This window comes from Fukomys damarensis, unplaced genomic scaffold (genome assembly GCF_012274545.1).
Source record: "Fukomys damarensis isolate Sample0158 unplaced genomic scaffold, DMR_v1.0_HiC HiC_scaffold_28, whole genome shotgun sequence".
Classification (NCBI taxonomy): Eukaryota; Metazoa; Chordata; class Mammalia; order Rodentia; family Bathyergidae; genus Fukomys; species Fukomys damarensis.
The window spans coordinates 46,422,505-46,486,480 of record NW_022900940.1 but is presented as its reverse complement, the minus strand read 5'-3'; the positions used below and the strand labels follow the sequence as shown (position 1 = coordinate 46,486,480).

At 43.2% G+C, this 63,976-nt stretch overlaps 1 protein-coding gene across 1 annotated transcript; it reads left to right on the top strand.

Annotated features, from left to right (window-relative positions):
• The first annotated feature begins 5,664 nt into the window (after positions 1–5,664).
• LOC104849952 lies at positions 5,665–46,902 on the top strand. Its single transcript, XM_010606586.1, has 8 exons — positions 5,665–5,741; positions 6,178–7,040; positions 7,144–7,351; positions 7,670–7,744; positions 14,277–14,371; positions 14,580–14,680; positions 42,050–42,143; positions 46,723–46,902. Exons 3-8 carry the CDS (start codon positions 7,258–7,260, stop codon positions 46,900–46,902), a joined length of 639 nt encoding a protein of 212 aa, XP_010604888.1. The 5' UTR covers positions 5,665–5,741; positions 6,178–7,040; positions 7,144–7,257.
• The last annotated feature ends 17,074 nt before the right edge of the window (positions 46,903–63,976 follow it).

Here is a 63,976-nt window from a genome sequence, read left to right as displayed (position 1 = left end):
AAGATAAGACTATAAGAGCGAGAAGCAATTTAAATATGTTCAGGGACCATTTTCATCTCCAGAATTAAGGATTATTTTGATGTTACATCATTGCCTTTTCTCTTTTACTTTCCTTTTTAGTTTTATTTTAGGATTCCCTATTTTTAATGTTCATACAGAGATTTCTTTAACTGAAATACCGAATAGTTTCTTTGGTGTGAAAAACTACAATAGTACACAGGATCCTAATGAGATAATTAATAATGTGAAATAGGAAGTAAAGGGCTAAAGGTGTAGGGAAAGTGGGAAGGGTGGGGGAAAGGTAATAAGGGAGAGGAAAATAATGAGAAACTGAAAAAATGGAAATAAAGTGTTTGTAAATGGGGAGGGGAGGAAGGGGTGAAGGGAGGGCAGGGACAAGGGGAAAAATGAGAATCAAGACCTATCATGTAAAGGTACAGAATCCCAATGATGAATGTAATTGTATTGTATACCTAGACTGTACCAATAAACTCAATAAAAAGAAAAAAATAAAATAAAAAAATAATAAAAAAATGCCACACGAGACCTTGTTTCCTAGAGGGTGAATCCAATGACCTATGGGGGGCAGCCTTTTTTAAATAACCAAGAAAGCAGCGACCTCACAAGACCCTGCGCACCCAGAAGAAATGCTGGATTCGAGGGAGCATCGTGGAGTTCTCACGGGAGGAGAGGCACACATCTGTCCTCATCCCCGCTCCAAAGGCACAGCGCTGACTCTCTCCCACATAGTTTAAGCCTCATGCCAATTATACAGCAATTGGGTCTGTAGTGATGTCTATTTTGACGCTTTTTTTAATTCAAAGAAACATATCACTGTAGATGTGAGGCTAAGACAGCCAGCCCTCCATTCTGAAAACAAATGCATGTTCTGGAAGTTGTTAACAGTCTGTGTTTGTGTTGATGTAAAACTATAAAAGCTTTCTTTTCTTTTCTGGCCATCTCTAAACCAAGATCTTCTCTGAAGTGCTCATCTAGGAGCAGAAGCACCGACTCGGTATTGCTGGGTAAGTGAGGACCACGTGGCACCTCTTGGGTTTCATGTTGTTTAGGTTCATTAAATTTCTTTGGGCTCAATGCTGAGATTTCAATGGGAAGTTTCTCTTTCCCATCCTAAAATGCTGCAGAGAGTAATTAGTCAAGAAATTTTCAGGTCTTGGGACAAGTGGAGACCAGAAGATGGCTTGTCTTTCTACTCTAGGTTCTCAGTTTTTCCTCCTGATGAATTACTTTACTTCCAAGAAGGCTTTTGGTGGATCCTGATGATTCATACCACAGTGAGGTACAGTGTTCTGATTTGATTTGGAAGGATATAATAGATGACCTATTTCAGATAAATGCATAGAAAGAAGCTGACTTGGTACATAAAAGCTACTCGGGAATGCTTATTAAATTGTTTAATCTTGTTAGTGACAAGTGTTTCCTATGAATCATTTTCTCTCTGATGGCAATGTATTCCTGAGCTAGTCAAGTCAAAGATCAAATCCACCTGCTCTGGCTCCCGCCTTCAAATCCACTTTGAAGGGAATTGGCATTCTCAGATATCTCGACAGGAGAAATCACATCCAAATGTACATACTGCACAGCAGAATTAACTTGGGTTCAGAGCATTATATACATGTCAAGTGGGTGTGGGTCCTGCCACCTGGCACTGAGACAAAACCCTCATTGAATCTTTTTTCTCCAGCCTTCCTACCTCTTTCATCATCCTGTAAACTCTAATCTCTTATTAACAATGAGAATGAGAAGAATACAAAACCAAAATGTTATTCCTTTTCCAACAAGAACGGTGCATCACCAGCAGGACCTACAGTGTGGACCTCAGTAACTTCCAGCCTTTTTCCTCTCTCCTCTCTAAGAACTGGTGCTTCCCTTTAATCTAACTGCCAACTTCATCCTCTTCTTGCAGGAGAAAGTTTTCTCTACTCCTTTATGTAATTCGAGCAGGTGGCAGCCCTGACCCAACTCCAGGCACAGCCCCAAATGCACGGCCTCTCCCAGGGTTCTCAGCCACTTCCACCGCCTGGAGCACCTCAGCTTTGGCCCGGACAGGGGCTGTGTGCTCTGTGTCAACACAGCACAGCCAAGTGTGCGTGGCAATCGGTGTGCCCACAGCCCTCTGTGTGCCTTTTCACATCAAAATTTAAACGTATCCAGTGTTGTACTTAGAGTTCTATCTCCCCGACATAAAATGTACATGAATAATATAAGTCAAATAAGACCTAAAATTACGTGACTTTTCTATCAGGATCCATTTATAAATGTCTACCGGAGAAATCTTGCCATAGCTTTCACCATAAACTAGTAATTCTAAGCATACAGCCCTTGAATTTTAGGGTGTGTGACTGCCCCCCTCCATCTGGCCAGAAACTAGAATCCTCCTATTCTGTCTCAGAGGTTCTAGGTAAGTCTGCGGAGAATATCAGGTATGAAGATATCTGCAAGCTCTTAGGTGATAGAGAGGTCTGAGAAACATGGGACTAGATTAAATCCAAGGAAAAATGAGTGAGGACTAAGACTTAGACCCTTCTGTGGAGGGACAACCCCAACAAAACAGTCATTTACTGTTTCTGGGGAAACTTTCCTCAGGATAAACCGTCTCAACAACCGAAAGAACTACCAAACCCACATTCGTTAATCAAATTTCCTCAGTGGATTTTCACTACAGTCTTTAACACTTTGGGGATCTGTGACCAGCAACATCCAGATACTCTCATGAAAGGGGGTACAGCCTTTTGTTTCAGATACGAGCATTTCTGACTGATGTTGGTAACACACTGCCTCCACCTGCCAGGCAGGTTACGGTGCAGGTAGCTGGTGCTCAGACAGGCTATGAATGTGAAGTCAGCTCCCAGTCAGACAGAGCTCAGTTATCCTCAGACATCAGCTGAGCGCTGTGGGCCATCTTTTCACACACTTGTCCGAGGCAGAACGTAGGCAGCCCAGAGAAGATAGTGTTAATGATCCACCCCTGGTGCAGAGCAGTGGGATGATGGCTTCGTTCTGCCCAACAACAGCCAGGGTTAGCTTTGATAGGAGTTTAACAGCAGCCCCCAGCCCTCAGCCCCCTGCTGCCCCTGTGACCAAGGAAGGCACCTTGCAGACGGAGTTTTTGTCCCCCTCGCTGCAGGCACTAGAAGATATTTCCCTCCCTCCCCTCCTCATCTCTTCCCTCCACTACCATCCTTTTCTCAATGTTGCCCCCTTTTGTCTCTTGAACATCTTAGAAAGTTTCTTAAATTCACCGATTCACGTGTATATTCAAAAATAGTATTGCCAAAATATCAAGACACCGTTTTCATTACGATTTCCCAGGAGCTCTGCTACATGGTACCCATAAAACGGGATACAAAAACTAGCACAGCCTCTGTCCATGAGAAAAAGTGAGAAGCACAGATGTGACCACAATAATCCCACACGCAGTGTGAAATATAAGTGAAGAGAATCACAGTGCGTGCTACTGAACAGAGACGGGGCGCTACAAAACATACCAGGTGGGACACGGCCCTGGCAGAGAGGTCAGCAGGGGTGGTGACATGGGAAAAGAGTGGGGAGAAACCAGGGAAAGGAGAGGAAGAAGGAAGAACTTTGCGAAGCTCTCGGGATGGGGATCAGGTGAAGAAGAATCAAGGTAATTCAGAAATTAACAAAGACTCCTGACCAAGAGGAGAGAGCACATGCACTGTGGGTTGACTCGTACCTCCCCAAAAGGGATGTGAAGTCCTGATCCCCAGGGCCTTGGAAGCTGACCATACTTGGAAATAGGGTCTTCACGGGTGGAATTAAACTGAGCCTGTACACGAGTAAAGAGGTCCTTTAACCCAATATGTGCAGTGTCCTGTGGAGGAGCAGAGGCACAGGTAAAGCTGAAGGGAGAGAGGGAATCAGGCTTCACATCCAGGGAGTGTCAGGCACGCTGGGAGAGGCAGGAAGGACCTCTCCTTTAAAGCCTTTGGAGAAGGGCTGATCTCACCACCTTTGAATTCAGATGTCTCACCTCCACAACTGTGAGAGAATAGATTGAAGTTGTTTTAAGCCAGCTGGTTGTTGGAATTTGCTACCGCAGTGGAGGAAACTAGCAAGTGTGAAGTGTGACGGGGCCAAACCAGGCTGGAGAGCAGATCAGGCCTCGAAGCTCTTCTGAAAGCCAAATAGTCTTTTATTGTTTTTGTTTATTTGTTGTTGTTGCTGCTGCTGTTTTTAGCAAAGAGGCAACTGTAACTGGTAGCCTGTGACAGGATCAGATACACTTTTCACACTGGTCACAGGACTTTGTTAGCAAATGCATTGGGGTTATGCAGATGGTAGGAAACCGACCTTCCAGGCCATCGGTTGATATTTCAATACAGCCACCAAATTCGATCGCCAGCTTCTTTCCAACTACCCGAGATCGCTGTTTTCAGTAACACAGCACATCTGGAACAACTGTTCCAGTTCTGCTCCACAGAACACTGCTTCTAAGAAACTCACTTAAGAAAATGGTCAGGATCACAATAAGGTTTGGAAGTCCTAGGTTTCTTGAGAGCTTTCTTTTTACTTGGGAAATCAAAATGTGCTTTAACACATGAAAGTCCTGGGATTCTGGCAATAAAAACAGAATTTAGGCACAGTTCTCAAATGTGTTTGACTATGAAATATACTAGGGCAAACCAAAACCAGAAGTAAGTGGGAATACCTATTAACATTCTAAAGAACTCGCTTTTGAAAATGCAGAAATGTTTTTAAAAGTAATCAATTACCCCCAAAAATATACATTGGTGGTTCAGTGCTAGAATTCTCACCCCTCATTACCTAAAAACAACAGCAGCAGCAACAACATATCTCTTCAAATCCTCACCCAGCATTTGGGACCAGGAAATTCTATTGTCTTGAACTCACAGCGACCCTCCCGCCTCAGCCTCTGGAGTGCTGCGATTACTGGCATGCACCACCACGCCCGGCCTTCATTTTTAATTATAAGAATGGAAGGTCCAGATAACCAAGAGGTGTGTACAGCAGCCACGCCCGGGATAGAGCGCAGGGTTTCCCTTCCAACCAGATTTCTTTTGAAATAACTTCTGGGGCTTTAAGCAAACATTTTAAATTTCTGACATTTAAAGATACGTAAGAGCGCTGAAAAGGAAATCCAGTGACTCCAACTATCTCAACCATGTCTCTCTTCCTTGTGAGTGAAACTAACCAAGTCAGCTTTTAAAATCAGGGAGGGCAAACCTGTGAAGAGTAAATCAATGCCCTATAATGGATGCTTTATGCTCTCGTTCTCCGCGTGCTGTGTTCATGATGTCCCTGAAGTTACCAAGTACATCACGCTCTCTTGACATTTTCAGGTGTTTATTACGCACTCTCCACCTTGTGGAACAGTGTGCAGTAAAGGCAGCGTCTGCTGCGTCCCTGCCGTGGCTCTTCTCCTGTCCTTGCCCCCTGCCTTGCGTCAGTACCTGGGTTACAGGTGGAAAGACTGCCCTTCCCTGCCGGGCACCCCCGGCAGGAAGGTCCAGGTTGGCTCCCCTGCTCTTCTAGCTGCGGCCCTCTTCAGAGCCTCGCTGACGGAAGTCGATTTCAGCTGCGATGTCACTGCTGCTCCTCGGTACCTGTTCCGCAGACTCACTTTTGCCCCGAAGCAGTGGCCTTGCAGACAACGAGAGACAAGTGGAAAGAAGAGGTCCTTCGTGCAGGGGACCCCGCGTGAGCCTGAGCCGGGCACAAGGATGACGTCTCCCCAGGTGAGGACACGGCCCGCACCCCACCAGCCTCTTGACATGAGGCATAGACAGGGAACTCCCGAGAAAGCCTGCAGCCCCCACTTCTGCTTCTAAGGAATTTTAGGGATCATTTGGCACTATACAATGCGATCCTTCTTAGCTAATTCCAGACCCTAATATGTACCCCAGACACATACCCTCCCAAGTATAATTCCTTTGAAACTAAATAGGAATAATAATAATTGTAATTACTATTAAACAGGAATAATAATATATGAATGCTATTATATAATAATAATTCTATAAACAGGAATCATAATAATTAATAATAATATCTCCACCCAGCCCCCACCAGCTTGTTCTACTTTCTCTGTTGTGAGACAGCAGCACATGGATAACCTCCCATCTGGGCTGAACTACAAAAGCACATTTCATTCCCAGTGTTTTCTCATTTCAGAACACAGACGAATCTTGCAGAACACTTTGAGAGCTGCCTTACAATGTTGTTCTCCTGGTAATAAGAAATACCACAAAAAAGTCAATATTATCCTCCAACTCAGGAGACAGCTTGATGTAGACAAACACTGAGAGACAGAAGAGAAAAAGTAGTCTGACATCAGCAGGGCCCTTCCTACCACTGGTGTGCGGGACAGACTTGGACGGGCTTCTCTTCTTTCTCCTCATCCGTAGACCAGGAGCGACGAGATGGACTCAGCACCACTCTGGGAGGAGCAGGAGGCCTGCGGCGCTGTCCTCACTGGGGCCATCAGAGCTCTCAGCAGCACCCACCTCCTTTCTCTTCTCTGCCCCACTGCACTGCGGCAGCTCTGGAGTAGTGTGATCCACTCCTGACCAGAAATCCTGTACCCACTGTGTGTCTGAAGGAAAGCTCTTTGTGAAAGTTTAACTTAAAAGAATCTGTCACCCAAAACTGGTCTAACGTCAAGGGTGGAATAAGACGCCACTGCAGCAGACGGGGGAACAGAATAGACAGCAAATGAATACCGCGGGAGGTCACAGAGGGGCTGCTGCCACAAACAAGAGCTGCTGACAAACTGAAATGTCCGGCTCTGCATGCAGGTCACGTCACTTCCACTGTTACCCACAGACGCAAGGGCCACGGGGGGGCAGGACAAAGCAGAGAGGCCATCGCACGTGCTGGTTAACAGCGAGGGTGTGGAGACAAACAGAATTGCTGCCTGCTCAGGGCTTGGCCCTACCCTCGTGCAGCCCCGAGTGAGCCATTTAACCTCCGTGAGCTGCAGTTTCTCCTCTGTGGACAGGGGTGATACACTAGTCTCTGATTTATGGGTGGCTGTTGTGAGTATAAATATTGTAAAGAACACAGAGTGCTCCGCACAGTATCAGCCAAGCAGCAATTGTTCAATAAATGTTATCAATTATTACTGTTCTTTTCTCCTAGACACCTAAGGTCCAGTGTGATTCACTCCTAATCACAGAGCTCCAACCTTGCGATGCTTCCGAGGCATAGCAGGAGTCTGGTGCTTGGCAACAGAAACAAACACAAGGAGAAGAAATGTTCATCTCCGAGGAGTCTCCTCCTCCATTCAGCAGTCAGAGAATGATCTGGCGGTACCTGTGGGGGGACAAGGTCCGCCCTCACACTCAAGGTGCGAACTCCAGAGAGCATGCTCATTTTAGCTCGCCAGTCTCCCAGAGCTAAACTAAGCGATACGGCCTATAACTGAAGGGGACACAGGTGCTGTGCTGCCTGTGTACCTGCCCCTGGCTTGTGCAACAGTGGAAATAACAGTACTTCTCAGTGTCACCTTTTTCAGATATCTAGAAAAGATAGGAAGCCTGGATTTCTGCCAAGTGACAAGTATTTAAAGTGAAATCTACGAGATATACCAATAGTTTCCTGAGTAAAAATTAAGTACATTTTTCAGAGGGTCCTGTATTTCTTTACTCCATGGTGACTTTGACAGGAAGCCACAATATCATCGTGCCGAAGATTGGACATCTCAGCCTCAGTGTGGACCAGGACCAGATCAGCCAATGGGGTAAGTGTGATGCTGAAAGACGTCAGAGGGAAACATCGCTTACAATACTCCTGTGTTTCCCAGGTTTTCCAGCTGGGAAAAAAGACCCCTGAGAAAGAAAACAGATGACTGAGCTGAGATTCAAGTCAGTAGCTCTGCTGAGCCCATCCGGAGGTTCCAGTAGTCAATAACAGAAAACACATTCATAATTTTGCATCATTTTCAGCAGTCACATGTAGATACACATGTATACACATGTAGGCTAAATAACATGTAACTGAAATACCGTGAAACTATATACTTGATAAAATTTGAATTAGAATGCTCCTGGGTTTTGCCCACAAATATGAATAGCAGGTCTAGTCATAACTGCTAAAAACTGGAAAGAATCCAGGTATGTTCTAGCTAGTGATAAGCAAAGTGTGGTAAATCCACGGAGTGGAATACTACACAGCAATACAAAGGGACAAACAGCACATCCCTGTCATCCAAGCACTTAGGAAAGCTGAGGTAGGAGGATTACAAGTTCAAGTCCCACCTGGGCAACTCCATAATGGATAATAGATATTGGCAAGTAGGAAGAAAATGTTCAAATGGGAAGGGGAACAAGGGAGGGGGAGAAAAAAGGAGGGCAGGGAAAAGAAGGGAATAGAAGGAAAAAATTGAAGCAATGCTTCTATAAATAAGGAGGGGGGCCGGGGATTTAGCTCAGTGGTTCGGTGGCCTGTCTTGCAAGCATAAGGACCCGAGTTTGATCCCCGGGACCAATAAATAAATAAATAAGGAGGGGAAGAAGGAGTGAGGGAGAGGAGAGGAATGGGAGAAAAAGAAGAATGAAGATAGATCACGTACAAGGGAACAAATTCCTAATGATGAGTGTGATCATTATGTATATCAAAAGTATACTGATACAATTAATTTTAAAAATTAAAAAATAAAATGCATTCTGATTTCAGAGATGTTAAAAGTGAAAAAAAAAACCACCCTAAAATAGAAAAGGTCGGGGCTATAGCTCAGCAGTAGAAGGCTCTAGGTTCAACCACCAGTACCACAACAAAACAAAACAGAACAGATGAACAAACTGGTAATGCACACACCTCAGAGGTGGATCTCCAAAGCTGAGGCCTTGTGAGAGGCTCTAGGCGTCTAAAGACTTCCCACGCCATAGATCTGTTTATAGGATTTTCCAGAAGAGACGAAACCGCAGTGACAGAAAGCAGCCATATTTGCCAGGGGCCAGGGGAGAGGTTTGGGATTGTCTTGAAGGTGATGTGAGACTTCAGCAGGAGAGGCTCAGATCTTGATTGCGGTGACATTACCAGAACTCACAGCTGGACACCAAGAAGGACGCGTGTCACTGCATCTACGTTATATTTCAATAAAAGTAAAAGAAAAAAAATGACTGGTGACTCTGGATGCAACAGAATCCCACGAAGAAGCACGGCTTCTTAGACGTAGCTTTCAAGAGCTGAGGCCCCTTCCGGAGGTGACCTCGCCGCTCAGCAGGGCTGCAGTGAGTCGCGCTGAGCCTCAGCACCCTGCACACAGCACTGGCTATGGAGACAGGGAGCCCCTGCTTCCACCTGAGCCTCCACCCGGCCCTGCTGGGAACGAAGGCCTCCAGGTCCTGGGGCTTCCAACTTCCCCGGGAAGTGACGCGCTCAGATGTTGCCCAGACTGTGGGCCTTTCTTCCCGGAGACTTCTTTTTCCATCCCACTGAAACGCACTGGTGGAAGAAACCCGTGTCCCCACCTACTCGAGCTTCTGAGGCCCTGGTTGGCCTCAGACCCGGCGGTGCCTTTGTTGTGCTGAAACTGTTGCCAGGGACCTGACTCGTTCTGGAACTCTCCTGGAATAAATCAGAGAAAGGCAGCAAGATCAGGTGCGGGAGAAGATGACTGTCCAGGCCTCAGAAGAAAAGCAAGGTAATCAGGCTTCAGAGCTAAGTAGCAGCTACCACATGGAGGTGGAGTGTTAGGTCACGTCACACCTCCCTTATATCCCCTCCCTACTAGAGTGCCATAGGCTTCCTCTTCTCTCCCAGTCCACAGAGAAGCAAAACCAGGGAAAACACCCCTGGCCTCAGCACATTTGAATGTGTATTTGCATTCTCAGTAGTGAGCAGAGCAGTCCAAATGGAGTAGTGAAAAAGAGGGGAAAAAGCAAAATATCTCATTAATTTTTGCATTGATTTTCATGTTGCAAAGATAGTCTTTGGGGCACGTTGAATTAAAGAAGTATTTGAAAAATTAATTTCCCTATTTCTTTTTGCACTGTTTAATGGGGCCACAGATAGATTTAAATTTCCTGTACAACCTGTATTACATTTCTAGTGATCACACAGCTCCATAACCCTAGCAAATACTGAAGTTAAGTTTCTTCTTCCATGCGTTGTTGTTGTAGGGATCGAAGCAAAGCAAGGTTAAGAACCAGGGATTGCATCTCGATTATAGGGAATTTCCCAGAATGGCTGGGAGACTTGAATAATTTATTGCACGGAGCACTCAGAAAATATTCAGTGATTGTCAGCATCCTATAGAGAAGCCCATATGGGTGGGGACAGATTACAGAGTCCAGTGATGGCCTGAGCCATTCCTCAGCAAAGGTATTATGCAGAGGTCTGTGAGCAGGGTCAGTGCTGTGCCCTGGAGGCAGAGGCCGGTGGTCATGCTGGGCTGTGTCAATGCCAGTGGCCTCGAGTGAAGGAAGAAAGTGCAATTTCCAGGAGGAAAAGGCAGGCCCTCCCCACCAGTGACATCGAAACACGCCAGATGGGATGCAGTGCCAAGTGGCTTAAATGGGCTAGAAAAGTAAAGAATGTGATATTTCTGATGCTTGAAGTTCTATATTACAAATCACGGTGGATTCACATAATTTTGCATATCCATGGGAAAATATTTTGGAATGATACATCTTCGAGCGGTTACCATTTGGTGTTTCTTGTGGTGGCGTAGAACTTAGGGAACCTTTTGATTTCTGTTGTGTTACTTTTTCCATAGGAATTAGGGACAAGGAAAATATGCCCTGTTTTAATAATAATAATAATAATAATTAAAAAACATTTGGGAAAGGTGACAAGCCCCAGGAAAAGCTAAGTTGTCAGAGATGCTTCAGGGATTTTGCAGATGTAGGGCAGAGCCTGTCATTCACCCACGGGTCCCAGGAGGGGTCCCCGGGAGCTGGCCTGTCTCGTGCCACATCTTCAGTGGCCCCCATCCAGGCATCACCACGGAGAGATGTTCTGGAATGGTCATCAACTGCCTGCGCTCCTCTCCCGGCACAAGGAGGTACGCTTGAGCCCGCACCGGCTGTCCCACAGCTGCTCAAGTCACTCAGGTGCCCACGGATGGGTTATCTGTCTCCCTATACTCCCCACAAGCGGATCAGAGCCCGACCTAACTCGAGGGACAGCAGTCTAATCGCGTCATTCAGAAACCCGTCAAGAGTGTTGGTCTGAGATATCCAACAGACACCAGGGAAAAGCTGAAAGCAGAAAAAGTAGAGGGACACAGGGAAGCCGAGAATGGTAGTGACAAGAACGTTAGTCCTGAGGGCTCAGCTGGGCTAAGTTCTAGGTTTTGCCCCAGATACTGTGATTTTGGAGTTCTATGAGAAACTGGGGGACATTGTAATCATTTCTTGTCTTTTATTCAAGTTAAGCCTGTTCGGTTTCAGCAGCTTATGATAAAAAGATCCTAAGGAATGTAGATAAAATGTCTATCTACACAGAGCTTGAAGGAGCAAGGAATTATCCTCACTTCAGAGGGTCTATACATTACTGCCAAGATTAGTCTCAGCTTCTTTGTCTGTAATTATAGGGTCAGAATAGCTCTCTTCCCTGCCACCTCACCGCAGCCTCCTTGGCTCCCCAGCCTGCCACACTTGGTGCTAACACCAGCCCACCTTGGGGCCTCTCTTACACAGAATAATTGCAATTGAACGTCTCAGCTTCTTTGTCTGTAATTATAGGGTCAGAACAGCTCTCTTCCCTGCCCACGTTATGAATGTAAGGACCAGACATGCTGGAGAACTTTAACAGCAGTATGACTGTGACTGCAATCTGACCCTTGCTGGAGGCCAGCCACCTCACCGCAGCCACACTTGGTGCTAACACCAGCCCACCTTGGGGCCTCTCTTACACAGAATAATTGCAATTGATTTTTCAGCCTTTAATAAAGATCATCTACACCATTACTATTAGGAAACAGAAGGGGGCACCCTAAGAGTATTTGACTAGTGGCAAATAGCTGCTCTAGACACACCTTTCTACACCTCCTACAGTGAATGCTTTCTCTCAAGCATAAGAAAGAAAATGCTTAATTTTATATCTTAAAGTATTCAGTGGAACCATATGACCAGTGCATAAGATCAAGAGCAACTAGGTAAAACTCGGAGAAAAAGGCAAAGCCGAAATAAAGTAGTGTCTGCCAAATTTAGTCTATCTCTCCGAAAAAATCTAATTTGATTTCTACAGTAGTGTAAATACAAAAGGGTAGTTAAAAATATTTTTACTGAATGACTGTGGAAAACAATTAGGAGAAGGAAATAACAAAATTAACCTCCAAGGAGCAATTTCCATAAGCCAAACACGTATATTATGAACATTACTTCATGTTACTGCAACCCTAGGACATGGGTACTCAAATTCCCCCAGAACTTCAGCAATAAAGCCAGCCACTCCATCCTGCTTATTTTAAGGTAGCACTTCTTTCCACTGATCCAAGCTGTCTTCTCAGTGAAGGCCTGGAGTAAACGAGTAGATCATCCAAGAAATCTTTACCGAATTAGGCAGATCTAAGAATGGGCCAGGAGAGACAAAGACAGAGAGGGCCAGGCATATGTTAGCCATTTGCTAGTTGACGAGACAGGACACCCGACACCCACGACCTGAAGGAGGAGAGGTTTGTTTGGTTCAAGGCTTCTGGATCCACTGGCCGAAGGGAGAAACGTCCTGGAGGACAACAGCTGCTCAACCTACCCAAGGCAGCGGGAAGCAGAGAGAGAGGAACCGAGCTGAGGACAAGAACCACCCTTCCAGGTTCAGCCTGCAGTGGCCACCTCTCCTACCTGGCCCCCCTGCTATGCACAGACAGTGCAGCACCCCTAATCCTGTGACTTCCTGAGAGCCCCACCTCTGAGGCTTTGGGGGCCAAACTGGGTGCCAGCCATCCCAAGGTGGAAGAGCAGAGTGTGCGGAAGGAGGAGGGGAGGAAGGGTGAGGAAACAGCAGAACAACAGGGAGAAAGAGGGGAAGGGGAGAGAACAGGAAGACAAAAGAGCTTCCCTGGGCCTCTGCAGAGACCTTCCTGGGTCTGAGAGCCGGCTCTTCTTTGTTCTCTCACTCAGAGCTCAAATGCACAGACTGGCCTCAGACAATGTCCCTGCGGGCTGCAAGGTCCACATCTAGAGCCGACTCTGGAAGGAAGCCAAGGCAGCTTAGTGAGGCACCATCAAAGGCAGGGTATTGACTTAGCCAGCTCTGAAACAGCCTTCTCTGAAAGGCTCTGCCCTCAACAGCTGTTCATTAGTTAATGAATATGCTGTATTGACTCTCAAGGTAGGCAGGAAAGCAACCTCAGGGCAAATCTGTCAGTGTAAGAGCCTGGAAGCTTCCCCTCCTCCTCTTCCTCTCCCCAGAGCCTGGGGCCCAAGGCTCTCTGGAGGGAGGTTCTATCTCCACACTCTGGGAAGTCCTGAAATAAAGATGAGGGACACACCTGCTCTTCCCTTTCTCCGAACTCTTTAGGATGGGGCAAACTGAGTCCCAAGTTTGGGTAACTGAGGTAATAAGATTTTTTTAAAGTTAATTCTTTTTTATAATGCATTTGGAGAAAGACGAACTTGCTTATGAAGCTCTCAATCACACAAATCCTGTACTAAGGAAGCATTTATATTTTTAAAGTAAAGTGGATTTATTTTTTCAATATTAGGAATCGAACCTAGGACCTTCACACTGAGCAACGTCCTCAACTTCCCTCCCCTTATTTTTTATTTGGAGACAATGTCTTGCTAAGCCAGTTTACCTGGCTGTGCTAGAACTCTCTCAGTCCCCCTAGGTGAGGCTCCCACAGCGCTGGGATTACAGTGTGTGCTGCCATCCTGGCTGTTTTTATTTTGTTTTGTTTTAGAAATTAGATTCCACAACATAATCCATGCTGACACAAACTCATGCGCCAGGTTCCCAAGAGCTGGGATTATAGGTGTGCTTCACCAAGTCCAACATTGAAATCAATAAAAACAAACAAACAAACAAACAAACAAGCAAACAAAGAAAAAACACCACAGGAGCAGTAGTATGCGGGTCTGTCGGGACCATGAGTACTGAGAACAGGGCAGGAGTGGCTGAACTTTGAGATGTAGAGCACAGCTCAGTGGAAGGCAGAAACAACTCTCAGTACGCTGTTGGGTGCATAGTACAGTAAACCGTGGGTTGAAAAGATGGTGGATAAATCAGAATGCACTGGAAAAATAGATCAGTGTGTTAAAAGACAAAATTGTACGAAATCTCATTTTACAGGTTTTAATTGGGCTTATTTGTGATTCTCAAATCAGGTGGCAGTCCAGACCAAACCTGGCTCAGTGGCCTCCTGCACCACTCAGGAAGGTGCTACTTTCGGCCCAGAGGAAGAATCGCAGGGCAAACAGAGGTGAGAGCACAGCTGGTTGGCACAGCTGTGCCAGTCAGCGGAGCACGGCTTGAACGGTCGGCTGCCTGTGATTTGCCAAGTCTCAGCTCCTTGGAGGAAGAGTAGGTGGTGGTCTGTTTAGGCCTCAAGTTGGTTGCAGTTCACTATGTGCAGAGAGATCTTGAGGCCAGTGGCCCAGCTTCTCGGTGCCTCATGCTCCTCGACACAGGTCCTGGCCTGGCCCGTTGCTGTGAGGGTCACAGTGAAGACCACCCAAACATTCAGCCCCAAATTCCACATGGACATCACTGATGGAGTTAAAATTGTTTGGTATAATAAAATAAAGAGATAATGCATGTCTTAAGTTTCACTTGTCAGTCTGAATATGTTAGGTTCAGGTCAGTATTATCAACTCTGTCATTTTTTTCCATTTTAACAATGACGTTATTTCAAGTTTAATCATGATGTTAGCGAATCATTCAATTGAATCATTTTCCCAAAATATAATATTGAATTTCATGAGTTTTAAAATGTAAATGTATTCCTCACTGATACATTAAAGTGTGCATATAGATAGGAAAACTTATAATGCTTCAATACAGGTATACATTGTGTAACGTTTAAACAATTAAACGTACCTATTCCGTCAAGCTTTTATCATTTCCTGCAGTGAAAACAGTCACGATTCCTTTTTCATTCTGAAGTACACATCATTGTTATATATAGCTCACCTAGTGCGCTACAGCACATCAGAATTTCTTGCTAATGTCTAACTATAATTTATTATCCACTGGTCAGCCTTTTCCCATCGCCCCTTCCCTCTACTCTCCCCAGCCTCCGATAACTGCCATGCTATTCTGAACTTGTCTTTAATCAACGTTTTCAGGTTCTATACATGGGTGAGGTCATTCTGTACCTGCTGCTCCTTGCCTGGCTACTTCACATGGCTCTTTCCACCCACATTGTGGCCAATGATAGTATTCCACTGTCTTCATGTCCCATAGGGTATAGGCACCATGCATTTTTCTTTCTATCAGTTGGTGAACACTTAGGTTGTTCTCCTGCCTCAGCTATTGCAAGTAGGGCTGCAATGAGCAAGGAGTGCAGATGTCTCTTTGGCACACTGAGGCCATTTCCTTTGGGTATGTGCTCAGGGTGGGATGGACAGATCATATGCTAGTTCTGCTCTTAATGCTTCTGAGGAAGCTCCAGACTACGAGCCATGATGGCTCTCCTGATTTACATTCTCACCGCTGCTGAGCAGAGTGCCTCTCTCTTCATCTCTTTACCAGCACTTGTTATCTTTAGTCTTTTTATATGGGCCATTCTAACTGGAGTGAGATGATATCTCATTGTGGTTTTCATTTATATTTTCCTTAAGATTAGTTATGTTAATCATTTTTTCATGTACCTTTGGCCATTTATGTTTCCTTCTGACAAATATTTATGAAAGTCTGTTGTCCACTTAAAATCAGATTTTTTGGGGTAGCACTGGTGATTGTTGTTAAATTTCATATTCTGAGACAGGGTCTCACTAAGTCACTAACTAGCCTGAGCTAGCCTTAAATTTGTGATCCTCCTGCTTCAAATTTTCAGGGTGCAGGGATTATGAGCCTCCACCACCACACTTGCCTCTGATTATTTGTTTTTTCATTATTTAGTGTTTGAGGTTTCTTGTGTATTTCAGATAACTCCTTATTTGATATGCTGTTTGCAAATACTTTCTCCATTCTCTAGGATGTCTCTTCACTCTGTTCCTTGTACCTTTTGCTGCGTAAAAGCTGTTGTTTGATGTAATATCATTTGTCTACTTGTTTGTTTGTTTGTTTTCCATGCTCTTTGGGTCTCATTCTTCAAAAACAAATTTGTGCATTCCAATGTCCTGAAGCATTTCCTCTATACTTTCTACTAGTTTCACAATTTTGTCTTATATTTAAATATTCAGTCCTTGTTTTTTTTCAGGTACCAGGGATTGAACTCAGGACCTTGTACTTGCAAGACAGGTGGTGGAACCACGGAGGTAAATCTCAGGCCCCCATTTTGAGTTGATTTGTGTAACTGGAAAGAGATAGGAGGCACAGTTTCAGTTTTCTGCATGTGAATAACCAATTATGCTAACACCTTTTATTGAAAAGGTTATCTTTTCTGCAATGGGTATTCTTAGGACCTTTGTCAGATTCAGCTAACTGTAGATACTTTGATTTACCTCTAGGCTTTCTATTCCGTTTCACTGCTCTATCGGTTTTTATGCAAACCATACTGTTTTGTTTACAACAACTTCGTACTGTTTTTGAAGTCTGGTGGTGTAATTCTTTTTGCTCATGATGGCTTTCACTCGTTGGGTTTTTGTTTTTGTTGTCATTATTGTTGTTGTCTCATATATACTTCAGGGTTTTTGTTTTGTTTTGTTTTGGTCTGTGAAGAATGTTATTGATATATTAATAAGAATTACATTTAATTGGTAGATTGCTTTGGGTATTAGGGACATTTAAAAATATTGATTCTTCAATCCATTAACATGAGATTTTTCCACTTTTTGTGTCCTATTTAATCCTTTTCTTTCTTTCTTTTTCTTGTGTGTGTGTGTGCTGGAGATCAAATTTAGGAACCTGTGCTTGCAAGGCAGGCAGTGGAACCACTGAGCTACATCCCCAGATTATTTAATTCTTTTCATGAATATTTTGTAATTGTAATTATAAAGTCTTTCATTTCTTTGGTTAAATTCATTCCTAGGGTTGTTTTTAGTTATTATAAGTGGATTGCTTTATTGATTTCTATTTTAAATAATTTACCTTGTCATATATAGCAATGCTACTGATTTTGGTATGTTGATTTTTTTGGCCTATAACTTTTCTGAAATTATTTATTGTCAGATTTTTATGGTGAAGACTTTGGGGTTTCCTATATATAAGATCATGTCACCCAAAACCCGACAATTTGGCTTCTATTTTCAAATGTGGATACCTGTTATGTCTTCCTCTTGCCTAATAGCTCTGGCCAGAACTTCCAGAACCCTGTTAAATGAGGGTGGTGAAAGTGGGTATTCTGGTCTTAAAGATCAGATGTTAAAGAGAAAGCTTTCACTTTTCCCCCATTCCATATGTTAGCTGTGTACGTATTATAAATGGCCTTTGAAACATTGAGTACTTTCCTTCTGTATGTAATTTTTTCAGTGCTTTTATCATGAAGGGATATTGAGTTTTATCAAATGCCTTTTCTGCATCCATGGAGGTGATTGTTTAGGTTTTATGCTTCATTCTGTTGACGGCATGTAACCCACTTGTTGATTTGCATATGTTCCACTAACCTTACCTTCCTGGGGTGAGTCCTAATTCATCATGGTGAATAATCTTTTAAATGTGCCGTTATTGAGTTTGGTTTACTAGTGTTTGTTGAAGACTTTTGCATCTATGCTCATCAAGGATATTGGTTCATAGTTTTCTTTTTTGTGTGAGTCGTGTCCTTATCTAGATTTTGATATAAGGGCAATGCTAATATCATCAGAGAATATTTTCCAAAGAATAGTTATCTTTCTAATTTTTGGAATAACTTTAAAAGTTGGTATTATTTATTCTTTAAGTATTTCTTCCAATGTAGTTGTAGGCCCCTTTGTCAAAGATTATATAGCTGAATGTGCATAGGGTTGGTTTTATATTTTCTATTCTATTCCATTGAAGCTCATATCTGTTTTTGTGCCAGTCTCATGGTGTTTTTATCACTGTAGCTTTGTAATATAACTTCAAGTCTCGAATTGTGATGCCTCCCACTTGGTTCTTTTTGTATCTTAGGCCATCCTTTTATTTTTAATTGGAGAGTCCTTGGCAATAGAACTAGTTTCCTGTAAGCAACATATGGCTGGGCAATGATTTTTGGTTGTTGTTTGTGTTTTGGTCCATTTGGACACTGTATCTTTTAATTGGAAAATTTAATATATTTATACTCAAAGAGATTAACAAAAGGTAAACAGATATTTTGTAATTCATTTGCTAGTTTTATTATAGTTTCTTTCTTTCTTTTCACTCTTTTAAACTCTGCCCTTGGAATTAAATGATTTTCTCTAGTAGTTTATTTCTTGTTTCTTATTTTAAATTATTATTAAACAATCACTATCTTCAGGAACCATTCAGTTGAATCATGTATCATAATATGTGATTTTGATTTTTAAATAACTGTCGAATGAACATTTTATTTTGACATATGCACTTTTTCTAAAATTGTTTTCGTAGGTGGTCCCAAAGTTGGCCACTGTGCCTTTGCATAGTGGGTACACACATTCCCTGTGGGTGTGGGTTGAACGTAGTAACTCAGAGCTGATGAATAGAGTACGGGGAAAGTGATGAGGTATCTCTTTCTTTCTGAGTTCTTGCTATGGGAAAATAAGTTGCCAAACCCTTCAGAGGTCCTAAAGAGGTCCACCTGTCAGGGAGCTGCGGCATCTGACTAAAATCTCATGAGGATGGTGGTTGCTCACAGCGCCTGACTACAGAAGTGGGTCCTTCTCCAGCCAGAGCTTGAGCTAATTACAAGTCGGCTGACAACATGATTCGTTTCATGAGAGACACTGAGTCAAAAGCCATGTTCACAGAAATTGTGAGATAATAAATGTTTGTTTTAAGTTGCTAAAGTTTGCAGTGAGTTGTTACATAGCAATAGATACTAAAAAAAAAAATTAAAGATTCTTAGAAAGTTTTTGAGAAGCACAGTTCTAAGCCAGCAAAGGTTCTTTCTCTACTGTTCATGCAATCTGTGGCAGTTATCTCACTTAACCTGTCTGATTCCCACCTCCTCATCTATAGGAGGGGATAAAAACCCACGCTCCACACAACTGTTTGTCTGTCTAATCTCTGCCGTGAAATCACTTCAAACTCCGTAAAGTGATCTATGAGCACAAAACCTAGCTCGGCCTTTGCCCCAGTTCATGAGGTGGAAAGGAAGGGCACTAGCGAAGTTGGAGGACTTCAATGCCATTTTAATAAATGGGGATTTAGCCCTGCGAAGACTACCTCTAAACCACGGTGCTCACCTGACTGTGGAGTCGAGTAAGAACTGGAGCGCACGTGTGTCTGCATCTCACTGACCTGTCATCCTCTCAGAGGGGTCTCCCCCCGCAGGGGGCCCCGGGAATCCGTTCACCACCCCCCACTACCGCTTGACTCTGTGCTGCCGTTAATAGTAATGAATTTTTATATTAACTCACTTATTTCCTTCTGCTTCTCTTGAGAAAGTTAAAATTACAAAGACAAGAACCACTCTGCCTTGTACATTGCTCGACTATCACCCGCATGCATTAGGAGCTGCAGGCACTTAACGGCGGCCTGACAGAGTAGCGCCGTCGAAGTCTGCCGCGTTGCTATAGCAAAGTGCTACAGACCGAACTGCTCGTACACAATTGATTTTTTTTCCTCACAGTTCTAGAGACATGAAAGTCCAAGATCAAAGAGTGAGCAGATTTGTGGCCTGGTGGGGGCCTATTTCCTGGTTCACAGATTACAGCTCTCTTCTTGCTGAGACCTCACGTGGAAAAGGGGATAAGAGAGCTTTCTGCAGTGTCTTTTGTAACAGCACTAATCCTAGTTCTGAGGCTCCACCCTCGTAGTTTAATCACCCCCAAAGCCTCCAGATCCTAATAGGTCACCTCCAGGAATAGGACTTTAAACATTGAATTTGGGGAATGCACAAACATTCAGATCATTACAGTTGAAAATGTGTTTTCAGTTTCATATCTCACTGAGGACTCACTAAGCCCTTTGGGTAAAGTAACTGACTAAACATAAATAAATCACAGTGTAAATTACATTCAATTTAGGGTTTTTCTGAATTTCATTGTATTCAAGACGATTATGGCAGAGGAGCTGTAGGTAGAGGTCAGTGCACTTGCAGAGATCATCGTGAACGTAGCCCAGGAGCTTTGGACAGTGAGTGGGAAATGGACAGAAGGACTGGAGGCCCTCTGCCTGCGGGCAACACCACGGGGTGGCGGGGAGATGGTCCTCTTCTCCTGGCATCGCTAGCATTTGACTAGGAAATAAACCCCTCCTTGGCTCAGCGGTAGCCAACTGCAAATTTCTAAAACCTTCAACTGAGAAAATGGGAGTGTAACTCTGGAAAGCATTTTTCCAGTTTTTCTGTGACAGAAACCCCATATTTGTCTTCTTCCTACCGTAATACATCCTCTGTTCAGTGTGTGGCGGGGGTGCACACGCGTGCCTGCGCGATTCGGGCTTAGGGAAGTGACAGAAACTCCATATTTGTCTTCTTCCTACCGTAATACATCCTCTGTTCAGTGTGTGGCGGGGGTGCACACGCGTGCCTGCGCGATTGGGGCTTAGGGAGCTGTGGAAGGAAGGACAGGGTAAACGTGCATGCATCAATACAGTTTAAGCAAGAACCAGGCACCACAGGTGAAAGGTATTTTCCTGGAACGTTCTGGGGATGATGCACCATTTATTTCCTTGCACGTGAGGCCCTGAAAGGACCACGTGGAGCCGAGTTACATAAACTGCCTTAGAAAGATGGCCTTAAAAATAATCTTAGATCTTCTTGATCTCAGGGACTTCACTGAGCCTTTAGACTAAACAAAGCTCCAGCTTTCTCATTTATTTTAAGTTCAAAAGTACACATCACATGGTGAAAATTAATTCCAAGTTTTCATAGAGGTGGGAAATGGGGAGAGGATCTATCTTCCTTCTTTCTTGACCCTTTCTCCCTCAGGAATGATCCCAGAACTGAGTAACGATGTTATGCCCCAAATCACGTATCATACTAATCTCTGCACCGGCTGCTTAAAACTTGCAAACGGCTCCGAATAACGTCTCTCCGCCTACCAAGATAAACGAAGGTGCGCAACACCATCAACTGCATCAGGAGTCGCGGGGGACAGAAAATGTGCACAAAGGAGGAAGCCTGGCTTTCCCGCCTAGACGAACACTCCGTGGAAGCCCTAGAGCTGATGGGTTGCACTGGCCTCCTGATCATATGCACACCTCTGGTCTCCACCACACTCCTCCCTGGCACCGCCGCCAAAACTGCCGCACGAGAGCTTCACGCACACGCTCACTGAGCTTCCACACCCGTCCACCAAGTACGGAGAAAGCCCCACATCTTTTCATCTTGGAGTTCAAGGCTCCAGCCAAACTCGCGACCTTTATTTGTCAAAACTTGTGAACATATAGCTTATATCTCAGCCAAAGGCAAGTACAAGGGATCTTTGTTACCTGAGCATTTACTATCAGAATCTGCTCTGACCATGATGATGCCTCTCCAATAAGTCTTCTGTATAACAATAATATGGTAATTATGATGCAAAAGGATATCAAAGTTGTGCCTATATGAGAAAAGAAAATGTGGTATCTATACATAATGGAATTCTACTGGGCTGTGAAGAAATACAATCTGAGACATTTGTAGGGAAATGGATGTGCTTGGAAAATATAATGTTGAGTGAAACAAAGCAAACAAATAAGCTTAAATACCATATAATATCCCTATTTGAGTAAGGTAAAACGCAAACAGAGATTAATAAAGGATTCACAGAAGGAGACAGAGGGATGCTTCTCTCGAAAATGGGAAGGGGTCCAAGGGACTAAGAGTGAGGGATGAGGAAGGGTGGAAGGGGAAATAAGTAGAATAAAGGTATGCCACGTGCAGGAACCTAAAGATCTCATGACTGTGGACAGTATATGCAATAAACATGCGCTAAGATGGGTAATATCAACAAAAATGAAAATGGGGAAGAAGAACTAGAGGATGATGAAGGAAGGGGCTTTGAAAAGGAACCAAGGTGTGTTACGTACATGCAGCCACTCGCCAGGATGGTTATAAACTGCACGTGCTGCTAGCAACTGTGCCAATAAACACGTACTCATATCAAAGCTTTCCTAGTACAGATGACATCTAAAAGTGTAAGACCTCCTCCGACATCTCTACTTGGTTTCTCCATGATTGTTAGATAGTTCAACTTTCCTCAACACAAGGTACACACTGATACAAAGGGAGCTTATTGTAAATGGAACGGCCAAACTGCAGAAGATGCAACACTTATGAGGTGACAAAAAATGACATAGAATAAACTAGTGGAGCTCTCAAATTAGTTTTTCAAGTGTGACCTCCTTATGGTCGATCTGCAGGTCAGGTGTAAGGGGACAATTGTTATTTCACACAATTGTAGCAAAAGTGTTTTTCATACACACTCCTTGATTGTTTAAAACTTAGCATATGGCTATGATTATGATTGACAACTTGTAAAACATGGTCTAAACTTAGTTTTGTGTTTTATTTTATTTTTTTATGTAAATTTCCAATCAGATCTCCCTATACAACTTACATGAGATTTGGATTCCTACTTTTAAGCTGATTCCCTCTAATGAGATAGCAATTTCCTCTCATCCTTTCTCATGTCTCAGAGTATTCTGTGCTCCTCCATTCGTGCTGATTTGCACATCTTCCCGTTGTGCCTCTCCTTATCCTTCCAGGTGCAGCTCAAATATAATTTCCTCTAAAAAAATCTTCCTAGTAAAAGGAGTCTTCCTCCTCAAATCAGCCAGCAGATTTTGTTTATAGCAACTGCAGAGCATTCCATACAGGGCCTTGAGGTGACGCTGGAGAACACTGTCTAGACTCCGCGTGGGGTTATGCAGTCCTCACTTGCCCTTCCATCCAGCTCACATTTGGTGAGCTCTTTTATATATGAATGAATGCTCTGGGATCAGTGGGGAGACAATATTGCTTCTGTGAAACACTTCTGTAATGAATTCTATTTATTTAACAAAGAGCAACAAGAAAATAAAGATTTAATCTCCTCGCTGGTGTTTCTTGAAGCGGAAGTAGCAATCACAAACTTGTATATTGCTTAGTTAAGAGGAGACTGATTCATTATGTTTCACTTTGGATCTCTCTTTAAAAGGAACAGTTTTTACATGGGAGAAGATGGCTCCCCTTTGGGGGGGACCAGCACCCTGGATGGCTGTCTCCCTTCTCTCCTCTTATCTCATTCTTGCTTCATGGTTGTTTATGACCAGTTTCTGTGCAGCCAAAGATGAAACCCAACAGCTGGCACTCTGGTGGGGTGGTATCAGATGGAGTGACAGGTCCTGTCCCCAATGAATCCAATGATTTGTCCAGGTTGGGTTCTTCAGAATTGGAAAGTTGTTTCTCAGAGCAGCATTGGCCCGTACTTTGCATGTTGCCCCAAGCCTGTGCTCAAGCTCCTTCAAAGAAAGTTCAGAGAGGTTGGCTCTTGGCTAAAATCTCAGCAACATGGATCAGTGTTACAGTTCCATCTCTGTAGAGAACGCAGAGTGAAAAGTACCCAGGAACAGTTTAGTAGTTGCCATTCATGTATTCACCGACTGCTTAAACTGAGCATGTGGCCACGTGTTTGTGCAACTTCGGGGCAGCAGTGAGAACGTGATGGGTGGGCTGAGGTTGCACACCCCCTCCCAGGGCTCATGTCACCACTTCCGCCACCACTGCGTGTGCTCAGCACGATATGAGTGAGTTACTACAGTGCTCTCCTTACCACAGCACATCCTCCGGCTTCGCGCGGCCCACTGCTGCCAAGCTGCGAATCATAATGCAGAGGAACAGCGAGTCCCTAAAACCATTTCTGTTTCATTAATCCATTCATTTCCTGCAACTCCCAGTAGAGCCACCTTCCCTCCTAACAAAGATCCAGTTCTTCTACTAAAACGAAGAACAAAGTGGATCTATTATCCTGGCCTGTTTAGTGTTCGACTCCAAGCTTGAGAGAGCACTTAGAACCAGCCTCGAAACTTTAATCCATTGCTTTTAAATCTGATTTAATAGGAGCTTCGCCTGGAGTCGGTTCTGCATAACCCCAGAGCAGACAGAAGCTTGAACCTTACCTGAGCACCCAGAAGGTGTCTCTAGCTACCTATAGGGAGTGGACCTTCTGCAGATGAGAAGACTTTAAAGTGGGAGGTCACAGGAAAGCTGCACTCCTGTCTTCTCTGGAGCCAACCTTTTACGCAACTCCCTACAGAAGAGCTCGGGCAGTGTTTCAAAGCTCTACTTGGAGGAGAGGGAAGTGGAGAGAAAAAAGAAAAGTGGCTCAACATAACGCGCCATCCCTAATGATAAAAGCACACATTTGCTCACTGTTGAAAAAGAAACATGGGGCCCTGTGACCCCATTATCCTCCCTTCGCGTGCTGTGCAGAGGGTGCACCTGCCGTGCCAGCTGTCCTTCACGGGGGTCCCGGACTGCACTGCACACTGGCGTCCTCAAGAGAGCACAAAATAAATAGAGAACGTTCAAAAACGATGTCTGGGTCATCAGTCCCAACTGCTCTGACTTAATGGGCTTGGTGGAGCCCGGACCTGAGAACTTTAAGAAGCATTCAAGTTGCAGCCGCGGTTGAGAACTCCTGGCTGGGACCAGGATGTGCGAGGGAGGCGGTGGGAAGGGACTCTGGGAATCTGCCGGTGGTTTAGTTCCTGCCTTCCTTATTTCCGCGGCTTTGTAGCAAACCTCTTAGCGTTTTCTGTCTGGCTTTGCCTCCTACCCTTCACACATAAACAAAATCTAACTTCTCGTCTAGACATTCATCCTGTCCAGCAAATCTGGCAGGTTTGAGCATCTCTTAAACAGGTTCTCATTCTCAGTGGTAGATTGTGCAACGGTTTCTCTCCGGCCACTCAAGATCTGTCAGAAATGTAATTGTAATACCTGAATAACACGTGATCATGTGCATACGCGATCATCTATTAAAATGGCTCTCTACAGGTTTATATATTTTTTATTTCACATAGTGAACTGTTGTACCGAAATTTGAAATCACTGGATGCAAATAAGAAAATTATTTCCTTAAGGTAGCTTCTCAGCCATGAAAAATCTTAGTGCAACGATAAACATTTTTAGCGTCCTTGATTTGCGCGTCCAAAACACTTTTCAAAGGTGCTATACTGCTCTACAAGATCAGCAAGTACGATAACCTATAATCGTTTCTTACTTGCCGAGATGGGCGTGTTTCAACTGTCTGGCATTATTTAAACAGAACTGATGTAGGGTCTACACTGTGGGCCCTTTTAATGATAACCATTAAGCATGCTGTGATAATAATAAATGTTCACTTTTTATCAGCGAGCAGTATTCGTTAGCTTTCTCTTCCTCTCAAATCAGGAAAGGCTTTATTTTTCACTTTGAGTAATTTTCTTTATCATCATAACAAGAAAAAATATACCTGTGAATTATAAACCAGGTCCGCAGACAGGCTTCCCGGATTCCTCACAGAGGAGACTGACGTTTATCAGATTGACCCAGACCCTAGAGGCTGGCAGCAGTTTGGCGATGGCTGCCCCGGTGACCAGTCTGTGGTCAGGCTTGTTTGCCACTGTGGTGTGAGCTGGGATGAATGGCTCTGTGCCTGTCCTGGATGTACAAGTCATTACCCTTCTTCAGCTTTACACCTCTTATTTATAACCAACATTCAAGAATTACTTGACCACAGAATTCCTTCTAGAGCTTGACTGATGTAGCATCGAATGCTTGCTAGTTAAAATTTATAATAAGATCAAAGTAGAACATTCTCGAAAACAAAGAGATGATTAATATTTTGTTACTCTGGTTAATATATAATAACCAGTAAATAGCATTGCAAGTATGATGAAATGCAAGGTGTAAGATACACGGCAGATGCCAGGAGTCACCCACAGAAAGGCAGCCCCTCTCCTGAGAGCTGCCAAGTGAGAGTCACAGCCTAAGTTCACAGGTTAATTTTCTGCACTGGTAAACTGTGTGCAGGGAGGAGTCTCTTGTGCTCCTTTTGTGTTGGGATATAACTCACTGTTTCCTTCATCGAGGACCTGTTTATCATGATATACATATGCATTCAGATGTGTGTGAGCATAATAGAAAGGCATTGAAGAATGGCATCAATGCTGCTGATAGCATTTCTGTTTAAATTTGTATTTTTAATAACAAATTGACAAATTATAGTTGCATGCATTTGCAAAATGCAAAGCAATTCTGTAATTTATGAATACAATGCAGAAAAATTAAATCAAGATAATTAACATATCCATCACTTGAACAGTCATTTTTTGTGGTGAGAACATTTGGATTTACTCTCCTAGCAATTTGAAATGTACATTATATTTTATTATATTCATCATACTGTGCAACAAATATCAAAGGAAAAAGCTTTATTTCTTCTATCTGATTTAGGCTTCACATCCTTTATTATCATCTCTTTCAGCCTCTGGTAACCACCTATGCATCTGTGCTTCTTTGAGCAGAGCTGCCCTAGATTCCACAGTTAAGTGAGAATGTGTGGTGTCTGTCTTTCATGCCCACCTTACTTTACTCAGCATGTTCTCCAATTTATCCACTTCATTTCCAGTGAAAAAGTTTCTTTCTCACGGCTACGTAGCATTCCATGGTAATACATACACTTTGTCCACTCCTTAGTCTGCTGTTGGATCCTTAGGGTGACTCCGCAGTGTGAATGATGATGCCATGGAATGGCAGTGCACACCGCTCTTCAACATTCCGATTTCAAAACATTTTGAGTAAAGGTGAAGCGGTAGGATGGTTGAATCACATGGTAATTTTGCTTTTCACTTTTGAGCTCTCTCTCATCTTGTGATGTCCTTTGTTTTATTCTGGTGTCAGGGTAACGCTAGCTTCATGAAGAGTTTGGAAGAATTCCCTCTCCTCTGATACTTTGTAAGAGTTGGGAAGGATCAGTGACAGTTCTTCTTTATATGTTGGGCATAATTTAGCAGGAAAGCCATTGGGTCACTTTTTATTACTGAATCAGTGACCTTACTCATTATTGATCTGTTCAGGCTTTCTGTTTCATTATGAGTCAGTCTCGCTAGGATGTATATATCTAGGAATTTATCCACATCTTCTGGGCTGCCTGATTTGTTGGTGGTCATTGTTCATAGTAGTCTCTTATGAATCCTTTATATTTTTGTGAAATCAATTATAATATCTAATCTTTTTTGATTTGAGACTTTTCTAGCTAAAACTTTGTCAATTTTGTTTATCTTTTTTAAAAAAAACAACTGTTAGTTTCACTAGTCTTTCATTTTCTTTGTTTTCCATTTCTTTCTGTCCTGATCTTTATCATTTCTCTTTTTTTTCTGATATTGGAGTTCGTTTGCTCATCTTCTTAGCATAACATCAAATTATTTGAATTCCTTTTCATTACTTGATCTAGGCATTTATTGCTATAAGCTTTCCTCTTAGAACTGCTTTTGTTCTGTCCCATAAGATTTGGTATGTTGCGTTTCCATTTTCACTTTTGTCAAGATAGTTTTTAATTTCTCATTGAATTTTTAAACATTAGTTCATTCACTGATTATGGTACTGGGGATTGAACCAGGCCTTCACACGGAGCTACACCCTCAGGCCTTCGCCTTTCCTGTTCTGCTGTGCTATTCTCCCGAGACAAGATCTCACTAAATCACTAAGTTGCCCATTCAGGACTCAAACTTGTGACCCTCCTGCCTCAGCTCCCCAAGTGTCGATATTACAGGTTTGCACCACCACAGCCTGTTTCATTGAATCTCTTCACTGACTCATTGGTTGTACAGCAACATGTTGTGGTGTTGTCCGCCAGCTGGTTCGTGGAACAAGGTTCGAGAGCTTGGACTGGGAGGGTAAGGTACAGAATCACTAAGCAGACTCTGGGGAGGTTTCTCAAAAACTTGGCTTTATTCAGGAAATGCACAGGTTTATATAGGGACAACCATGGGGGGAGGAGCATGGAGGAGCATTTCACATTTGGGATGTCTTATTGGAGGCACAGTAGAGTGATTTTTCTTGGGCAAGGTGAAGGAGTCACAGACTAGGGCAGAGGTGTAGGATCCAGCAGCTATGCACTTAGGAGAATTAGCTCAGCCTTAGCAAGGTCCCTGAGTTAGCTCAGGAGTCAGGAGTGCGGTGCACCTGGCCCAGCCAGCTTGAACTTCTCCCACAATATTGTTTAATTTCAATGTACAGTGGACCCTTGACTTGTGAACTTGGTCAGTTCCAGAGGGATGGTTTTAACTAAATCAGTGCAGCTGAGATGTTTACCTGGGCACACACTGTGGATAACAAGTGGCAGATGAGTCTTCCATGAACCCAGTTAACCCAAACTATTTGTATGCCAGGCTAGTCGCGACCTGCCTACCTTCGTGCCTTTTCTGACATTCTTCCAATAATTACTTCTAGTTTCAAACCATTGTGCTCAGCAAAGGTATGCGATGTGATTTCATTTTTCTTAAATTTGTTAAGACTTGTTTTGCGGCCTAATGTGTGAACTCTCTTGAAGAAGGTTTTATGTGCACTTGAGAAGAATGCATATTCTATTGCTATGGGATAGGATATTTTATATATTTTGTTAGATTCACTTGGTATAAAGTGTTCAAGTCCAAAGTTTTCTTATAAATTTTCTGTCTGGATGATCTAGGTGTCCATTATTGAAAATGGAATATTGATGTATCAACTAGTATTGTATTGCAATCTATCTGTCCCATAAAATCTTTTTACATACTTAGGTGCTTAATGTTTTATATATATATATGGGCTTGGGCTTCAGTCCACGGTCACCTACCTGGGTGCAAAGAAGAAACAGCATTGCAGAGGCTCGGCGGAGAGGTAGTTGCTCACCCCTGGCAGCCAGAAAGTGTGTGGGGGGGCTCATGTCATGGAGGGTGAGAGGGCGCATGTCATGGAGGGTGAAACACCCTTTGGAGACAGGCCCTCTTCCTCTGACCAGATCCCCTCCTAATAGCAAGTCAGCTATACCTCCACACTCCACATATCCAATCACCTTTCAGAAGCCCCACCTATGAGCACACGAGGCTTTCAGGGATGTATATACACGTAAATAATAATATAGTGTGTTTTGTCTGCATTAAGTATAACTACCCCTATTCCTCTCCCGCTGGTTTCTATTTATGTGGAATATCTTTTTCCATTCCTTCAATTTCTACCTAAGTGAGAAATTAAAAACAAAGTCAGTCTCCCGAGGACAGCACATAATTGGGTTCTTTCCTCCTGTCACTTTAGGTCTATGTTAGAGAATTTAATCCATTCACATTCAAGGTAGTTTTTCTTAGATATGGACTTACTACTGTCATTTGTTAATCATTTTCTGGATGTCCTTTAGATCCTTTGTTTCTGCCTTCCACTTTTGCTATTTTCCTTTGTGGTTCAATGAATTTTCTCTAGTAGTATTTTTTTAAATTAAAATATAAATTCAACACAATGAATCAATACAGAAATACAAAATTAAAAATCAGATCACATTTAATGAGAAACGGATAAATAAAACCTATCTATAGTTTAAAATTATTAGTGCCAATCCCACTCCTATAAAGAGGCAATTGTAGTATCATTATGGAGAAATAATTGAGCCACAAGTAGCTTGAAAAATTCACTATGAAGTAGAGAGGTAGCAAATTGCATAGTCAGTGATCTCCCCACTTTGCAAAATGGAATTCCACTATACATAAACCTGCAAACAGACAGTGGAAGTTGATCCGTGGATCTGTCCTATGTCCATGTTCTTACTCTCATAGATCTGGGCTTGAGCCATGTGCATCAAGCTTCCACAGGAAACGATATAGCACAGAATCTAAGTGAATGATCTGTTCTGTCCACGGCAGACAGTACACGCTGCTGTTCACCATCACTTTATTCCTGCCCAATTCCATTACATCCCTCCACTGGGAGTGTCATCCTAGACCCTTTGTTCTTCTGGGTAGGTTAATATGACGTGAGAAAAAGCTAGGATATTTATTATCATGGTTTTTACTCGGGGTACAAACTTGATTTTCTTAGCTGGTTGGAATTAGTCATTGAACCCTGTGCCCACTTCAGTGTGGACTCCTCATCCCAATCTCCTGGATGCTCATTTACATGAATTGAGGGCCTGCACGACTTTCCTGCAGAGACCAAAGTGTCAGGTAGCTATGGGAGAGAGATGCTAAAACAGCTGTTTTTTTTTTTTAAAGTGTGAGACTGGTTCTCTGTGAATCAGGGCATTGCGTGCAATTGCTGAGCTCATTTTTCTCTAGTAGCATGTTTTTAATATTTTCTATTTTTGTTTTGTGTATCTTCTCTAGATTTTTGCTTTATAGTTACCAAGAGGTTTAGAGTATCATGTATTTATAGTATATACTTATATACTTGCATGCAACTCTGAAATTTTATCATAGCTCCTGCCATGTTATACTTTTTGTTATTAGAATTTACATCATTTTGTATGCCTTGAAATTTTACTTTAGTTTTAGTAGTTATTAATAGCTCTTTTAATTCTGTACTGGAGATAAAATTGCTTCATGCACTATCGTTACTATCTTAGAGTCTTCCAAATATGCCTCTTCATTACCTGTACCACTGAGTTTTATACTTTCATAACTTTTACGTTATTATAAATAGTGGCCTTTGTTCTCACCTTAAGAGATCTTCCTTTAGCACTTACTATAAAGCAGGTCTATTGGTGATGAACTTTACTAACTTTTATGGGGGATTTTGGGGAGGTAAAGTTTTTATTTTCCTTCATTTTACTGGGTAAAGTATTCTTAGTTGGCAGATTTTCCCCCTTCAGAACTTTGAATACTTCATTCTAGTCTGTCATGGCTTTCAGGGTTTCTGCTGAGGAATCTGGAGATGGCCTTCTGGAAGCTCCAATAAATATGATGTGTTTCTTATCTCCTGCTGTTACTAAAACTTTCTTCTTTGATAATTTGATTATTACGTATGTTTGTGAGCTCTGTTTCAGGTTGGATCTGTTAGGAGACCTCTATCTCTTCTCTAACTGGATACTGATATCTTTCTCCAGATTAGGGAAATTGTTAACCATTATTTCTTTCTTTCTTTTTTTTTAACAATTATTTCTTTAAGTGTGCTTTCTGGACCTTTTTCAGTTTCTTTTTGCTTGAATTCCTATTATGCATATATAGGTCTCTTGTTATCCCATAATCCTCACTGGAGTTGTTCACTCTTTTTATTTGTTTCTCCTTTTGTTCATCTAGTTATATAATTTTCAAAGTCTTCCTTTTTAACTGACTGATTCTTTAGCTTGACTGAGCAGACACTTGAGGTCTTTTTATTGCAGTTTTCACTTTAGTCATTGTATTATTTATCTCTAGAATTTCTTTTTTATTGTTCCTATTTCTTTTTCAATTTCCTTTTATTTAATTGTTTTCAAATTTTAATTTTATATCTATATAATCTTATAACTTATGAAACATTTTTAGGGAGATTATTATGAATTTTTGTCTGTCTTTTTATAGATACCCTTTGCTTTTGGACCTTTATTAATTTCTTTTGGAGGAACCACGGTTTTATCAGTCATCCTTGTATTCTTGCATGAGTGTGCATGTGGGGGACACTTTTTCCGGCTTTCACAATGGTTTGCTTGTTTTTTCTCTTAATTAGGGATAGACATTCACCATTTAGTGTACTTCAGTATACCATGTAGTCTAGAGAGCCATAAATAGGGCTTGCTTTTGCATTCTCTGCATGGCTGGATTGCTGCCTTTGGTCTGAGTTTGGGTGGGGAAACTGGCGGGGCTCTGCTGCGCAACAAGACCACTGGCTGAGCTCAGCAACTGGGCTGAGCTGTGGGGAAGGACACTGCAATCACCTCAGGTCCTGGGGCATTTTCTCTGGCCAGGTGGTATTGCTATTTGAGTTCTGCTGTTGTACAGGATTACAGGAGGATCTTTGAGGATTAGTGGAGTCTCACTGGTTGAATGAATAAGACTAACTTGGTGCTTTGCTCAGTGGAAATTAATAATTGAGTTTTCCTTCCCTGCTTGCATGGGTCCTTGAGATAAACACTGAAGCTGGGCTGAGTTCTACTGAAATTCCCAAACGTGGCTTGGTCTAGGTATCAAGTCACTGCTGTGAGATCTGGAGGTAAGCTCTGAGGCCACACTGAGTGCTCTTTATCTTCCTTTTGAATACCTAGAAACACTACAGAGAGCACTAGTACTGAAAAGTTGGAAATTAGGAAGTGCTAACCATCTGAATTATGGCTGTCATACTGTTCCAAAGGAAAATATATTCAAAGTAACTCATGCAGCAAAGCAATTTAAGAAAAGAGTACAAAATCAGTTCCCATGAGCTAAGTACAGAAAGGACAGAGCACAGCAGGCAGACAGCCACCCACACACCCTGCCCCAGGATGCTGCTCTTCAATCTGCCTTCCTGACATTTAGCAATTTCCTCACTTCACATCTCTTTCAAGGAGCCACATCTCGGTATGGTACCTGCTGTGCCTCACAACTAAACATTGTAGGTCCTTGCTTAGTTCCAGCTGTTGAGATTGAGAACATTAACTGCCTATAGACACCTAAAGTTCAAAATGTCAAGTTGTCTGGCTTCAGACTTTTAATTTGGCTCAAAGGTGAGAGATGAGAAATGAATTTCAAATCTCAGAATGAAATGAGATACATTGAGCTAATACATGGGAATAGCATTTGGAAGATTTTAAAAATCAAGAAGAGTCAGATCACTGAAGAGGCAAAAAACAGAGACATCTATGTTATTTCTGAAAGCAGACACACACACACACACACAGTGCCTTCTGGGTGTGTGCTCTGTTTTACTCTTGGACTGAATTGTTTAGACACCAAGTAGAAAGAAAGCCGTCTGTGTAGAAATGCCTACTGGTAATAATATGCGATCATTCTAAAGAATGCCAATATCTAGTGAAAATCTCTTACATGTCAAACTCCCCATTTTGGGAAATAACTACCAGTAATTGCTTGATGTATGGTATGTACATACTACACTCTGTGCACATAGGTTTAGTATTGAGAGGATAATGCCACATAAATATTCTACAATCTGTTTCTCACTTGACCTCTTTTTGACACCATTTATATCAACATAGATCTGACTACAAAAATTTCCATTATGTGAATGAGCCATAACTTGCTTGACCACCATTTTTTAATGGATATTTAAAATGTCTTTGCTATTATACATGTCTGCATAATGCATACACATTAATTCACTATTTTCTCAGATAACTCCTAAAAGTAGAATTTCTGGATTGATCTCTAACAATCATGAGCTTGACAAGATAATGTACCCACACAAGACAGAGAAGTTCATGCTGTAATTTCCAATGCCTGTGGAAAAGTTAGGTTACACAGCAAAGAGAAACTAAGACTCCTAGTCAGGTAAGTTTAAAGTGGGTAGATTATTTTGGATTATCTGAATGGACCCAACAGAATCACAGGGCTTATCTGGAAGCAGAGAGAGACAGAGTGAGAAGATGTAACTACAGAAGAAAGGCATGGAGGTGCTGGCCGTGAAGATGCAGGGAGGGCTGTGCACACCATGTGGATGTTGGGAAGGGCGAGAAAATGGATTCTCCCCTAGAGCTTCCTGAAAGAAATAGCCGGGCCAATGTTTCTGTGTTAGCCCATTGAGAGCTATGCTGGAATTCTTACCTGCTTTAGGATGAGAGGATGGCCTTAGAGGTCTTATTATGCACTAGCCTATAAAAGGCCTCCAAAGAACTTTAGTCAAGCATGGTGGCACATGCCTGTCATCACGGTGCTGAGGGAGATCCAGATGACCAAAAGTTCACATCTCATCTGGGCAACAGTAGCGAGAGCCTGTCTCAAAATAAAAATAAAAGGGCTGGGGATGTAGCTTAATGGTAAAGCACCGCTGGGTTCAATTTACAGTTCAGAAAAGAAAAAGGCCTTAAATATCACAAAGGAATGACATTCAGAAGGCTCTTAGATATGATTTCTGAAGGTGAGGTTTCAGCCTGTCGCTGTTTTCCTTATCACGTCACTCAGTTCCCAGCTACAACAGACTGTAGGTGACTCTGATAAACTGGCAATTGCATTCCCCTTTGTCCTTGACTTCTTGCACTAGGGGCTGCAGAAGTCTCTATGCCTCTTTGGATGTGATATATGTGACAGTTCACTCAGACCCTGAAGATGCTACAGGGGAGGAGGGCAAGAGGGTACCCTACTCTCCGTGACAGCCAGGCCACAGGCAGTGCCCGTTGTGGCACATACCTGTAATCCCAGCACTGGGGAGGCTGGGGCAGGAGGATTGCTGAGAGTTTGAGCCCGGCCTGGGTTACATAGTGAGTTCAAGGCCAGCCTGCACTGTACGGGGAGATCCAGTCTCAAAACAAAATAAAGCACTGGGTGTGGTCCTCAGTCTGAGGTTTCCACACAGGCAGGCTCATCCCGGAGGAGGCAGCAGCTCCATAGTCAGCAGCTGGAGGATGACCCAGCGCCCCTGCTCCAAAGGTCAACCACTGTTTGGAGCCCAGCCTTGAGATAGAAAAGGTAACCACATCCCCCGGGAACTGAAAATCTCTCCTTAGTAAAGCAGACAGCTCATACATAAGAAAATGGATGCACCTTGAGACCACCATCATTGTAACTGAGATAAATCAGACACACAAGCTTAAGTATCACATGATATCTCTTACACGAGAAACCCAAAGTATAAATAAAGAGCCCCAAAGGCTAGATAATGGAGAGTACAAGGTAGATCTTTCTCAGTTAGGAAGGGGATTAAGAGATGGAAGGAGGGGAGAGAAAGGAGATGGAAAGAAAATCGGGACATATTATGCACATGTACCCACTACACAGAGGGAACTGGAACATCAGAGACAGCAGTCATGGACTAATGAACAAAAGGGCCAGAAAAGCAGACATCTGACAGGAGCTGCAAAGTGCAAATCTCCTTTCAGTTTACCTAAAAAATAAAAGTCGGATCCCAGTTCAGTGGGGATGGCTTTGAGCAGGATGCAGAGGGAAAAGCAGCACTGGCCCTTACGTGAGCAGCGTTAAGCAGACTGCTCCTTCCCAGAGCAGCTGGAACTCAGGGCTGTCAGTGCCACCAGGGGAAGGACAGAGAGGAAGAGCTGAAGGCAGCTCTTCATGCTGTCATTCTGCAGCTGGCAAACTGAGGCAGGAGGGAAGACTTTGCAACAAATGAAACAGGGACGCACGCAGGCACACACCTGCTTGTCAGTTTGCAGGTGACTTTAGTTTCCCATGGGACACAGGTGGCATGACTTGACTTGGTTTCTGTCACCTTTTGATGTCAGGAGGCTGCCATGCTAGGAACCTGAGTGCTACAAATCTGCAATGCTGAATGCCTGACTTTCAAAAGTCTGCTAAGCTTTCCCAAGCAAGAGTCTACATGAAATAGGGTACTGCATTTCCAGGAGGAAGCTTTCTTGACCAACCAACACTACAATAAGAATATTAATTCACCCACTGATATCGATTCAAATACTATGCTCTGAGGAGATGGACATAACTGAGCTCAGCTAGTCAAGTCACAGAGAAACATTCTGTGGGAAGTACAGCTCCCCTCTGCTTGGCCTTGCACTTACTCTAGACATTTCTGTTTCTGGCTCTTTCCCTCACACAGCTCACTGACCAAGAGTGAGATTGACTTCAAGCTGGGCCAAGCAGATCCCCTTTGCATTTTGAAATCTGAGAGCTTCAGGGAGTGAGCCAGTCACCTGAGCCGGTCTCCTAAATAGAGCACTATAGAGAGTAATACAGCAAATGGAGAGAGTTGGGAAGATGGCTTTAGCATGAGCATGCAAAGCAAAGGATCAGCTGAAAGGAGAAGTGTGAGAGAGGGCGAGAGGAGGCCAACAGAGGGAGAAAATGGCAGATGGAGCAAGGGGAGGAACAACAGAGGAAGAAAGAAACAGATGACAGAGTCAGAGGCAAGGATTCACAGGACAGAAGAGCAGGCAGAGAGCCAAAGAGAGACACTGAGCACTGCCTGGGTTCCACATCCCTGGCTCAAGTCATTTGAGAGGCCAGATGCCTTGGGGATCTATGGAGAGCAGAGTGTTCCTCCAATACTCCCCCTTTTATAATCTGAGCTTTTGTTGTCTTCTGTTAATTGCAGCTAAAAGTTTAAACTGTAAACAGCTTGGCATTCAAGAAAGCAGTGCTAGTTAAAAAGCAAAAGAAAAAAACAGCGTAAGCAGAAAAGGGCTGGGAGAGTCTCTGCCTCCTGTCCCTATCTGGTCACAGCAGTTAGTCATCTCAGGTTAACAGAGCCTTCACCATCGAAAGCTATGTAACGAGCTCTGTGCAGGGACAGTCAACCGAAACCACATGATGGATGGGTGGAATAGTGGAACAACCTGATGCATCCAGGTTTGCAGGGAACAGAGAGATTTGCCAAAGAAAAGGCAGGCTTAGCTGATGGCCTAGAACCCAGCCAAGATGCTGAGGCTTGCTTAAGGAGGTGCCTTTGGAAAACTGGGGTGTGCATGGGGGAGTGCGTGGGGCCAGCCGGGGAAGTGAGATGATGTTGATGGAACTCTGCTATCACAGCTGTCTGCTGCACAGGGCATCCCCTGCCATGTCATATATGGCTCAGTCGCTCCCTCTGACTTATTGCTCAGTCACACCATGCATTCCCACACACCCTCCATCTGTTCCACCATTGCCCCTGCCTGCAGTGCTCCTACCTTATTCCTCCACAAACTACCTGAAATATTGCCCCTTCTGGAGGCTTGCCCAGCGTCTTGGTACTTTTTACATTGTTGAGACAATACTCAACACCCACAAGTTAAAGGAGGAAAGGTTTATTTAGCTCACAGTTTACGGAGGTTTCAGTCTATAATCAAATAGCACCAATGCAGGGTGGCATGGTAGAGGGGCATTACAGAGGAGAAATAGTTCATGGTAGGCAGAAGGCAGCCAGCAGTGAAATAGCAAAGCACTTTCTTTCGGTTTCTTTATATTCCATCCAGGCTGCCTGACTTTTGGCTGGTGTCACTCAGAACTATGCTAAACCAAATAATGGACTATTCCACACACCTTTAATCCCAGCATCACACCCTCAATCCACACTCACACACCCTACATTGACCCACCTCCAAAAAGCCCCACCTCTGAGGGCATGAGGCCTTAGGGGGACATCTAGATACAAGCCATAACACTCGGCTCACCCTGGACAAATTTGCTCCTTTTTTCCTTATTGCCTCCATTGCACTTGGAACTAATACACATTATATGACAGACACCATTCTAGGCATTGGAAGTACCAATACACAAAAATGGTTGCTTCATGGGCATTTGCATTCTGCTTTGAGAGACAGACAATAAGCATGAGAGCAAATAAAAAGGTAATTTTCACTTCTGATGAGTGCTACGGAAAAAATTATGCAGCGTAAGGCAGAGATTCATAGGGAAGAGATGGAATCTTATTCTAGACCTCATTATCTCTGGATTTGTTCACCCAACTGTAGGCTCTGAGATGGATCTTTGCCTGGCGCATAGCAAGGTCTCAACGAATAAGTAATACGAGTCTGACATATCAGCACCACACATTTCAGTGTTTCAGTCAACAGAATGCTCTTCCAGGTTTCATAGAAAGCAGGAAAGCTAGAGTTACCAATTTTCCAGTAAATGACTGAAAATTATTGTGTTCCCTGAAAAATGTATCATATTTTTCTCTGACTTCACCCAGAAATGTAATTAACCAAAAAGCTCTCAGTGCTGGAACAAAACATCAATATTCCATTTCTCAGTTTCATAAACAGCTGTGTAGACTTGGCCCCTCACTCTGTATTCACTGCCTTCCATTATTTAATGCCTTGCTCGCCTGTCCAAACGCTGCTGTTTATTGTCTGTGTGTCTCACATGCTTTTTCTAGCCACCAGCCCAGCTGAGTTGTAATTTGCAGTCAAGTGCACAGGGGTTGGTTGTATGGCTTCCATTCCAAATCCTGGTTAATTTGGCTCTGGGGACTCTTGTGGGGCTGCGCTACTTGGCTGGAACAGGATGGACTTTGTTGAGGAAGTATATTCAGCTCATTTCTGGTTTGAGGCATGAGGGTGGGGACACAGAAAATTGGGCACTGCAGAAGACATTTTCTGAGGTGTAGAAGGCAGCAAAGGACATTGCTTTTGGGACCCGCTAGAGATTGCCTGAATTTCTGCTCTGCAACTTATTTTTAGGGTGCATTGAACATACTAATTCCAGGTTCCTTCTCTGAAATGCAGAAAATAGCACCTACATGGCAGTGTTGCTGCAACAATCAGAGTGTCTGTAGAAGTCCTGGCAGAGTATCGCACACATGGGAGGCAGCTACTAAATGGAATGATTAGGACCTTGGCTGCAATGGTCATTTGGGCTCAGCAGACTTTCCCTCTAGACCAGTTATTTCAAACCTATGTCTGGACACAGCGTGCTATCATTCCCTGCTCTTCGTGATTCACATCCGAGCAGAGGTTTGTGAAGCCAGGGATTTGGTTCAGTGGTGCCTCCGCCTGCCTCACAAGTGCAAAGACCCAAGTTTGATTCCCCGGTCCTTCCAAGCAGAGGTTGGGGGGAGGGCAGGAGCCTGGACAGAAGCCCCTCACCCCCTTTGCACTTCTAAATGAGATTTTTTATGTCTGTAAACGGAAAAACTAATCGTCAAAGAGAGACACACGATGAAGTCTAAACAATGTCGTGAAAGTCCAGCTCTCTGTTCCCTGCTGAGGTCCCTGAGCTGAGACTGCCTCCTCACCCCACAAAGGGAATTTCCAAAGTGCCCAGGAAGGGGTCTAGTCACTGCATACTTCCTCACAGAGTCAGAACAACACCCTCACTCCGACCCAGAGTCAGGTCCCCAGAGCTCCTGAGAGAGCCAAGCCCTGGAGATAGAGTTAGGAGCAGTAGCCTCTAGGCCCAAGGACACCCAGGATGAGAGGAAGGGCCTCAGACAATGCCACTTAGCCTCCCTGCACCTACTTCCTGTGTGACATGGGGAATTGGGCTCTACAGAGGACTTTGATGGCTAGAAGCAGTGACTTTTATGTTGCAAGACACAAGTCACATTTCACCTCACTCCCATGACAAGCACCATCAGAGCCTTGAGTGCCCTGTTCTCTCCCTGTCAACCAGACCACGGTGGCCTGCTTGGGTGTTCCTGGGTGGTAATGTTGTCCTCTCAGCTAGAGGGATCATCAGTGCAGGGCGGGAAAGTGCTCATTTTCTGTTCTCTCCAGCGCCATGCTATGAAAACTTGATGATGTGGTCTGCTTGCTCCACACACGATGCACACCAGTAGGAGGCAGAAAGGAGAGTGTTGTGGTCAGAGGGACACTTGCTGCTCTGGAAGAACAGACTCTGAGACCTCCCAGGGCCCTGGGTTGTACTCTTGGAAACTTGCAATGTGAAAAGTTCAGGCTTGCCAGGCTTAGCCTACTCCACAAGTAAATCTCACTTTTACATTTTTAAACCTTTAAAAAAGTTAAAAATTCTGCTAGAATAGTACTGCTTTATTTTCTTTCACTTCTTTTTATTGGTGGTACATACAGACCAATGGGTTTTGCTTTGGCAGATTCATGCATGCACATAAAATACTTTGATTATTTCTACCCTTCCATCATCCCCCTGCCCTGCTCCCTCCCCCACTTTCACACTTTTGGGGATTCCATGCGGATAATACATTTTGCTCACATCCATCCCCCCATTACTTACCCTTATATTCCCCTCTTTATTCGTATCTCAATTATAAAATCTCTTTGGAATATTTACTAAAATAATGTTATGAACTCACCATTTGTTTAATTATAGAAGACATTTAAATAATAAAATTGAACCACTGCCAAATTCAACATTTAATTTCTTTAATTTATGCTAAACATCTTCCTAAACCATTCTTTTTTGGCAGACTCTTCACTTCATGTTTGCCTATGTCACCAGGCTTAGCTGTTTTCCTAAAACACTGTTTTATCAAAAGCTTCCCAATTATTATTCTGTACACTTACAGAAGATACTCAGAGAAAGCTTCACTGGTAGGTGGATGTTAGATCAGCTAGATCCACTCATTGACCAAGAGACTCACTCTTGGCTGGGGTTTGTTGGTGGCAAGCTACAGAAAACTTCTCTTATGACATTAAATTTAGAAAGAAATTGACTTAGAAGGATAAGGGAGAATTCAAAGAAGTAATGTTGAAAAGTCAGTGAAGAGCAGGCCCTAGAACATTTGTGAGCCTCTGGGTCTTGCAGTTGTGTCCCGGGGTAAATTTGGCCTCCTGCTTTCTTACAGAGTTGCTGGAACATGGGCAATGCTCATCTGTACAAGGTGAGCACCTGCTCTTTCTTGATAACAGCAGAGGCAGATAGTTGAGGCACAGACCTTGTGGCCCCCAAAGCTTAAAATATTTACTCTCTGTCTTTTTACAGGGAAAGTTTAGCAGACCCTACTGAAAGTCGTCGAGATAAACAGATGTCACTTCCAGGATACCATTGAAAAGCCAGGTGCTCTCTAATCATTAGCACATGTATCTCTAGTTTCAAGACTAGAATTCCTTGGAGAGAGACTGAACTGTGATCACACACCAAGACCCTTCTCAGCAGAGGGCTGGTTTCCTTGACTGATGCTCTCATTATTGAGGCAGCATCAAATGGCTGAAGTGTGGTCCCTCTGAGCAAGCCCCTGGGACACTCACTGAGGTCCGGAAAAGAGGAGGCAGGCAGGCAGAGATACCACATGTGCCAACCACCCACACAGCACAGCCTCACAGCAATTCAGATGTGTGCTGCAGCAAAATTAAAATAAAGGCACATGCCACAAGCCATAGAGCTCGGGTTCAAACCCACAGAGGACTACTTTGGACTCCAAGGGTCTGTGACACTCCCTCTCTCCAGGTTTGCTGAGTGTCAGAGATAGTACTGGTTAAGAACAAAGCAATAGCAGCCCTATTCCTTACAGGGAAGTCATTCATTTCCTATCTCGTTTCCAGGTTTTCCCCTGCCTACCCAGTGAGTTTGCAGTGTGGTCTAAGGTCAAGTATGACACAGGTGCTCATGACATATTTGTAAAATAGTTGAGTATCTCATATGAATAAAAGGGTATCATGGATGGAAAATAATTAGAAAAAATAATGCATGATTAAACATCTAAATGGTTGGCCTGAGGATGTGGGTCAGGGGTACATGTGTGAGGCCCTGTATTTGATTCCAGAAACGCACACACACACACGCACTCATGCACGCATGCACGCATGCACACACACATGCACTCGCTCTCTCTCTCTCTCTCTCTCTGTCTCTCCGAGTAGTTTGCCTTTTGCAGCAGGGTTTCACAGTTATGTGTAATATGCTATGGTTTTCAAGGAGTTCTTTGCTTGCTTACTATTATATTTTATAGTCTACAAGTATTAGGACTCATCTGTTTTCCCTCCTTCATCTTGGGTGCCTGTGGGAGCCTTGTGGTCACCAAGGTAACATGTTAGGGTTTGGATCAAAATGTTTCCCAGAAGTCTCTTGTATTTAGAGAATGGGCATCTAGAAGATGATTGGCTCATGGATTGCTGACCTCCACAGTGGGTTAATGCATTGGTGAGTAGCTGAATGTGCTGGGAGGAGGTGGGACCCTGCTGGAGGAGGTGTGTTTCTGGGGCTGCCTATGAAGGGTATCTCTTGCTCTCTCTCTGGCTTGTTCCTCTTCCTCTGCTCCTGGCTGCCAGGAGGTGAACAGCTTTTCTCTTCCATGCCTCACCGACCTTGATGTTTTGCTTCAAAGCTGACCAGCCAGGAACTGAAACCTCTAAACAGTGAGCCAAAGTCAATCTTCTTCCTTTAAATCGGCATGCTGGGTATTTGGTCTCAAGAATGGAAAGCTGACTACTACCACAACATGGTAAACTCAGACAGTAATCAGACTTACAAGACCCTAGGGAATAATGCTGGCTTCAACATGTCTATTCTTTCTTGGTAGTAAGGTTTCTCTGTCAGTTCCTTGGAAGAAATTTTCAAAAACTTCCTACAGATTAAACTTCACTGAACATCACCACTTCACTAGGCCTTCCCAGGTAAGTGTCACCCCCGTAACCATAGCAACTGACTTCCACCTTATTCAGAGATAGCTATTAACCTGGTAACGACATGGACTTCTAATAGCATGCTCAGCATCTTGCTCAGAATAATCTATTTCACTTTCTCAGTACAAGGTACCTAGTACCATTTCCCATATGGGAAAACTAAGGCTGAGAGATAGTGTGGAGCAAGCTTGAGGTCACAGAGTCTGCAAAAGCTCCACAACTTATGTTCAAACGGATACTGTTTTGTGTGGGAGTTCTTTAACAAACTCCCAAGTGTTCCCAAACCTGGCCCACAGACAGGTACCAGAAGTGGTGCTTACCTGTCTGTAGCCTGATCAAAAGCAGGCTGTACAGCAGGAGGCGACTGGTGAGCTGTTGAAGTTTCTCCAGTATCTACAGCTACTTCCCACTGCTTGCATGATGGCCTGAGCTCTGCCTCCTGTCAGGTCATTAGACCCTCACAGCAGCAGAGAGCTGACTGTGAATTGCATGCAAGGGACCTAGGTTGTGAGCTGCTCCTGAGAATCCAATGCCTGATGCCCTGAGGTGGAGCTGTGGCAGTGATGCTAGTGCTGGGGAGTGGCTGCAGATGCACATGAGCATTAGCAGAGATGTTTGACTTCACAAAGATCATAATAAAGTCATTTTTCGCAGACTCGGATCAAACCCCATCAGTGAGTTGCAAGTGACTAAGTGGCAAGCTGCATCTGGTGTCTGGCTTCAAAGTGATGTGTGAATTGATAGGACTATCCACTGTGGGAAAACAAGCTCAGGGCTCCCACTAACTTTGCATCATGGTGAGTTGTACGATTACTTCATTACCTACTACAATGTAATAAAATTGAAATAAAGGGCACAATAAACATAACGTATTTGAACCATCTCAAAACCAACCTCTCCACACTTGTGGAAAATTGTCTTTCAGAAAGTGGTCCCTTGTACCAAAAAGCTTGGGGACTGCTGCTCTGAAGCATAAGTTCAGTTATTTAAGTTTTCAGCAATATCAAGTAAGGGAGAGTATCAGTATTACCTGGACCAGAAAAACAATATGGGAAATTATAAGATGTTCTGAGTCAAACCATTTTCCTTTAATTCAATCATAAAATAGGATTAGAAAGAGGAATCATACCATCACCAGGTTGGTACCTATAGATAGGAAAACATAAGCAGTTATGATTATTTATCACTCCTACATGGAGACCCAACAGACCTAATGAGGGAAAGGTGTTTGACATCTGTGTTGCTTGCCTAGAAGAGCTTATACCTAGTCTCTACAACTAGCCACAATTTTTACCACTTCTTAATACATCGTTCTCTGGTTTGGAAGGAAGGGGTAAAGGGATGGCTGGAGGGAGGAAGGAGGGGATAAAGGGAGGGAGGGAGGGAAGGAGGGAGGAAAAAGGAGCTACACATTTCCTTCTCTGCCAACAGTGAGATGCTGCATCTCTCTGAAGATTCTGCCCTAACCTTAGACCAAAGATATATGGGTAGAACTGGCAACTTGGATACCAGTTTTCATGAGGAAATGGTAAAGGTTTGATTATGGTTGGAAAAGAGAACCACTCACCAAGCCAGTCACAAGCCTGGCCTCTCAGCTGGGCTGCAGACCCATGGCTGTCCACCTGACCTGTGCCAGTGGGTGTTTGGAAGTGTGAGTCTGCCCTCTTGGGATTTTACAACCTTGCTCTCCCTTACCTTGACCCTCTAAGGAGCTGCCACCTTTGGATGTCAAATTCAACATGCCACAATGGTGTATTTATATTTCTCTTGCAAATTTATTTCAGCGTCCCCATTTTAAGAATAGCAGAATCACCTTTCTAGTCAGCTTTATCACCATGGAGATTCAGTCCCTAACACCCATAATGTAAAGGAGGAGGGGTTTAATTCACTCATGATTGCAGTTCACGGTGGGCTGGCTTCAGGACACAGATGTAGCGTGGAAGGGCACGGCGAAGCAAAGCTTCTTAGTTCACGGCTCTGGGGAGCAGAGTGAAGGAACGGTGCCAGACAGGAGAGGGCCAGGGCCGGATGTGGATCCCAAGGCCTCATCTCCATGACCACGCAGACACACCTACACATGGACTCCACCAGTCCCCAGGACATCCCAAGGTCAAGCAAGTTGAAACTCCACCACAGTCACCACAGTTGTTCAGGTCAGAAGTTCTGCAGTCTCCTTTTTGGCTTCCCGATTGTAATTATTCTATCCACAGGTCCTGCCAGTTCCACCTCTGACATACATCCCGAATCAGTTTCATCCCCACTGCCTCTGCTAGTCTCTTTGTCCAAGCCAACCTTCTTAGCACTCTCCTGGGCCCTAGCTTCCTCTTTCTGCTTTTGACCCTCACAAGCCCTGAGCAAAGCCACTCTTGCATCGTAAAACCCATTAGCCTTCTGCTTAAAAGACTTCATTCATCTTCATGGGCCCTTGGAATCAAACCAAAGCCCTCTCCTAGCAAATCCCTTCCTTACCTTGTGTTGCTCCTCACCTCTTCTGTGCTTTTCCACACTTGTTTCCCTGGAGCTGCTTCCTGCTTTAGGCCTTTCTGCAGATCCCTTTAATGCTCGTCTGACTCCATCCCTCTGCAGGTTCAGCCCCCAGAGAGGAACATTTACCAGTCAGCAGTCCTTGTTGCTTTCGCGCACCAGGCCCTGTTCTTTTCCACTGTTATTATAGAGCTGTTAGGAATGTGCTCTCTCATTTAATTTATCTCTCCCATTTTAGGCAGGGAGTGGGGTGGCTCCCCCGTCTTTTTCACCACTAATCTCCAACCCTCAGCACAGTGCCTAGCATGTACGAGACACTCAATACATATTAAATGGCTACATAAGTGAATGTGCAAACCTACCTTCGATTCTTTATGGTTTCTACTGTCTCATTTATTGTTTCATCAATTTCTTTCCTAGCATCTTAGGGACTTATAGTTTACAAAGCACTTTCATCATTTTTCTCTCATCTGCAGAAGAAGCAGAGAAGCTGAGCTGATCAGTTCATGCAACTAAAGAAAATAAAGAATTTCAGGGAGTTTGAGGGACTTGCATATGGATTTCGGACAGCTAAAAAGTTGCAGACCCAAAACTAGGGCCCCAGATTTCAGACTTTCTGCATAGTTACCTTAAGCCTCAACCAATGCCTCGAATCTTCTGTTCAAGTGGTTATTAATAAAGATATTATTGAAAAAGATAAAATTAAAGACTATTGAAAAATTTAAAATATTCAAATAAAGATAAAGCATAAATTCTACCCAGTCTTATTTTATTTGCATTGTTTGTTTTATCAGGTAACTGGCAAATAAAGCTCAACTGTGCCTCCTGCTCCAAGCGAAGCCTATCGCTGGGATTTTAGAACTAGACACTCTTTTCAGGTTTTATGAAGATTTATTACAAGTGAGATAGTATAGCGGGTAATAAAGCTAACTTCATTGACTGCAGCAATGATGGAAAGTAATTAAAAAGCTGTGACTATACTAGATTTTAATTAGTGTAATGGACATGTCTAAAATGTAGGTATATCTATTCATTATTCTGTTAGAATCCTTTATTTTCTACAGCCTTAGTGTGTAGAAGTCTGTCCCAAGATAGAATGGCTACCTACGATGTATCATTCTAAATGTGGACATTATTTTCCATTTTGGTTGAAGATGGTTAATACTTTCAGAAATTTCAGGGAAGTAATTTTCCAGGGGAAGTTTGTGCTGTTGGTGAGTTACATTCGAGCCTTTTTTCCCCACTGGCTTTTCTACCAACACAACTTGTCTCCTTGTAGTCTGTGAAGAAGCCATATGAGCACCCGGTTAAGATATGGCTGTTCAAATATCCTGATTGGCTGGCTCAGTCATTCATTTTATCTATGAAATTAAAATAACGTATGCAATACAAGGCACCTCCTCAAACTTCTTAATTCATCTAATGATCTAATCCACAGAAGATATTTTATTTAAAAATAGAGTGACGGAATTGCCTGGTGCAGCCACACAGTGATGGAATTCTACAGTGTAGATGGTTGGTGAGGACAGATGCCAACAGCTTATCCCACCCTTGAATGCACTTGTCACCGCTCTCACCAAGAGGTGAACTGATCTCTCATCCCTGACTGGGCCGGCCTGTGTCCTGCTCCGATCCGCAGTGAGTGACAGAAGTGACACCTGAAAGGAGGCCTCAGGAGTTCTCAGTTTCTGCTATTGTTCTCCTGGGATCTGGTTCCCACGAACAGGGACTTAGCCGAACCACTAAACGAAGAGGAACTGCAGGGACCCAGAGGCTGGCCAGCCCTTGCTGGCCCTGCCAATCCCGACTGAGCTCACACACAGTACTGAAATCTGTTTCAGCTCTGCCATGGAATCACACGTGGGACCTCAGCTAACCCCACATAAAGTAACGACAAGTTGTGTCTGCTTGTCACACCCAAATTTCAGAATCGTAAAAGAATAAAGCATTACTGTTTTAAGCAATACTTTTAGGGGTTTTTAATGCTGCAAGAGATAGACAGTTGAAACACCGGAATAAGCTTTGCCACATGCAGGCAGAGCTAAGTCGATCAGGTCAATGCATCATGTGAGTGCCGGGTGCAAAGAGGACTGCTACACAGTTGCAGTCTGTAAGAAGCTTCCGGTGGAAGGGAAGGTGCAGAAGTGACATCACAGTCCTGGTGCGACGTTTTAAGTGCGAATGTGGAGGTGAGGACTGTTCGGGCCAGCCTACTGACCTGGATAAGGCCGAGGAAGGAATCACCGAGCTGAGTCTTGCCGGGTAAGGAGGAAGAGCCAGGAGGCTATTAAAAAGCATGAGGGTGGTGCTGAGAGCATGGGAGCAGGAGGAGAACAAGGAAAACTGCAAAAGCTTGGTGTGACCAGCGTGTGTGCCGTGAGCACGGGAATGCGGGAGACAACACGGGGAGGGCCGGATGTGGCTTCTTGTTCACAGTGGGCATGCGAAGGCTGTGCCCGGACGGTGCACTGGGTTAGCCGCACCAGTGCGCCCCACTTCTGCCATGGCGTGCCCTAAGCTCTTAGTTGTAGCACAATTTCAGTTCACAGTGCATTGAGAGACTATTTTTGTGGTCATACGGCAGGGAAGTCCTCCGAGGCAGCCCTCAGGATTAATAGGAAAGCTGGAGAATTGGGACTCAATGGACAGAACCAAAGCCCAAAGTCACCAAGACATACACAGCACCCCAACACTCATTCTCCCAGTGTCTCCTGATCTCCCGAGGAACAACAACTTTAAACTCCAGCTGTTCTGGTTAGTGCCCTGCATTTCCGTTTTATTTATTGTCAAACATTTTATTGATTCATGTTGGATATGCATGATGATGACATTCATTACAGGGAATTTGTACCCACTCGTGATATATCTTCCTTCGTTTTTCCCCATTGTCCTCCTCTGCCTTCAACCTTTCATCCCTCCTTATTTACAAAAGCTTTGTTTTCAGTTTTTCTTCTATTCCTTTTCCTCATCCCTTCCTCCCCTCCCTTGTTCCCCTTCCCATTTGAACGTTTTCTTCCCATTTCCCAACATCTATTATACATTTTAGTCCTTGTTTCCACTTTCAGTTTCTCACACCAGAGAAACAATTTGGTATGAAACATATGCCCCATTTATTTGACTTAAAAGTCTAGTCTCAAGATGCATCCTTTGACCTAGAAATATTTCATGCTTTAAAAAAAAAGTGTAAGCTTTTTCTCAAATTCTCAAATGTAGATACTGTCCATTGAATTATTTAGACATAAGTGACTTGATGATTTTAATTCTACATTTCATTTCAATATAATTATTCTAACTTTTATTAAATATACATCGGTGCTTTTATTATTCTGACTCTGTAAATACTTCCTGGGTTCAGTCAGTGGTGTTCTGTCATTACACTTAATTTTATATATTACCTTTGTTTCGCCTAGAGTTTAAACTGATTTCCTTACCACTGCTGTTTTATGTAAATCAATGAACCTCATACTTCCAAGTAACTCTTTCAAACATTTTTCAGAACAATTTTTCCAATGCAAAATTTGTAACCCCCTTGCTTCAACTTCTTCTTGGGAACATACTTCCTTGAGTCCACTGTTCTGCTCCATTCTGGACCATGGTCTCTTTCACCTTAAACCCTGGCCTTTCTCTTAGCCACCCTGACGACATTCTGATACCTGCTACATATTTCATATATGATGTATGTGTCCATGTAGGGGTGTGTGTGTGTGTGTGTGTGTGCATTCGCTTTGGGGAATGTTGTGCTCTTTATCCCTGGCCTTCTGAAATTTCATGATGGTGCATTTAGTTACACCATTATGTGAGAAACATGTTTAGTGAGACCCTTAAACCTGCAGACTCATGTTTTTAAGGCCTTATCAATTACCTTACATTGTTCTTGGGTAATTTCTGTTGCAAATGCTGGTGTTTTTAGACTGTATCATTTCAGCGTTCACCTCCATGCTGAAGACTGCTAGAGTGAATTGAATGGTGTCTCCTCAGGTGTCGTCCCACCTGTAACCTCAGAATGTGACCTTGTTTGAAAACAGGGTCTTTGCAGACGTTAGACTCATGGAGCTAGGTGAGGTGACACTGGCCTAGAGCCCTAAAGCCAGTCAGAGGGGTCCTTATTCCCAAAAGGGACAGAGTCCCCAGAGACGTGCAGGGAAGGCAATGTGACAAGCTTTGGGGGCAGAGATCGGAGTGATGTGTCCCTAAAGACAAAGAATGCTCAGGATTACTAGCAGCCACCAGAAGCTACGAGAGAGACTCTGAATGATTTCTCCCTATGGCCTTCAGATGGAGCCAACCCTGCTGAGGTATTGATTTTAGACTTACAGCCTCTTGAACTGTGACAAAATAAGTTTCAGTTGTTTTAAGTCACACAGTTTGTGGCTATTTCTTACAGGAGTCCTAAGAAGCCTCTAGAGCTACTCGCTGTTTTCTCCTGGGATGCTGCATGCATGAGTTTTCTCCTGGGTCACAAGGAGCACATTTAGCCTGCACTGGAATAAGGTATCTCTGGAAACCACACTTAAAGAGGGGTACAAAAGAAGTAGTGGAATGAACACAGTTTTTCGCATGTATTCCACACTGTCTCCTGGATTGAGCTCCAATTTTGTTGGACACACATATTTTATGAGCCTTTTCCTTTTTTAACCTCTGTGTTAGCTTTCCTACTGAAACCAAATCTCTGAGACAACTTGTAAAGACGGAAAGTTTACAGTGGACCCTTAGTTATGAACTCAAGTCATTCCTGAGGGCTAGTTATAGCTTAACTTGACCAACTGCCTTCAAAGTCTCTCTCTTGCCTGTATAACTTTAACTTTCTTCTAAGCAGATGTCAGCGTCCTCAGAGAGACATTAGCTCAGGATTTTCTCAGTTAACCCCACACAGGAAAGGATGTTGTCATGTTCTTTTCAGAGCTCTTCAAGGGTTAAGTCTGTATCTGTGACCATCTGGAAGCACAAGCGGCCGGCATTCAGGTCATAACTGAAGACTTTGGTCATAAGTTAAAACTAAAATTCCAGTCATAACCCAAGTTGTTCATGTCAATTGTTCATAACTTGAGGGTCCACTGTATTTTGGCTCACAGTTTCAGAGGATTCAGTCCATGGTTAACTGGGCCTACTTCTTTTGGGCCTGTGGCAAGGTAGGGAACCATGGTAGAGCCAAGGTACTTATCTCACCAGTAGCCAGGAAGCAAAAGAGAGAAAACAGAAGAGAGAAGGTGGTTAGGGTGTTCCACAATCCCTTTCAAAGGCACACTCCCAAGATCTCCCACCAGGCCTGAGTTCATGAAGATTGCAACACCTCCCAGTAACACCATGTTGGGGACTAAGCTTCCAAACATGGACCACTGGGGACACTGAGGACCCAAACTGTAGTACTTACTACTTCACTTTTTTGCAGTCCTACAGTCTTATAGTCCTACTGTTCCTAGAAGTGTCTCTCCTAAATGACTTGAGCTCCAATCCATGTCTAAAAAGCCAGTTTCAAAGGGAACCCAAACCAAGGCATAACCCTTCCACTGTATTCTAAATTCTCTTTCTCTAGTTTTTAATTGATCAGCTAATGGGGCTACCTGATAGAGCTTCTAACTTTCTTATCCTTTACCTCTAGATATTTACTCATTAGTTTGTTGCTATTCTTGTTGTTTTGTGGGGGGAGAGATTTTTGTAAGCCTCTATTTTTCTACTACCCTAGCTTTTATTTTCACAAAATGTTTTTATATGTACCTCATCCTTTTTTCCTGAAAGACATTATTTTCTCTTACATATTTCAAGATATTTTTAAAGTTTTGTTTTCTTCTCTTTGCATCAACTCTATTCAAACTCCTCCTTTCATCCTTTTATTCTAGTATCTTTTACTCTCTCTCTTTTCCTCGCTCTCAGATTAATAACTTTTCTGAACTATTTGGTGATCCTTGACGTGTGTGTGTGTGTGTGTGTGTGTGTGTGTGTGTGTGTGTGTTACTAAAAGATGCTGGAGTTTATATGAATGGTTGAGACTTGTCACTAATCTACCCAAGCAGCCCTTTTTCAGCAGTTCAGTTTCTCCCGGGAAGGTCAATCTTGTGCTTGGACCTGCTAGCAGCTTTCGGTTGGCAGTGCCATGGGTCTGAGGACCTTATTGTAGACAGCAGGCTTTCACTTAGTTCTGATTTCCAGTCATAGCTCTCCTATGTATCTATGCCTGCAGTATCAAGTCTGAAGCTCCTTGGTTCTATTCTGTCAAGATCGTTTTCACCTTATGAGGGGCCATAGAGGGAGGGATCTGAGACCGTTGTTCCCTACACTGACTTGCAGCACACCTTCCTGTTTCAGCCACTGCCAGCTTGCCACCATGTGCAAAACCAAATGTCTGTAATTCTTAAGCTCTTATGAAGTTCTTCAGGGCAATTTGACACCTAAGTGACTACTCTGCTAGTCGTTTGTCATTACACCAGTCTTCTATCCTCGGGCTGTACTGGTTGGGAGTTAATGATTTCATTTCATGGCAAGGGTTTGATTCAAGAAGAAGTTTGCTTTTCTGTATTTCTAGATGTTCTCAGAGTGACCGTCAAAAGGAAATTGACTTTACATAGTTATCTTAAGTCCAGAAGTCTGGAAAATAGATTTTAAGTGGCATAGGCAACTGATTTCCAGTGGATATTATAAAACCTTTAATCAGAAATGCATCTAAATTAAAAATAGGAGCATTTCGATTACAGTGTTCAATATTTTTGTCTTACTGTACTTTGTATGTAACACTCACAAATTCTTTGAGGGCAGGAAATACACAGTGTCACTTTCCATAGTACACCTCACTAATACTGAGTATAAGAAATGTTTGATAAATATCAGTTAAAGTCGGTTGCAAATGGATAAACAAAACTATACATGCCTGCAACCTTGCTCCCATGTTACATATTCCCATGCCATCATTTATATTCATAATCTTTGCAAATCCATTTTCCTGGATTTTTGTCTTTGTGATTTGCAAGACAGAAAGCATCAATCATCTCTTGCTCAGAACTAAGCTTCTTATCTCCCAAGGAAACAGACAACTACTGCCCGGTAAATTAACTCCTAACTTCCAGTGGCTCAGCCCTCTGTAAAAAGCAACTCACACTTCTTTCTGCCCCTTTCAGAGTCAGCAGACATGGAGAGCTTCTGGGAAGGAGAAAAACTTCATGATTTAAAAAATACGCAGGGAACATAGGAGCAAAGTGTGAACTATGCTTCACAAGGGGAAGGAGACAAGGGGTAAGCGTGGGGGCAAATTGTCCCAAAGAGATGTCCAGCCAAGGACATGACCAGGAAAGCACACTGGGGACCAGTGAATAAGTGTTCCCTTCTTGGAGAGTTAGCCTATTAGCATTCAAAGGCTCTGAGGGTTACTGTAATGAGGTCAGGTTGCTTTTGTTCCCAGTTTTATTCGGATGACTGACAAATTAAAAATTTTAAATATTTAGAGTATAGCGAGTGATACTTTGATACACACATACATTATGAAATGACTATAAGAGTGAACTAATGAACATTTCTGTCATCTTATGCTCACCATTTGTATGTATGCTTGTGTGCTGAGAACATTCAAGATCTCCTTTCTCATAAAATTTCAAAATACATTGTATTGATTATTGTATAGTCCTCCTGCAGAGCATTAGGTCTTTAGACCTTATTCATCTTGTGACTATGTTTACATCCATTGACCAAGATTGCCCCAAGATTTCCCCTTCCCCCACTACAGCCTAACTGCTCTTCTCTCTGTACCTGAGTTGGACTTTTTACTTTCTACATACAGTGTACGTCAAATCATATTTCACTGCCTGTATCTGGCTTATTTCCTTTAATGTTCTCCAGTCTCATCTATGTTGTTGCAAACTGCTGAATTTCTTTCTCTTACAAGGTCAAAGGCAATTCTGTGTGTGTGTGTGTGTGTGTGTGTGTGTGTGTGTGTGCGCATGTGTGTGACATTTCCTTTACCCACCATCTACGCTGAGCCACCGGGTTGTTCCCATACAGGTATTGTGATAATGTGCCCTGAACAAAGATGCTGACATATCTGCCAGGTGGTCATTTCATTTGCTTTGGATATATACTCAGAAGTAACACTACATACTCCATAGTGAAACTGCTGCTCTCTGCTATGGCTCTGTTTTCAATTTTTTGAGAAACCTCTACATTGTTTTCTCTAATGTCTGCAGTAATTTACATTTGCAACAACAGTGTGGAAGCAATTCCCCTTTCTCTTCACCCTGGCCACCACTTATCCTCTGAATTTTGTAACATGTGAGGTGATTATCTCACTAGAGTAGTGATTTTCATTTTCCTGAGATTAGTGATAGTGACTATTTCTTCATAATCCTGCGGGCCTCTTAGGGGAAAAAAAAGTCTATTGAGATCCTTTGCCCATTTTAAATTCAATCACTTGGGTTTGGGCTGAGTTTAGTGTGTTACTTATATATTTTGTGTATGAATCCCTTATCAGATACACAGGGTGCAAATCTTTTCTCTTGATCTGTAGGTCACTTTTTCATTTTATTTACTTTGATGTACAGAAACATTTTAGTGGAATGTTGTCTTGCTTATTTTTTGCCCATATTGTTCAGCTTTTGTTGTTATATATAGAAACTCATCATGAAGGCCAATGTCACAATCTTCCCCTACGTATTTTTCTGGTGTTTTGGGCTTTACACTTAACTCTTTAATCTGTTTCAGTTAAGCTTTGTGTATGGTGTAAAAGAAGAGCTACATCTCACTCTTTGGCACATGGATATCCAGCTTTCACAACACCATTTATTGATGATACTGTCCTTTCTTCGTTGTGTATTCTCAGTGCCTTGGTGAAAGATCAGTTGACTATATATACACGATGTGATCAAAATATATGGTGGATGTTTACATTTTTAAACTTTTATTATAACAAAAGACACATTGCCATTGATCTCTCTAGAATGCTCCCCTTTATTTCAAACACAGTTATCATGTCATTCTTGCCACTCCGTGAGGCAGTCTTGGAAGCCCTCTGCTGTGAGTCTTTATGAGGTGTGATGGAAACCTCAATGGATGCTGCTGCTGAGCGCCATCTGTAAGAGCCTGACTGAATCAGAGCGACTCTGTGTTGACCAGCAAATGACCTAGAGACTGTCGCTCCCCCCATCCTTATAAGATAACTAATGATTAATTGTGAATTGTTAGGTAATTGTTTTGAAGTAGCTGGAAGGCTGGATGGAGACTAGTGAACACAGAGACTCAACATGGATTGTGTCACTCTTTGTATGTCTGTAATCTGAATGTTCTGAACATTATAATCTAAGTCATAAATGGAACAATGGATGAGCAATCTGCTAATCATTAGTACATGATGGTCAAGTACATGCCTGATAACCACTAGGTCAGAACAACTGATTCTTTGCCTTTGTCCTCTTCCCGTAAGTTTTATATGTAACCCCCCCTTCAGCCCTATATAAAGTGGCCTCTGATTCTGAGCTAGCCGCCTCTCTGAGCCACTTGGCTTGGGGAGTGCCGTCTGGCCAGACTAATAAAGGTCTATTAGCCAACTTGCCTGGTGTGTTCCTTCCTGGGTGACTCTCGCTATCGGACAAGCTCCTGGAGCCTCGCTGAGCTACTGAGCCCAGCATCGTGAAGGCCTCTTGGCTGTTCACGCTCCAGGAGTAAAAGTGAGACTCAAGTCTTACACATCCAATGGAAAAGCAGCCATGTGACGTCATTACGTGGTGTCCCAGGCTCCTATATATAGGATCTGGCACCATGTAACCCCCGGCTATTCCCCCAATTCAAAATGATCATGAAAGATAAATGCCTATAATCAACTCGGGTTATCGAGGCAGCCATAATTGTACAAGTAAAGTCACTTACAAAAGAAGACTTCCGGAAATACGTACTTCAGAAAGTGCAAGAACAGGGGGTAAATGTGTTTGGAGGAAGGGGCAGTCTTTAGGGGGAGGGGTAAATGGCAATGTGTCGTTTACTGTAATAACTTTTTTATTTCCCCATTCACTGTAGTTTCAGTTCACACCTCATGTGGATTTATTTGTATTTATTTATGTTTTAATTCCTTTCCTCAGTATTTTATAGCTTTTGTATACTCTATACAGGTCTTTCACCTCCTTGGTTGAATTTATTCCCAAGTATTTTTTCTTTTCTGGTGGTATTGTAAGTGGAATCGTTTCCTTAATTTATTTTTTGGTTGTTAGTTGTTAGTGTATAAAGCCGTAACTTTTTTGTATATTGATTTTGTGTTCTAACAGGTTTTGTTTTGGCCCTGGTGGATCTTTTATTTGTATTCTTTTGTAGTCAGCTGAACTACTTTAAGAGAGTTATTTCGAATTTGTGTCGGGATTTATAGATCTCTGCTTCTTCAGGGCCTGGGATTGTGGCTTTGTTGGGCTGCCTGGGATGTCACACTCACCCACTTCTTCATGACCCAGACAGAGCTCAGTGGTGGTGTCTGTGCATTTTGAGGTGACTATTTGCCTCTACAAAATGTTTTTTCTATGAAAAATCCCCAAATTTTAAATCAAGTAATAAGAGAATAACGGTAGCTATTACACTGTGTTTTGTTATCTTCAAAGTAGCTACTCAGAGTACAAGATATAATCCAAAACCCTTCTTACAAAAATGAAACATAATAACACAAAACTTTCTTTGCAATAAGCTAGGATAAACTAGAAGTAGAAATGAAATAATTAGCATATATACTGAAATATTTTTTAAAAACTGGAATTTGTTATTTGGAGAAGTATTTAAATGTCTTCCTACTTCCTATTTATCTCTGTTCTATTTTGCTCTCTCTATATATAGTGTTTCTCATATAAGAGAAACCATGTGATTTTTGAATTTGTGTCTGACTTGTTTCACTTAACATTACATTTTCAAGTTGCATCCACTTACTTGAAATACCTCGTTTATCTTTCTTTGTGGCAGTATAGTACTCCATTGTGTATCAACACCATGTTTTCCTTATCCATTCATCTGTTGATAGACATGTACCCATAATACTGAATAGATTTAGCTATTATAAATTGTGCTGCTATTAACATGAGTATGCATGTGTCCCTATAATATGAGTTTTACCTCTTTGGGGGAGATACCTAGAAGGGGGTTAGCTAGGTCAAGTGGAATTTCCATTTTTTAACTGTTTGAGGAATCTCCACACTGATGTACATAGTGGTTCTACTAGTTCACATTCCTACCAACAGGGTAGCAGAATTCCTTTTTTCCCACAGTCTCACCAGCATTTGTTATTATCAAGATTTTTAATGATAGCCATTCTTCCTGGGATGAGATAGTATTTTAGTGTAGTTTTAATTTGCAGTTCTCTGATGGCCAGCAATGATGAGCGTTTTTTTCATATATTCTTTGGCTATTGTACTTCTTCTGAGAAGTGTCTGCTCATTTTGGTTGCCCATTTTCTAATGGGGTCTTATATTTTGGCAGGGTCTAATTTTTTTGAAGATTGAAGAAGACTGAATCTAGACCCATATATCTCACCATGTATGGAACAAATATCAAAATGGATCAAAGGTCTAAATTGAAACAGAAACAATCTAGTGAAAGAGAAAATAGGTACAATTCTTGAAGACACAAGCATAGGCAAGGACTTTCTGAACAGAACCCCAATTGCACAAGAAATAATACCAAAAATCATCAAATGGGATTATATAGAATTAAAAAGCTTTTGCACAGCAAAGGAAACAAGAAGAGTGAAGAGACAATGTACAGAATTGGAAAAATTTTGCCAACTATTCCACGGACAGATAACTGGCATTAAGAATACAAAATGATTTTAAAAAGAGAAACGACTATGTGGCAGGGTCCTGGTCTGACAGGAGTCCTCCTGAACTGCAATCCAGTGAAGCTTGAGCTGGATGTGTTACCCTGGCTGGCCCTGCAGGTAGAGCTGTCACTGGAGGGATAGCTCCTGCTCGATCCCCGGGTAGACAGGCCTGACTCGGGGACCATGATAGAGCAGAGATGCAACCAAGCCCCTTCAATGTTCAGAGCTGTGGCAGAATTTGGTTGGGGTCTCTAACTGGAACTGAGGTCACTAATCTTGCTACCAGGGCGGGGATGGGTTTCTCCAGGACCCTGGGAGAACAGGCTTGAGATCAGGGCCTGGAACTGCTTCCGGGTTTACAGTTGGAACCAAGGTCAGCAGACCTGTAACTGGGGCATGGATGAGTACAAGCAGGCACAGGTGCATGTGGGCTGGATTCTGTACCCTAGAAGAGCAGCTCTGAGCTTCAGGATCCAGTCAGGTCCAGTGCCAGGGCCCTATTTCAGGGGCACAGACTAATGTGTCTCCGAAAAGTCTCAGTGCCTGCCATAAAGGGCAGCTGGAGCTGGGTCATAGAGATACTGTAGGGTCCACGGTTGTGTCTGTGGCCTAAGGACTCATGACAAGAGTATGAGCAGGCGTGGCTTCTTCAGAGTCATCTAATGCACAGAGATGTTTGCAGACCATCGTCATCTGGGGCCAAGTCCATTGAGGCAGGGCAGGACCATGCTTTGCAAACTCACCACCAGGACACGGGCCTACGTTTTCAATCAGCTCTCCTCGGTCTTAGGCTTCACCAAGTCTTGGGTCCTCTTATATCCCAAAGCTCCCACAAAGGCATTTTTTGCTGTGGATAGCTGCTCAGTCCTTATGTTGGGGGATCTGAGCTGATATCCCTGCCACATCCTGGCTTCATCAAATGGTTCCATAATACATTTCAGAATTGTTCTCATATTAATTAATAGTTAACCACTTCACCAAAATGCAGATAACAGTACCTACTTTAAATTAATAGTTTAAGAACTTAAGGAGATTGTCTGTCTAAATCATTGAACCAGTTCCCTACTAAAATAAATCCACTATAAATTTCAGTTGTGGTAGTTTGATTAATTGTAGCTTAATTGCAGAAACTGTAGTTTTGTTGTTGTCAATAATAACATATTTTATGGCATATATGGTGGGAAATGCTGTATGGGGAAAATGTCAGTTTGTGCACGTTACAGTCAGTGAGACCCGCCAAGTAAGCAATCTAAGACTATTTCAGTGCTTCCAGTGGATCAATAATTCAGTCTGTGCCCTAAAGTTCTCTACTCCAGTGGTTTAAGCATGCTCTTTATGCTTGATCTCTGCAGCATATGAGCTAACCTGAGTCTCAGAGGGATCACTAAATGATCAAACTGGAACTTCAGGGATCCAAGGTGGATGAGAAGAAAAAGCATTAATTTGGGATCAAGAAAAGATCTGGATCCAAATCCAACTGTGTCTCTCTGTGTGATCATGGTGGTCTACTTACCCTCTCTGGGCCTTAGTTTCTTCAGCTAGAGTGAGGGAAATGATTTCTCATTTGCAGGTGGTTGGGAATTTGAACAGGACTATTTGTAAGTCACTTAGTACCTGGCTGATAGGTTACTCCTAGTTGGTCCTTTACATATTTAAGCCTTAATTTACTGTTGCTAATGGTTCCTGCCCTACTGTTGGTCTGTGGAAGCTTGGTCCTCACTGTTACATAGAAGGACATCAATTACTAGCTTACTTGCTCTCTTCCTACCCACTCATCATGTACTCACCCGGTGTCTATGGAGCTCAACCTAACAGGTATTATTCATGCCAGTGAAAGGACTTGTGAGTCCTCTTAGCTGCACGAAAATCTTCAGTACAGAGTGCTCCAAGAAAGGAGCACCTGGGACTACTGACAGATTTTAATGGTTACTTATTGTACAAAAGCACCTAGTTGGCTGCTCTTCAAACGCAGGTTTTGAGATGTGTGAAAAGACTGGCAGCGCACAGCAGTCAGACTGAGTCGGCCACGTTGCAGACATCCCCAGGCAGCCAGAGGAGCAGTTATTGGCCTGCTGGTCTCCCTCAGCCTCTGGCGACTGGCTCTGCCCATCACTCATCACAGGACACTCAGTGTGCTGGGGGCTCCAGTCTTTCCTTCTGTATTTCTTTTAGATCAGAAATGGGCAGTGCTGATTTTTTAGTGTTCATAGAGGTATTGTTATTGTTACAGGGTTTGGGGGACAAAATACCCAACCTCCACAGGTTAAAGTAGGAAGGTTATTGTAGTTCATAGTCTGTAGAGGTTTTAGTCCATAGTCAGGTGGCTCCAGGATAGCGCAGCATGGCAGAGGGGAAACAGTTTGTGGCAAGCAGGAAGTAAGCAGTCTGCAGCGAGCCTTCCTTTCCCTTTTTATTCCATTCAGGTTACAATGCAAGCCTATGGCTTGGTGCCACTTCCAACCAGGGCAGGCCTTCTGCCTTCAGCAATTCCACTCAGCCATACTCAGAACCATCCTAAACCAGTCAGTAGGCTAAGCCAGTTATAACAGGCCCATGATCCAGTATCACATCATGGGAAAAGGTCTTTTCTGTCAAAAGAATAACTAAAATAAATTCATCGTATAAGAACCCTTAGTTTTGTAAAATGTATATGTGCTTGTTTGACCATTCGTTGAAAATTTGAGACAAAGGACTAGTGCCTGTCCACCTGACACTTTGTAATAAAGGGCTTTCTGGATCACAAACTTACTTTGCTTAGCAACCATTACCTCATTAAACCAGTTGGGTTAGACTGTGAGGCCACACTCCACTGAGATAGCAGGGCACAGTGACCAGAGCACATGTTAGGGAGAAAATGCAGGTGAACTGCTGGCTTGGTGTGCCTGTCCTTTGCCGACCTTCGTCTGGCATCATACCCTTCTGCAGTAGAATTTCCCTTGCCGAAAACATTTCAAAAGTCTGGTTTCTCTTGTCCCTTTTGCAATACCAGAGAGTTCATGTCCAGCAACATCCATAATCCAATCACTCCCCAAAGCCCCACCTATGAGTGCATGACACTGTGGGGGCACATCAAGTTATAAACAGCATGTCTGCCCCCAAAAGACTTACACTTATCCCTTTAAGAACAATGCATTTCATCCATCTCCAGGAGTTGTCAAAGTCATAACACTTTCAGCATTACTAAAAAGTTCAAGTGCAAAGTCTCTTCTGAGATTTAAGCCAAGTCTTAACTATGAGCCCCTGTACAAATGAAAAGAAAGTAAACACTTCCAACATACAATTGCACAAGATAAACTTTCCATTTCAAAAGGGAGAAACAGGTGAATAGAAAGGAGTAGGATCAAAGCAAGTCCAAAATCCACTAGAGTGAATATTAAATCCCACAGTTCCATGTCCAATATCCAGGGCAGTCTATGGAAAGATATGAATGCCAGGGGGCTCGGGTGGCCCCACTCCTATAAGCAATGTCAGTGATGTGGCCTTCATCCCTTCACTCTTTGATTGAAAATTCCTTTTCCATGATGTGATACTGGATCATGGGCACGTGATAACTGGCTTAGCCCATTGATTGGTTTAGCATAGCTCTGAGTGTGGCTGAATGGATTTGCTGAAGGCAGAAGGCCCGCCCTGGTTGCAAGCGGCACTGACCAATAGGCTTGCAAGAGAGAACCAACAGGCTTTGCTCACTCCTTGGGGCTTTCTCGACAATCCACATTCCTGGGTTCTCCAACTTTCTGGAGTCTCCACTGCACTTCCAGCTTTACACTCACAGCTTCACACACGGTCCTCTCAGGGGCACACTGCCTGACCTCTAAAGCCTTCTGGAACCTTGGAGGAAGTCTTCCTGATTCCACAACTCTTACGTTCTGCATGCACCTGAAACCAGCACCATGTGGGTGGTGCCAAGATCTGCTGCCAGCTGGAGCAGTAGCCAGGCTTCTTTCTCTCTTCTCTGTAAGGGCTGAGCGCCTGGATTGCTGAGCATTATTGATACAGGGGGAATCGATGTGACTCCCAAATCTGTTAGATATCCAAAATGTGAGTTCTCGTTCTCTAAAATAGAAGAATGAATTCTAGGAATAATGGAGGCTACAGGCAGGAAAAATTTATCGAGAGAAATATAGCTTCTCTCTAAGAACAGAAGAGGGACTGGAAAGTGGGTTGCCCGGAGACCCTGTTTCCCACAGGTGTTTCATGGGGTTTTTTGGTTTTGTTTTTTTGAACAGGGTCTCACTATGTAGCCCAGGTTGGACTTGAACTTGCAGCAATCCTCCTGCCTCAGCCTCTTGAGTGCTGGGATTACAGATGTGTACCACCATGCCCAGCTACCAAGCGGGGTTTTATGGAGCAAAGCCACCAGGTAAGTGGGTTCAAGGTGGGACAAAATTATAGTCAATTAGTAAGATTATAAATACAGTTGCTTAGGTAGTATTGGTCCAATGGGAAAACACAAGGTGGACTTGAGGTAGGACAAAACTATAAACAACCAATAAGATTACAACAAGTACAGTCACTTAAGGAATACTGATTGAATAGGGACCAAAGGGGAAGCAAGTCACATAGCAACCATGTAAGGAACAAACAAGGATTTCAAGAGAGAGACAGGCCAGGAATCTTTCCTGGAAGAGATGGGGTCCCCCACCCAGGTGATGGATACTTATTTAGAATATCAATCACTGTTCATCCCTAGGGGAAGCATGAGGATGTAGTAGTTTCTCTTCTTTTACAATGCAGAGCTTCAGTGAAAGTGTCTGGATTTTCCTCCATGTTGACTCCAGCCCTGTCGAGCTGCCTACAGAATTTCTAACTTAGCTATCTGCAATACTATGAACCCAATTCGGACGAACAAATTTTCTGGGCCACCACTGTTCTGGAACATGGTGTCCTGCAGCCTTTTTCTCAAAGCAAAAACCTTCACCTTTACAATTTGGAGGCTGGAATTGGGGGAGTCTTGCTGGTTCTTGTGATGCCCTCAGGCCATTTTTCTACCGTCCTGTTCCAAAGTACTTGTTTTTTTTTTTTTTTCCTCTCTCTCTCATTGAGTTTATTGGTACATTTTAGGTATACAGTACAGTTACATTCATCATTGGGATCTTGCACCTTTACATGACTTTTTAATGCTATTCTTTTTAGCAGTCAAATTCTCTTCTATTCCATACTGCAAGCTGTAACTTTGCTGAAGCTTCCTTTCTGGTCAAACTCAAGACTTTTAAAATTATTTTGCGGGGCAACAGTGATGCCACTGCCTCAACATTAGACTGTTTTGAAATTTCTTCCACCAGATTAATTGGTCCTCTGCCTTTAATCTCAGTCTCATACAATGTCTCTGGATATGGGCAAAATGTAGATGGATTTTCAGCCAGAACATAACACACAGGCCTGGAGTCCAACTGCTCATGTAGTCCTTCTTCCCAACTGAAAACTCTTGAGCCTGCTCTTCTCCAGCTGCACTGCAGTCAGCATTCTGGTCTTTTGAGCTTTGACCAGAATCTCTCACTAAGCTCATGTCATAGTGTTCTGGGGCTATTTTTCTAGTCAGCATCTCCAAACTTCTCCAAACTCTTCCTGCAAGCCAGTTCCAAAGGATTCTGAGCCACATTGTTAGGTGGCATCACAGCAACAATCCCACTTCTCTGGTGCCAAAATCTGTCATAGTTACTTTTCTCTTTGCTGGGAAAAATGCCTGACATCCACAAGAAAAGGTTTGTTGCAGCTCACAATTTGTAGAGGTTTCAGTCCATAGTCTGCTGGCTCCAAGGCAAGGCAGGGAAGCATTCATTATAAAAGAGCAAGGAGAAATATTTCAGGGTGAGCAAGCAGGCAGCGACCAGCAGTGAGCCTTCCTTTCCCTTTTCATTCCACTCAAGCTATAAGCCTATTGGTTGTTGCCACTGATACCTAGGATGGGCCTCCTGTCTTCAGTAAATCCATTCAGCCACACTCAGAACTGTCACAGGCTGGGTCTGAGGGTCCAGGCTGAAGTAAAGAACTCAATCCACCCCTTTAAAATAAGTATGCAGGTTTGCTGACTCTCATTACAGAAAAAGAATTTTCAGGACATATTAGTATAAAGGCATGAGAAAGATTTATCAGAGGGAGATGGAGGACACACTCAAGAGTGGACTGTGGGTACTCAGGAACTGGGCGTCTTTTATATGCTTTGGAAGGTGGAAATCTGTGGAATTCGATAATCTATAGTCTTAGACTGAGTCTGAGTCTGAGTTTTAGTGTTGATCTCAGTGGGTGGGAGAGGACAGCCCACCCTTAGTGACCTGTGGGAAATGCCAAAAGGGGTCCCTTCACTGGTGAAAGAGGACCATTTGCAAGTAAAAGGCAGACTCATTTGCAGCTGAAAGGGAGTTGCCCAGGTTTGCTGTTTTGGGAGAAGGGGGAAAAAAGTAAATAAACTGGGTTTGTGTTCTAAAGCTGAAGATTTTCTTTAAAGAACACTTTTTAAACTTTTGATTTCCTTGTCTCATTTCCACTTAACTTTATTTCTTCTGTCCTGCCTCAGAACAATGCTAAACCAATCAGTGGACAAATCCAGTCATCGTGTACACTTGATCCAACACGGCACACCTATGCTCCAACCACCTCCAAAGCCCTACCTGTGAATGCATGAGGCTTTGGGGAAGAGGTCTAGATAAAAGCTGTACAGAGTCCTGAAGGGGCTGATGAGAGAAGTCTGTCTGCAACAGGACTCAGGACAGACTCAGGACAGTGTAAGGACACTCCAGGGGCTCAGTACCACATTTACGGCTGTCAGAGATGCTATAATGAGTGTGCCTGGCACCTATGGGCAGTTAATAAGTAATGGCCGCTACTGGGCTCTCACTCCAGGCCTCTTTCCAGAGCATTTCCATCTCTTCTGACAGCTTCACTATGTGGATCCTTAAACTGCAGAGAATCCAGACTCAACCTGTGTGCGGAGACAGGGCCTAGGAACCAAGACAATCACAAAAGACTCTCCTTTTTTATTCTATTGTTTTCTGGGCAGTGAGTCTTGTCTTTAATGGGCTGTTTCTATTAGATCATGCAAAGATTTGCCTGGGGTCCTTGGGATCAGCACAGAAGGATGTGCTGCTCTCCAGCACAATGCTTCTTCCATTAGCTTTTGTGAACTTGACATTCATAGTTAGCACTAAGCTCCTCTTCTGGCTGCACCTGACTTTGTCAATGACAATGCAACTCTGTGCACTTTGAGCCAGTGGGCTGTGTTCGTGGTGTTTATGCTGGAGCTGGGCTGTCTAAGGAAAGCTTTGCCATCTCCTTGGATGCAGGCAAGGGCAAGCCTACTAATCATCTGTCACAACATTCTTCAGGGAAAATCAGGTCAAATGAATATCAAAGGCAGCCTTGAAGGAAAAGAGAAATGACCAGAGTGGAGCCTCAGGGAAACATGAAGAAAGAGAGAGGGCAGTTTGATTTCCTTTCCCCAGGAATGAAGGGTTTATAGGCTGATCCCACTTAGGAGCTCATTATTTCTCCTTTCTCTCTGCCATTCTCAGACAGTGCCAGGAACTGACTGATAGAATCAAAGAAATTATCATTTGACAACAACCAAGGGGCAGTGTTG

Excerpts from the sequence above, each read along its gene's own strand:
- LOC104849952 (XM_010606586.1), top strand. The coding sequence starts at position 7,258 with ATGTTCATCTCCGAGGAGTCTCCTCCTCCATTCAGCAGTCAGAGAATG. Across the intron at positions 7,745-14,276 it reads GGACCAGATCAGCCAATGGG|GTGGCAGTCCAGACCAAACC; the intron begins GTAAGTGTGATG and ends TTCTCAAATCAG. Across the intron at positions 42,144-46,722 it reads ACTTCACTAGGCCTTCCCAG|AGGACTGCTACACAGTTGCA; the intron begins GTAAGTGTCACC and ends CCGGGTGCAAAG.